We start from the raw sequence: 71,230 nt of genomic DNA, 5'->3' as shown, positions 1-71,230 counted from the left end.
GCACAAGAAAGATACGGTCTTACTTCTCCTTATTCTGCATTCGCCTCTTGGAGGTTTTCACCAGTTTTAACCTGCATTTCAATGGCAGCCAAACCCTGCACAAAGCAAGGATGTTTGTTTCTGTATCTGTAATCTTCCCCCCCGAGCCCTCTGGTGCCCCACTGCTTTTCTGCCCCTGCTTGCAAAAACCCCCTTCTTTCTGTGGATGCTTTTGCCGGGTGACCTGTGGGCGCTGACACCACCCGCACTTGGAGCGCCATCCACAGCAAGGAGCACGTCCCGGTCCCCAGTCCCCACCTTGGCTCATCCGCAGGCCCTCGCTCACTCATCCCAACTTTTCACTCTATTTTTGGGTCGACAGGGCTGGCTGAAAGGGCCCCCCCCACTGTGCCTGTGCCAGCCCTGGTTCGTGGGACAGCTGATGGGGGAAAGGATAATCAACAGTGTAAAGCTGTGTCACCCTCAATCCGGGAATTCACTCCCCCAGCTCCCAGGGTCACGTGGCTCCAAGAAAGTCAGATTCTGTATGTAAAAAGTTAAGGAAAAAAAAAAGTTCAAGACCTAAATAAGACTGTTTACAACCTACATAAGACTTATTTACGCAGGGGAAAAAACCTAACTCTTTGGAGTTCTAAAACCTAAGAAGAAACAACCTGTCTTCCAACATCAGCTATTAAAAGCATCCTGAAATATAACCTGCTTTCATCGTTTTGGGGTCTGACTTGTGAGGGCTGGAGCACGACGCTGCACTTTTGCCGTCTCAGGAGCTCCCTCCAGTGTGGCAAGAGGCAGCTCCAGCTTGTCCCGCACTCCTGGACTCACACCCGCAGCAGATTTGGTCACTGCCCTTTTTGGCCCATTGGTGTCACAGGTGCAGAAGGCAGAGGAGGGCTCGGCGAATACCCCAGGTCTCCCCAACCATATTATTTTAAGCCCCTTGTTAGCAGCGGCGAGCACCAGCCCTGGGGCAGAGCACCCTCCATCTCGCTGATTTACACCCTCTTCATCCGCTGCCGCAAGGATGATTTTTCTTTTTAATCCGTTTTCGCTCTGGCGTGCTCCAGCTTAGCGCGAGCTTTGCTGGGGGAAGGGAGGCTTGATTTGATTTGTGCCGGAGCCAGGAACAAAGGCGCAGAAAGGAATCGCTCTCCCCACTGCTCGAAGCCTGAGAGGGCAAGGGATTGCAGCACCAGCTGGCTTTCCCCCCCCTGCCCCTTTATTTTCCCAAGGCTTTGTCCAGCTCTGTCTGCACGTGGCACTAATAAGCATTGGGAGGCAGCAGCATTGCTTCAAGCTTTAAACTGCCGTTCGCAGAGAGAAATGTTCATCCCTACAGGCTCTTTGTCATGGCAACGAGAGATCCCCCCCCTCCTATAAGGGTACCGCTGCCGGTGAGGCGATGCGTGATGTGGCTTGTCCTGGGGGATTTAGCCCTGCTGAGGGCAGGTATGCCGGCAGCCTGCGGCGCAAGGCGGACGGAGGCAACAGGAGAAGCCAGTTCCCCAGAGAGCATCTCTAAGGCAGGACGTCTCTATTGTGCCACACACCCAAAGAGACGATGGGGATGGCTGAAGTTTTGCTAGCTCTGACGTCAGGACATAGCAAAGGAGGGGATGATAGCAGTTACACCTTTGGATAATCCTAGGTAACACCTGCTGACTTTAAGAGTTGCTTGGATTTATAATATTTTTCTTTGAATTAGATTTTGGTCTAGTCCATGCTGCCCAGGCACAGCGACGCTGCATCACTTACACACTGGCACAGGGTAAACCCTGTGCTAGATCTCAGCAGCTCCAGAAAATTAACACATTTTCTCTTCCAGTCAACAGTGGAGAACCAAGGCAGGGCTGATTTGGTTTTTTAGCTTGCACAGAAAGTCTCTGGAGCCCTGTAGGGGTTGCAGGCTGCAAAGGTACAATTTTATGAAGGGAAAATTTCAGAGACCTCAAACATTTCCGACTACTAAAGCTAAGAGGCTATTTGCTAGGACTTCCCCCCCCCCCCCCGCTGCGACAACAATACGCAAGCAAACATGATTATCACCACCTACAGCAAGTGCTTCTGCCCTCTGCCACATGCCGAGGCATTCATCAGAGCAACCTGCACCTCAATAGTCCTGAGGTGAGAGCGTGAAAAGCATTACAGAGAAGTTTGACCACTGTGGCTCCCACCACAAATGCCACCCGCTGCCCCCAGGCAATGCTCAAGAGAACCCTGAAGTGCATCTTTTAAGGATGCTGGTGGCATTACTTATTAGCGCTTCAGTACCTGGAGGACTCGTCTCTCCAGAGCACAGGGCGACGAGGGTACAGATTTGCTGATTTACAGTAGCATGTAGGTGTCCTTGAGAAGCCCATGCAGAGGAAAGCCATCATATAGACAATGCACAGTCAGCAATCCTTGCTCTTGGGAGCTTCCAGCTCAAAATTTGGGTCATTTTCATGAGGAAGCCAGACAAGGACCTAGAAGCAAGTTAGGAGCAAAAGCTACAGCAATGTTCTGCCTGGAAAACACTATTTATACTGGAAAACACACAAATACCCCTAGCAATACTAATCATTAAATGGAATCGGTCAAATTTAAGGTCTACCATGGCCAACTCTAACTAAGCCTCATGGAGAACATAAAGCAAGAGGCATCTACTTCCACCATCTATTCTTGGCAACGATAGTCAGTTTTTCCTTGCCACCAGCTTTCAGCTGGAGCAGAGTGGGGCAGGATCCCCCGTTGCCAGCCCTGCTCCAACCCAGCAGTCAGCAGGTAAGAGCCAAGGTGACAAATTCTGGACGAATTAGAAAAGAGCACAAGCATCATTTGCCATAGGTGATGCATTGATTTTGGGTGGCAGAAGCTCACCTGACCCGATATAGACCCAAGAAGTCCTCTTCTTTTGGAAAACCGCTCAAAATTAACACGTCCTCTTCTTTAGGGGACAGGCTGCTGTTGTCTGCTCTTCATTGTTGAGATCCTTGCAATGCCACTTCTATGCCAATAGCGGGAAAGGAAGAGCCACATGTTCTGCTCTTGGCTTGTTTTCTATCACAACATGTATCATCAAACAAGTGCTGAAATGCTGCCCATTTCGCACAGAATTATTGCCTATAGTAAGATTTCAGTAATTGCAAATGAGAGCAGGATTTGCAGTAGAGGTAATGCATGGTCCCTACAATTAAAAATTAAGTGCACGTCCATTGGTTTACCCACAGTATTACAAAATAATTAGGCTGGCACAATATATCTTAGTCTCTATGAATTTAATATCTCAGAAATGATTTAAAGTCTTTCTGGTTTTACCTGCTTTGTGAAATGCTGTGTTTCTCCCACGATTCAGTGCTAATGCAATGGCAATTTAGCAAAATCCAGTGAGGTATGCTTTGCATGCTAAAATACAATTTTTTTTTTTGTTTCCCAGGTGAATAGTTTTCAGTTTTAGACCAGTTTTTTTTCCATATGGGTCCTCAGATTTACTTTCCTAAAGAATTGTTATTCATCCTTTGAAAAGTCATTAAGATGCCGTAAGCAAGAGGGGAAGCTTTCGGGAAGACCAAAGAGAAAGTTTTCAGGAACACTTAAAACACCACAGGAAGTCAACATGAATTTCCTTGGTCTCTGCTCCAAGGCTATTAAATACAGTGCCACTGTGAATGGTTAACCTTTACTGAACGTATCTGACTTCTGCCTTTATAAAGCCAGCCTTTAAGAATACTGCCTCAAGGAGGAAAAAATAAAGGGGCATCTGATAAGCCTCTAGCACCACAGCTTGCTGCAGTACAAGGATCTTGCAGCAGATACAGTGTCTTCTTACTTTGCTGTTTTAGCTTTGAATGAACAAGTTAATCTGGAGTTGGAAAAACAGGACACTTATTTCCAGTAAATAAAATGAGAGACAAGGCAGAGAGCTGCTGGTTATAAAATCAGAAGAACATGGAGACCGTAAAACAGTTCAATTTGCTGGCTTCAGATAACATTTCCTTTGCTTGATAAACCAGCACTGAATGCAAAACATGCTCTGATAAGCCTGGTTTTTGCTTATGTATCCAGCACACTTAATATTATTTCATTCAACTAAATGCCACTTCTTTGCATGTTTAATTGCATTCTTGTTTCTACCCAAGAGCTATTTGACTCAAGTTGCCAGAGAAACAAAATACAAACAAAACACCCAACCCAAGTAAATCTTATAGTTAGAGCATCAAACAATGAAAAGTCAACGTGAATAAATATATACTCAGCTCTAATTGCTTACATGTATGTGGTATGTCCTAATATTTAGTGGAGAAGCTACTTAATTACAGATGGACACATTTCAAAGGTTAGCACATGAAAAATAGCTTTTTTATTAGACAAATGGCAAATTCAGCCAAAAAATCTTGGTTTAATTTCACCCACAACTGAATAACCCCCCCTTGAAGTCCACTTGCTTACAAATCCATTGATAAAATGGAGCCTCTTGCATCTAGGTCATTTTGCGAAGCTCACTGAGGCTGTTGGAGAGCTCTATTCAAAAATTAACAAATTGTGGAACTTGTTGAATTACATAGTGGAATGTATCCACTGGTTACGTCCTGTGCAAAGGGCTAGAAAACACAGTGTAGTGATTTTGCCTGGTTTTCAGGCATAAATATTACCAAGAAATTTTGGATCACACCTAAAAAATCTTTAGGGAACATGAGAAATGCTAAAAGACGAGCCAAGAGAGCCTGGTCGCTTCCTTGGCTGTGCTCACACTTTGTACCTGTTACTAAGACCAGCCTCAAAAAGTGTCTGCTTATTTAATGGCTCCTCTGTGAGCAATCGTAATTATCTACTTTCACTGACGCTCAGCTCAATACTAGCTGAGGTAAATAGGAAAGGCGCGAATTAATAGCTCAGTACTTATTAAAACAAGGGCTTTGAGGTACGCCTCCAGGAGAGCAACCAAGAATTTACTGGGGACAGAGTCTGAATTCAGTTTGCCTTTCCACACTACGACTAGGCCAGGAAGGAGTGAGATCCATTGGTATGTGGAGAAGCTTACCTTTCTGTCACCTCTGTAGCGTTACACAGCATAGACACAGCCTGGTCAGGGCCATACCACCTTGCTAAAGCAGAGCCTTGCTGCCAGGTGGGATAAATAAGAGGGTGGGGGAAGGACTTGGGTCTTCCTGGCTCTGTCATGCCAAAAGCTCTGGCTCTCTCAATGCCCTGATGCCCATCCCTGCCCTGACACAGCTGTTGCAGCTTGTGCTACCATAACCCTAAGCTTCCTCCACAAATAGCTGCAATTAAAGCATCCCGTTGCAGGCTATACGGGCTGCAGCACTGTGGGAGCCTCTGCACTTGAGGTTACTTGCTCCCAGCCCAGCTGAATCTCTAACATTGCCGTGGCACCAAGCCAGCTGGGTTACCTCAAACCCCCTTTGCTGGGGGTGTGAGGTGGCTGGTGCTTTCTCTAAAATCCTTGATGTAGGCAAGGCCTAGTATCTTTTGATATCAATAGGAGCCTATCCACTGGCTTCTACATACTTCAAATTAAGCGCTGTGTATACAGATTTTTCAATTAGGGCAACTAAGGGCTTGGGTATTCTGTGCTCATTAACACTGATGGGATTTGGGCATCCAGATCATTTGGGTAGCTTTGCAAATATCAGCCGTAAAGTATAACATACTCGCGTACAGCATATGTGTCCTTTTCTTTGCTGGGATGTAGCAGGAGCTATTTCTAGTTATAAAAAACCAGTTATCGGTGAAAACAGCCCGCACCCCAAAGCAATGATGAGACAGTGGAATTTATTCCATCGCATAGACCTGTTGATTAAAACCATCATTCATATCACTGAAAAATGAGCTGCCATAGAGACAAACTACCCTGGAGCTTGCTCTTTCATTCTATAGTAATCATTTCACACAACATAATTATCTTGAAAAGTTGCTGATGACAAGGCTGAAATACAAAAATATTCAAGAGTATCTCCATGAACAGTTTATTGATGTGCTTGCTAAATTTTCAGCACATACAGAGGTTGGGGGAGGTCTTTGCTTGTCTATATTAACATTTGCATTTGCTGTTCATAAGAAAATATGGGCTTGATCATGTTAATTGCAGCTCTTTCATCTTTCTGCTTCAAGCTGTATTATAACTGACCTAGCTTAAATATGCAGTGCTAAAGGGATCCAGAAACAGAGGGAGATACATGCCATAATCCTGTCTACTATCTTATGTGACGTTCCACAAGACGCCCTCCAATTTGGGCTGCAAGGCAGCTAAGACACTGATGCCCAAGCTCTCCTATTTAAAGGCAGTGCTGGGTTAGCTCTAGTAATCTGGGAAGAGAAGGGACACGGCGACATATTTTAGTATCCGTCTCCCACGAACGGCACACTTTCCCATGAAAAGCAAAGCCTGTAATAGATTCTGGGCAGGCTGAAAAATGCCCACGTACATTGTAGCACAGCCGCATGTTTGCAGCAGTTAAGGTCTGAATCACGAAGCACAGAGACAGCTACTGTGGTTTATAGTTAACGGCATAATATTTTGGCATAACATCATGCACCGTCTGAACAGGCAGGGCAGGGCAGGTTTGTTTTGAAGGAAAGTCAGGTAACGGAGAGAAGCTGAGCTACTCATTTCAGCTGAAGTGTAATGAAAGACACTCTGGGAGCTACCCAGGTCAGTCTCCCTTGGGCATAAGGTGCAAAAGTCCAAACCCCATGCACCGCAACTCAAAGTGCTGCAGAGCCTCGCAGCCTGGATGGAAAGAGCCTTCTGTCCCTGTCTCTCCTTTGAAAAGCAGAAAATGTTTCCCATTCCTACTGCTACCAAGACTTTTATTTCTTGAAAATGCTATCAACCTTCACACACTGTGCACTAGGAGAGGTTAATAAAGTGAAGCAACACGGGTGATGACCAGGCAGGATAGCTGGATGGATTTGCTTGGGGTGCTGCAGAGCTGGAGGAACGGCAGCCCCTGACGGCCCCAGCCCGGAGCCAGCTACAGCATTAGGCAGAGGTGCCGGCTGAGCAAAGCCCGTTGGCCGTACACCGCGGGGAGCAGATTCACCCCTGGGAGTGTGCTGAACGCTGCACCTTCCCAGGCAGTAATGTGAACTCTGAAAACACGTCGAGGGGAGGAATGGAGCAGATAAAAGGCTGACGAGAGCTGCATCTTTATAAAAACGTGAAGGACAGCTAAAGACGGCTTCAGCAGCACTTTGCCTGGGAGCAGAGACACGGAGGAGTGAAGGATGGCAGCGTCAGTGCGATTAAAGGCTTCTCGGCGTGTTCTGCTTTACACTTCACCCCTTCTCTCAAACGGATACCAGCAAGAGAGGAAGGCAGATAAAGAGGCCTTATTTCTGACAACGGCTCCTGAAAGCCTGGCTTTGCGGCAGCTCAAGAGATGCATGCCAGGCAGGAGTGGGATTTGTGCTCCCTGCAAAAAGGAGGCAGTGGAGCAATATTTTTTAGACAGAAAGTATAAAACCAAAATGAAAATACAGAAGCATTTGTAAGTTATCTGAGGCTACGAGCTGTATCTTGCGGATTCAGGAAGGCAGCTTGGCTGGTCCCTCTGGAGGTGCCAAACCCTGACTGGGAGCTGGGCCAGAAAACTCAGCACTCAGGAAAACACTGGTGGAAGATCACAATTCCTCCATACAGGAGCAATTAGGATTTTCCAAGTGAAATAACTAAGTCCAGGCAAGTATATATGGAAAACGCACAGTGCTCTGATGCCTTCTGGAGGAGGAGGACGTTGACAGGCTGGAGCAAGGCCAGCGGAGGGCCACCAGGATGGTTGGGGGCACTGACCTGCTGCACTGGGGCAGGAGCCCACAGAGATGGGGGAATCTCCATCCTTGGGATTCTAAGGAAGAGGATTTAAACTACAACCAAGCCCCCACACAAACACCATCTTCACCAAACTCTGACCTGGCTCTGCCAGACTGGTGGCCAAAACTGACACCTTTGGTGCTGTTCAGTAACTTGCCCAGAATGCTTCAGGAGGAGAGACAAGAAATGAAATTAATTCGGGTAAAATGTTGGATCATCACAGGTGAAAAGCACACCTAACACACACCTGGCTGTTATTATGAAAGAGGGATTTTGTACAGAAGAATCCTTTGCAACAGCTTATCCAAAGCAGAGCGCTGATTTTACCTGCTCAGTTCACTGCAGGGTGCTTCCTTTGTTTTCCTGCACAGACAAGCCTCTGTAACCGAGACCACTAAATATTTCTGATATATACTGGTACATATAACTAGAGAATATGTTGACAGGCAGAAGCAATTTAATTTCAGTCAGGTTTCATTTTTAAATCCTCAGCCCCTGACCTTTGAGAAAAGCTTGGCTATGGTGAGCACAGAAAGCACATTTGTCATCATGCTGGGGAAAAAAAAGGGAAGCCAAAAACCAGAGCGTGTCCATTTTGAAAATTAGCTGTTTGTCTTTTTTGCTCTGCATTTAACAAGCTTCTGATTAAAGGAGATTTTCAGGGTTTCCCAAATACAGTTTCTTCTCCAGCTTAAGTCAATTTGGTATCTGTATGCTCAAGAAAAGCCCATGTGTTTAAGTCAGAAAATCTGCGTTAATGTTGAACAGGAAAGAAATTTGGGAGTTGGACTATTTGGCAGTTTTAAGAAACGTATTTAAAGGTGTGCTTAACCCAAGAGATAACCCATTATTGTCATCATCCAGCAGTTTCAAATGACAAAAAGAAGTGATGCTACCGGCTTTTTCCAGTGTGGGAAGGATGCAGCAAACGTCGGGACCCAACTGATTATCTCAGGGCTCCTCCACCCTAATTGTCACTCTGACACAGAGTTCCCTGGTGGCCTCCATCAAGTCATTTCTCCTGTCTGACCTAATTTCCTCAGCTGCAGAAGTGGGATAATACTGACTCATATAGGATTTATGATGGGAAAAGGATTTATTTTATCTTATAAAACATGACTTAGAGATGCTAGTTGTAGTTAAAGGCCCAGCGTGCACGGCAGCAGAGAAACGCAGGATCTCTTGCATTAGGAGCTTGCTGTTTAATCAGCTGACCAAGTGAGGGAAAGCAGTGCTTGCATTTCTAAACGGTGAATAGTCGTTCTGATGAATTATTCTGTACTTTCATTTACACTTTATCTATATGTTTAATTTTATTTTTCCATTCATCCAACTTAAAGCTCATTGAATAATTTGTGAATCTGTTAAATGAACAATTCATATGATGAATTTTGTACTTTTTTTCCTTATAAATATACCCATTTTGTTCCACTCTGTAAACTGGCAATTGCTGACAGAGTTACATAAATCTTTGAAATTGTTTACGGCGGGGACTTACTCTACTGCTCAGATTTCCCAAACAAGACAGATATGCCAGGTACATAAGGTCACCTTAAAAATGCGAAGAACTTCTGCCCGTAGCATTCCTGCTGCTCTCGAGACCTGTGCCAAGTCTTCTGGTTTTCTAGAGAGAATCATTAACGTCTTCATGTCAAGTGAAACTTGATAAATCTCCACTGCGGGTCTCTGTTCTTCAGAGTTTTCAGTTTTTAATGCCAACTCAATGCCCTGAGACTGACTCGAGGTTCTTCAACGGGAAGGAGCCCTGATAGCCTCCGTGAAGTGCAGGAGGTCTGTAGATAAAACCTGTGCTGACTACCCAAAGGGAGGTCCTGACCGACCATCTAAGTCAGGTGGTTCACAGAGAGCACTGGAAAGCATGTTTTCCAGCACTATTTAATTTTCCCAAATAATGCCCCATTGGATTATTTCCAGTAATCGAAAAGGAGCTGTTTCACTCACATGCAGAGAATACTTGATAGCCATGAACATGATCCTTAAAGAATCACAGAATGGTTGAGGTTGGAAAGGACCTCTTGAGATTACCTAGTCCAACCTGCCTGGTCAAGCATCGTCAGCCAGAGCAGGTTGCCCAGGTCTGTGTCCGGTTGGGTTTTGAATGTCTCTACAGATGGAGGGCTTCTAAGACCCATAGCATTGCCACTGTATTAAGTTCATGGCAAACCTCCTGATAACTGGACCAGCTCTGAGCTGAGATTGGACTAGACGCCCACCAAAGGTTCCTTCCAACCCAAATGATTTTACAAGACCACGACAGCTGGGATCATAATTCTGGCAATATGTCTTCTGTTTTAGAAGAGCTTTCACAGCTATAAGGAAACACCTGAAACACTGGCTCCTTGGCCCATGGATCAACCTAGAGCTGGAGTTCAGAGAAAGGGAAAAATGCAGATCTACAAGTCATTAGGGGGCTGCAGAGGATGCTCCAGAGGAAGCTAGGGGTGGATGCCAGAACACCTGAGGCATACTGAGTCTCTGGATGGAGGGAGTCCCCTGGACTATGGATCACCCTACGGCTCTGTCCTGAGGAGTTCTCCTCTAGAGAGGGCCTTGGAGGCCAGCGTAAACCCAGGCTGGGCATTCATGTCAGGGTATGGCTCAGGGCTGAGACAATAAGAAAGGCCAGAGCTACAGCCGGGTTGTGAGAATGCCCGGAACCAACAGAGACCATTTCTGCGAGCAATAGTGTTTCAGGAATAGCTGACCTTTTAAAGGATTTGAGATCCAATTCAGAGAAGCATTTAAGGACAGGCACCGATGCCCAAGACCTACCATTAACACAAGTCCTCAGTGGCTAGGAAACCCACTGCCAAAATCTGAGAGAAGGCAAAAGTTTTCTACTGTTGGCAATCTATTAGTCAAGTTAATTAACACAAGACTTTGTTTTAACTTAAGGATCCCAAACTGGCTGATAATGTTTGTGAAGGTTTCAAAAATTTCTATGTATCATACTTTTTTTTTTTTTTAATAAACTTAAGAAATGATATGAATTTAAGACATAAAAGAATATTTTAACTGAAAAGGTCAATGCTTACAAGTTAACAAATTAACAATTTAATGTTGTCTGTGGAATATAAGTTTGACCCTGTGATACGTGCGCCCTGTAATTATGTGCTCACACACTGGTTTTCAGACATTGAGGGCTATGTGTCCCTCAACTTCTCTTAGTGCAGCTGTGTGTGTGACACAGATATACGTTATAGCTTGCTACTGTCCATACATTATAGCATACTAATGTCCGTACGTTATAGCTTGCTGCTGCACCACTCATTATTAGTTGTCTTTTTCATTTTCTCCTCTCTTCTCCCGCTCAACTCAATTAACAGGCTATGACTGAACAATATTTAACAGTGCACAAGAAGCCTCAAGTAAAAGAAAGGAAATTTGCCTTTAGAAAAAAAAACGGGCAGAGGACCAGAGCATCTAATGAAATATATAAATAAATAGGTCAGTATTTTATTGAATCGCAACGGAACATCTACGGCGTTAGTATCTGCCCAAGCTGATAGTTTTCTTCTTTAGATTCACGACCAGAATAGTAAAGTGGTGTCAAACATCACAGGACATTTGGATGCCTCCATTAATAAGCAACTGGGATCTTTTTTAGGAGTCAGGTAAGACTGCGTTGCCAGATAAGAAGTGAAGAAATTATTTTATTACCATCAACTATTGCTACTGGTACCAAACTGAAAAAGAAAATGCATTAGCTAGGCACTGTTTTCACTTCAGTTTGGGAAGTCTGAAGGATGGGGTAAAAATCACATCAGAGCACTGCAAGATACACAAATATTTGCATATAGGTCCATTACTTAATGTACAAGCTCTCCAGACTAACTAAAGTGGGATCAAAACAGCATCTCAACTTTTCTAGCAATAAAAATTTTCAAGAAAGGAACTGAAAGAAATAGCAACTTTTATTCTCCCCCCCTTCTCATTCTTTCTATCTTTTTTTCTCTTTTTAAGTCTAATTTTTCCTCTTTTCATGTTGCTACTGGAAAAGAGAGAAAGAAAAGCAAACATCAAGGGAATAAAGCAAAAATTAAACTCTATTCCTGCACTTGGGAACAAAACAATGCTTTGTGGCTTTAAACAATTTTCATTCAGTGAAATGAATGAATTCAATTTTAATCTGGTGAAAACTGAATTTCCTGGTTATCTTTCACGCAGGTATAGTGTTTTGCAGTAAGAATTTCAATCAAACGGGGTGGGGGGGGGGGGGGGGGGAGCAGCTTCAATAAGAGTTGTTTCCTGACAGCTCGCAAAGGCTGCTGGAGTGCCTGCAAAAAGCTGCTGACCACCGAAGGGACACTGATGGCTCTCACTGCGCTGCACTTGCCTTTTAGCTCTCATATCTCTGAAACTCTCCTGAGGGCAGTCCAAATCACAAAAACTAAATTTGTACCTCCACTTCCTCAGCAGAATAAACCCAGAATGTAGGGAAACCACTGTAAAGCTAACATAAAATTTAACATTATTGAAAATATTTAATTTATAAAATTAAGATGTATACTTTCTACTTGGGTATTCCCGTTTCAAAGAGCGAAAAATAGGCCAAGCCCAGCACGGAGCACGGCTCAACCAACACCGACAGCTAGCAGCAGAATAAACCTGCCCCAGTAGCAACTCTGCTGACTTATGAGGGCGATTAGCCCCTCAACTGGTGTTTTCCAGCTCCGTTTTCTCTTGCCTTGAGATGCCCATCGTTCTGTCCACAGTAATGCGGGCAGCAAAAGGAAGACCAAAAGAAGACTGCACTGGCCTGAAACCTTGGTCTCCAGCAAGTGCCTCAAAGCCCCGTGGTGCCCCTGTAAGGCTTCCAAGCCTCCTGGAGATCTGACTTCAGGATATAGTTTTTAGGAGAAACATAACTTTTTATCGCTCAGTTAGTAGCATCAGGAACACAGTGGTGGTATTGATCAGAAAATAAGCAGAGCTTTAGGATCTCCTTTAAAGAGGTTTAAGATAAGTCTCTCTAATTATACAGAGTTTAACTGTGCTCTCAAGGTTTTAAAAAATATACAGCTCCCTATAACAGGCGTTTTGAACTACATGGCCAAATCAAGCCACAGTTGACAGACACTGAAACTCCACAAAGGTGTTGTCCCCTTTTTTGGTGGCCAGCAATTTTAGCAAGCCCCAAATAAAGGTTAATCTAACCTTTCTGAAAAATCACTGTTTATATTCTTAAAGAAGCATCAAGCCCAGCGGCAAAAGCACATGCCTGTTTCTCCCATGACAACAATTTCCCATCATCCTGAAAGAAGAGCGAGCAGAAGTCGATTTTTGTCTGGAGACCTTCTGCAAAGCAAAGAGCCTACCTTGAATCAGAGCCTGTCTCTCCCTGCAGCTCTCCCGGTGCTGTGGCTGCCATGACACTGGCAGGAACCCCTTGTCCAGCACCAGTAGAAAGGCCAAACTTGCAGCACAATGGAGTGCTACAGCAGCAATGATGCCCAAAATCACTGCTCCTCTGCATGGGTTTCCCTTTCCATCTCAAGCAGCTGCCACTGAATTCACCTGACCCAAAGACAGATTGTTTGGTTGACTTACTTTCTGCCTCTTCTAATACACCAGTTTGTGGAGGAAGCTGTAATCAGATAGACTCAAGCCTGCTACGAGATCTCCAGCACACAACCTCCTCTGCCCTGGTGAAAATCCCAAATCACGCTGCTGAAAGCGACCAGATGCCTTCTCCGAGAGGAACAGCAAACCTGAGGGCATGACTCAATAGCTTAGCTCACATGTAGATATATTTGTTTAATCCTCTTACTTAACATGAGAAATAGCAAACCCTGTGTAGAAATAGAGCGTTAATCAGTAATTTCTTGAACAGGCCTGAAAACAACAATCTGCTGAGTAAAATGATGTAGTATCCCAAGGGTTAATTATATTTAGGAAAGGATGCAGTGGAAACCCTTGGAGGAGTTAGCTTAGTAATTATAGTGCAAAACCCAAGTTGGGTGACAGCCAGCAGCGGAGCTAGCAGACATGTCACTGCTGCCCCATGGGTCACCTACTGGCAAAATATCTTTATGCTTATGAATATGGTAAGATAAAACCCAGGGCAGGCCTGAGGTCTTGACTGTTCCCAGACATTACAGTGGGGGGGGGGGGGGGAAATCACTACTTTTGAAGTGTTTTCTTGACCCACACTAGAGCCTCTTATTTTAATGTTTATTCATTGACTACTGAACCACTGAACAGAGAAATCATTCCTTGGCGGGGGCAGCGGGGGGGGGGGGGGGGGGGGAAGATTTTTGCAGTGTTTCTGGGTAGCTGGTGGTTTGCCTCTTTTAAAACCAGAGAACTGAATTTCTGGGAAGGATCAGAAGGGTTAACCTAGAAGAAGGATGGAAACACTGTCATCCCCCATCTCAAGAGCTGCTGGTGTCGGTCCGGCGGTGGAAGCAGCCAGCGAGCTACCGCTCTGCTGCGGCCGCTGCTGGCTCCAGCGGGGTCACCCAGGGCTGCGGGTAACCCCCAAACGAGCGAGGGGGGCAGCCGGGAGGGGTACTCCGGCTTGGCCAGCACCTCTGCCGGCTCCCACCTCTCCGGCCCCGCCGAGCGGCGCCGCGGGCGGGCGGCCGGCCGACCGACAGGTGGCGCCGTTGCGCCGCGGGCGGCGCTGCGCGGGGGCGGGGTCTCGGCGCGGGGCACCGCTCCCTCCTCCCGCGGCGGCGGCCAGCCGGAGGGACCGGCAGCGGCTGGCTGCGCGTCCCCGCGGGTGGGCGTCGAGTTTTCCCCTTCCGTCCTTCGAGGAGCCTTCAAAACTGATATTTACTAGGGAAAAAAACACCAGTTTTTTTAAAAAAAATCCCCTTTTTTTTTTTTTTTTTTTTTAAAACAAAAGACCAAGTACTCTAACAACTGTTTTTATAGAAACAGGACCCCAGAGCAGGGGTGACACGCAGCGCATTTTGCCTAGCTCTAAAGCTAATCCTGGCGGTCTGTGACACTTCTGCTTCGAGGCCCGTCAGTCTTCCTCGCACCCAGACACAGAACTGCACTGCCCCAAATTAATCAGTCTTGAAGCGCAGCAAGGAACGCCTCAAACGGCCATCACCGACAGGTGAATGTTAAAACACCCGAGGGCCAGCGAAGGACAATTACAGCCCGTCTCCCCAGTGGCACAGGGTTCCCCTGTCCTGCCTTTTAGGCCAACCTTAAGGCTCGGAGCATATTTAGAGCAGCGTGGAGGCTTTTCATGCTCTGCCGGTAACACCTAGCAAGGAGGGGGTGCAAACTCATCTCTCGCAGAGGCACTGTTTCGGGTTTTTCTCTTTTTTGGCAGAAAAAAAGGACCATAAACTTTTTCTGGCCAAGACTGCGAGGATACAGGAGGCTCAGGCTGCCAACTCGAAGCCTGGCAGGTATCGCACCGCCAAGTCGCAGACGGGAGCTTGCCCCGCTCATGCCTCAAGCTGGTGAGACGCACGCCAGCCCGGCCAGGGCCACCCGCTCCTGCTAACCCACTGGTGGCGAGGGCCAATGCCCGCCCTCCGGCACGGCACAGCACCCAGGCCCTGGCGCCCATGCGTGCCCACAGCTACTCTCGCTTGAGCAGGTGGCCGCCCCGCTTTGCTGCACTCTCTCCCTGCCAAGCCCTGCAGCAGGGCCAGGGCTGTGCCATCCTCACCGACGGGGAGGGACCTCGTGTGCTTTCCCGGCTCAGAATACACCTCCCACCTGGTCGGCACCAAGTGCAGGCATTTGCAGTCACGGCTCCTGTGCCAGGAATAGCGATGGCACCCGCTTTCTGCTAAATAAGCCGTGCAGGTAGTCCTCTGCCACCACAGACTGTTTGCAGGCCATGTCCTGGCCCGGTCTTCTGGTGTGAAGGGCTTGAAGATTTTTTAAAAGCACTTTGCGAGTAAGATGAGCCCCCCAATACACACAGCCCTGCTGCCTCTCACTGCTGATGAACCGTTTAAAGGCAAACTGGATGCCTGCATCCCTTTGTCCGCTTCAAATAAACCTCTGTGTGTTTATGCACGTGCTGGGTGAGGTACGCAAGGTGGTTTTGGGGTGCAGCTTGCAGCAACTCCATCCCAAAAGCACCTGGAACTGGATTGCTGTGATAGAGCAGTGCTACCGATCCATGAGATGGGACCTGCACGCTCTCACGGAGAACAAACAAGAAGGACCAGTAAAACGCGTGTGGGTCGTGCTGACAGCCTGTCCCACGGTCCCAGTACCTTTCCAGTTAGAGCGGGGAATAAACACAACACTCACCTGCAACACAACACGTGCAGCAGCGCATACCTTCTCGGGGGGACCCTTTACATTGATCCACATCAAAAATAAAAAGGGGAAAAAAAAAAAAAAAAAGGAAGTTACTATTTAAAGAGCAGGTTCTGACATGGAGGTTTTAGTGGTGATAAGCAGCACCTCCACCCTGACCAAGAAGGGAAAGGTCTTGCCTCCAACCTCAGTGGCTGCTTCAGAGAAAGCAGTAAGAGAGCTGGCAGCCGGGAAGCTGCGAGCTTAGGTGGGAGCTTCCCTCCTGACCCGCTGCTGGAGATTAGCTGAGCCTTGACACTGCAGGATTTACCTTTGCTGGTCTAGTTCCTAAGCCTACCGGGCTCTTTCCAATTCTGCAGAGGCTACAGCTGTAGCACAGAGCCCTGCTCTGCCCCGCGTGCAAAGGGCATTTCTGCAGTTAGGGATAAATACATGCCTTGCCGTGGCACTGCTCTGCCTGACAGTCTGGTGGCCTAAGAAATAGCGGGACCCTCCCTAAAAATCTCTGTCCTCAATCAAAAAAGCTCCCTCTCCAGCACCCAGCTCATTTCTCTCGTCTCCAACGTGAACGAACTCCTCCCAGCCCCTACAGCCAGGCAGCACGCTGCTCCTGGCGTGGCATGTTTTACAGCAGAACAAGAGCTGGTTGCATGGGGCAGGGTTTCCTGTTCCAAGTCTGCCTGGGTCCCTTCCCAGACTTACCGAAATTGCCTGCTTTACAGCAGCAGCGAGAGTGGTAAATTTAAGAGAGTCGTAGCATGCCAAGCAGATACGGGGATTATTTCTACTCCGTGGCTTCCCAATGCCACGCACACACTACTTAAAGAAATCCCTTAAAAACGGCTGCTTCAAAATAACCTATATACATCACTGGCCCTAAAGACACATGATGAAATGCCCTTACAAAACAAATCCTTAAATTCCAGCCTAGCAGAGCATCCAAGTGCACAGCAAAGCCAAGACAAACACAGCGTTGCTCTCTCCTGAAAAACATACGTGGCTTGAAAATCTCCATTGTTGCTCTATCCCAGATAATGATTCATCCTCCCCGCGGGGTTTTGACTTGCCTCCGCACGTTTCGCAACACTGCCTGGCTTTATAACAGCGTGGTTGCACGCGGTGACTCCTAGCAGATTTCCCGGCTCGCTTGCGAGCGAGGAGGCGGTGGCTAATCCTTCTAACGATGATTTTCCTCTTGCAGCATTTCTTCTTGCTGGCCATAGACTTATTACTCGCGATGACCCTTTCCTGCCTCTTTTATGCCTTTGTATGCATTTCCATCATGTTTTTGACCTGCTTCGTTATCATCTTCTCCTTCGGCATTGTGGAGAGGAATATTGATGTGAAAGGGAGAGCAATTGTAATTCTCGTGTCCAACAGCTCCATTGGGAGGATGTTTGCAAGGAACCTGGATAAAGCAGGTTTCAGGGTGTCTGCTGCACACTGGCCTCCTCGAGAGGGGATCGCTACAGAAGAAGAGTGGTCTTCAAGCATGGAAGTAGCCCAGCTCCACATGACTGAAGAAGAGTATCAGAAGACAATGAAAACCTTCATAGAAAGCCACTTATCCCTGAAAGGTAATGTCTAGGGCAAACTTGTGGGTTGTGCCTACAGTAGAAATCGAAACGCACAAGATTGCGAGATCACTGTAGTTCACCAGCAAATGAGGGAGGCAAGAATGCTTTCGGAAACGGGTTATAACACTAACTGCATTGCATTTTGTTGTGCAAAACAAAAATTTTACTTTTTCCAGGGGAAAGAGCCTGCTACTGGTGGCTGTGAAAGGCCCCAGTAGACCCCAGTCCCTGGAGGAAGGCAAGGTAGGCCAAGGAACAAGGGGGAAAAGGTCCCACCAAGGCAGAGGGCTGGACTCACCCTGGGGAAAAAAAAAAGAATGAACAAGGGGGAGCAGAGACCCGAGATGAAGGAATGTGTCTGATTTTTAACCTCTTCTGGATTAAAAAAACCCGAGATCCCTCTTGGCTTCTTGCCTGCTGTGGGATTCATAAGAACCAACCAGGTCAGAGCCTTTGGCTGGCAGGTTGGGACTGTCTTTCTGAACCACACTGCCATCATTTCTGCGGGGGTACGGGACTGAAAGCAACATGCAGAGCTGACCTGGGACAGCACGAGGCAACTGTCCTACTGAGGGGATGGCCGTAAGCACGTCCACTGGGGAATCTCCCTGGTTCTTTCGAGGTGCAAGATGAAGGGTGCCAATGGGCAGGCTGGCTTACACCCTAGCTGAATTAGCTCTGCTATCCAGGAGTCTCTGTCCTCGCAGCCATAATTTTACACCTCTTGGGAGTGACAGAAAATTCAGCCTCAGCCATCAGGGCTGTAAACCTCACTGCCCGCAGGGCTATGGGGTTACAAGAGAAAAGGCCAACCCTCTCCGCTATGAACCTTCCTAAGACACATCTGAGCAGTGAAGCTCTCACTGCTTCCCCATGCTGTCTCCTTCCTTCTCCAGCTTCTCCATCCCTCTCCTCCTTGCTCTTCTCGCTGTGGTTTCTGAGGCTCCCTATGAGGTCTCCCCAGGGCAGCCTCTTTGCTTGCTCACACTCAGCTGAGATCTCTGAGAGCATCCACATCTCACCATGACAAATAACGAGGCCCTTTGCATTGCTGCCCAGCACTGAAAGTTTTTCTTTGTGCTCCCAGGCTCTGCAGAAGAAGGACATTTGGAAAGTCAGAGCACGCATCACAAAGCCTCCCCTACTGCAGACACCCTTCAGAGAGGTGGTAGGGAACCCTAGCCAATACCTGCTGCTAGCTGCAGCTATTTGGGACCCAACAGCACAGGTTATCTCACATTGCTTTTCTCCTCAGAAGCATCCAGCAGACCAGAAGTGCCTGCGGTCAGATCCTGTGTGACTCTGCGTGGCCTGGGATACATCCCCCCATTCACTAGCAGCCTGCAGGCTCCAGGAACGGGTGCCCTGCACACCAACAGAGGGTTTCAGACCAAATGCTCAGCCACCCGCATGAGCATTGAGGCTAATTTACGCTAGTAAAATTATTCTGGTAAAACTTGCCTGCGTGGACAAGACCTAAAAGCTCACAAAGCTGAGTATCAGCATACTCCTGCTCTGGAAACGAACAACGGAGACTTTCTTAACCAGCAATGCTCCGTGGGAGCCGGTGATTTCCGTGGGCGCCGGTGATTTCCGTGGGCCTGTGCTGTTTTAATTAAATGGGGATCTGGCCCAGTGATATCTGTCTTTTTTGCTTTTGAATACTTTGATCACTGTGCTAGTTAAGGGCTTTTGCAGGTCTTTTTTTTTTTTTTGACAGTGTACTCTATTGTAGGATCTGTGAGGTTTTACATTTAGGATCTCCTGCATAATATTCACATCACAGACGGGGATGTTAAAATGTATTTCCCAAGCGCTGACCCAGTTGCATGGCAGATCAAAGCACTGTGGTGGGGGGACGGGGCGGGGGGAGGGAAAAAAAAAAAAAAAAAAGAAGCATCACAGTTTTCTTGGATTTCTTTGTTAACGGTTTCGAGTGAGTGCTGGTATTTATTCTGCAACATTTGCTGCAATATTTTCGGCATGGGTTGGGTGAACATGAACACCTGCCACCAGCTGACTGATAATAAATAAAACAATTTAAACCAAATCAAAAGACTACATTGGTAGGTCCCCACATGCAACATGCGGTTTGGTCAGCAGTATCTGGACAAGGAGAGGAGAAGAGAGTTTGTGCTGCAGGGACAAGACACTGCAGAACCATTACACAACTTTCTCCATTTAAAAGTTTCTCTTGCACACTTTGTGTGTATGCAATTTTTGGTCTCCAAAGAAGGAAGCTTCTGTGCTAGTTTTTTATGAAATATTTTTTTTAATAACTTGTCCCCATAGGAAATTTTTACCATTCTATCTTTGCAAGTGTAAGTAAAAAGACACTTGTTTGATATAAACACAGCTTTTGAAATGCATCCTAAGTGCCTCTCAAAGTACAACAATGGAGACAGAACCCCCTAGTGACGGTTCCTTCTAGAATTAAAAGACTTATGACAACTAAAATAATCTATTTTTTTTATTCTAGTGCAGGCCCAGAGACCCAAATTTTCAGGTAGACTAACACCTTTATTTTGTGGTGGCAGTACAAATGAATAAGGTGCTATTAGGTCTAAAGAGATTGTAACACAAAGATACAGAGAAATGCAAGTCAGCGCCCTTCCAAATTCATAATATGTTTTGTGATAGCTTAACTTAGTTCATAAAAAGTCTTGGGTTCTTGTGGCTTTTAGCTTTTGGTGCCTCTAGATCAGATGTTCAAACTTTCTCTGCGACCAGGAGGTCGAAGAGATAGAGGGAAAAAGGGGAGAGAAAGAGTCTTAATTGCTCACTTCCAGTAGCTGAGCTTGTACTATCAAATATTGCAAGAACTCTTGGCATGGTGTCCAAGTGCTCTGGGATCAAGCTGCTTGAGAAATTGCTGCGCCGTGTTGCTCTTTGGGCACGTTGCCTGGAAATTCTGGCAATTGCTTCACGACTTTCAGGACTGACTGCAGGGAGGGTGGGGCAGGGCAAGGAGGAAAAAAATGTGGAGATGGGCAAGACCCAACAGACAGCAACCTGACCCGGCCTCAAGAAGAGTTCAGACAACCAGAGTGCCGGTGTGATTAATTGCTGTAGCCTCCGTTGCCGCAGTACCTTGGGGTTCACCTAATCACACACACAAGCACAACAGACACCGGGTTAAGTGAAAGCAGTATTTACTGTGCCATGCCCAAAGACTGGCCGCCTTGGGCTTTGCCAAAAGCAGCAAGCCCCAAAAAGCTGTCAAGTGACCCTGCCCTGCAAACCTGCACGGAGTTCAGGTCCCCAAATTAAACTGCCAGGACACAACAGAACAGAAACTGCTGTTTCACATCTAGTCTCAGCCCAGTCATGATTTAGAGATTATTCAAACTGTGGGGTTTTTTTAGCTGCACCCAGCACACTTCCAGTATCTTGAGAGATCCCGTCATCTTCTTTTGGTGTCTTTAACGTCCCTCAGGTCTTCCTGCGCTCCAGGCTGAGCTCTGCCAACCTTTATAACATCTGTGAGTCTGTAGATCACCACTGAAATGCATACAGCAGCCATGATGGCAGAGCAGTTGGGGGACCTACTGCCCTTCCTTCCTACCCTTACTCCAGGGACCACTGAAAGTTGGTTTCCCACTACCCTGCCAACACTTTTCTCCACTCTTTCTCTCCCACTCCTCAGGACTCCATACTGTGCTACCAACCACCACTCACCCCAGTTGTTTCCACCTACTTTCCCTTTCCTTGTTTTTCTTCCATTCCTCTGTAATGCCTCGGGTTTCTGCAGGGGAGATGATACTCAATGTGAGCAACGCTTCTGGCTGCACAGCACAGCCTCCCTCTGTTCATTCACATTTCTGCCATGCTGAAGTTGCTTGCAGTAGTCCTGCTGATTTTCATAGGGTCAGGATTTCATTTCTTGTACCTGAACCTCAGCTAAGACATGCCACTGGTAGATTCTTTGATACTTTATCAGCTTCCCTCTGTACCTATCTGTTAAATAGGAAGGACGATACTTTTTTCACAGGTAGAGAAATAACTGATGCAAATTAATAACGTGAATTCCTAAATAATCTTGGGTCCCATATCTGAAAGACTGTTTCTCACCCCGCACTTCACCATGGTGTTTCAGACCAGTGGGAAGTGCTTGTTCTCAGAGCTTTGTTCCGAGGACTCCAAAGGCCCTGGAGAAAGCTCCCCATGCAGACAGCTAGACCAGTGGGAGATAATGGACTGTCATCCTTGGCCATCTGTTCTCATCCCCATGATGCTGCTGGCAGAGTGGCTCTTATGACCTCTTCCTAAGTCAGTCCAGGCAAGATCACCTGGATCACTTGATCAATTTAAATAGGTAGGTTTAGTTAATCCAGCTGATTACTTTCTTCTATACATCATGGTACCCTCATGCAATCTCTTCTTTGAGCAGAGCTGTGAGGGCAGTAACACCAGCAGTGGCAAGTACAGCTAATCCTGGGCAAGGAAGGGTGTGCACAGCTGCAGTCGCTTGCTCAAGGCTGTGTACTCAGATGCTGGCAGAACTATAGAGCATGCTGAAGCATCAAGGCTTTTAGCAGCCCCATGGCCTCTGGGACAGTCTCCACCTCTTCTACAGGTCAAGGTGTTTTTGCAGTTCTGTTCTGCAGTGGGTAGCAGTGGTAGATGCTCTCCTGGTGCTTTCATTTGCCTTGCACCTCTCCCTCAGCATCCACCTACTTTGGTTAGTCATACAGTTTAGTCCATGGAAGCACTCTTGTGACCGAGAGATCCAAAAAGCAAGACCCTGTGGTGGGCCTGAACAGGAGACAGAGACGTTTGAACCACTGCCTTGTCTGGTGGACACACTGTAGAAATTCTTTTGCTTCCTAAGGATGCCAACATGGTTGATCAAATTATTTTATTAGAAGGTAACCCTTCCTCACTCACTTTTCTGTGCTACAGTCACCTCAAGATAAAAGGCTAGGCCATACAGTCATTCCTAAACTCACAACAGAGGGAAAGTTCAGCTTTCTTTTGCAACAGTATAGCTTAGTGCATGGCACGAACAAGGAAGAGTCACAACAACCTGCCATTCCCACTCACTTCAGAGATGGATCGGACAGACGCGATAATCATTGACTGCAATAAACTACAAGGGAATAGGAATTATCAATGAATAAAGCAAATGAAATCATATCCTCATGCAATTTTAAAGAGTACTGCATTATTTAATTTCACTCAGCTACAACAACTGCAGGCCACCTTAGATAAATCAGGCCATTTTCCAGGCTGCAAATGACTATGCTTGGAGTTACGAGTCAAATGATTAATTTTTGTAGCTATCCTTTTGTGCCTTTAATATGGGTTATCCAGAAGTTTTTTAAAAACTGGCTTGCAACTGTATTGCCTTCCTGTCTCTTGGGGATTTATCAAAACTAGAGAAGCACTTTGATACAGCAGCCATCAGGGCTACGTAACAACTTAGAGAAAACAGATCTCGTTCTGAAACTATAGGTTGGGAGGAGCTATTTATTTTAGGATGAAGGGGAGCTTCCCGTTCAAAGCTTCTTTTTTGAAAATAAGAATCTATGCATCATCTATAGTTGATGTGCTTTTTTCTTTTTCCAAAAGCAGCTATGCATCAACACCTCTGGACATTTTATGGGAGGCCAGTTTTCACTTCCCTGAAGTGCTTTTGTAATTCTCTTGTTTCAACAGACAGCTTCTCTGCCAAGAGCCAAGCACCCTGGACGTACACATAAAAACACATGATTAAAGAGTTACACAATCCAGAAAAGCTGCAGCAACGCTTTTCCACCTCCGTCCCCACTCATTGCCAGCGGGCAGAGCCTGTTTGGGTTCGAAACCTCTATCCTCCACATCACATTGCTGCCGCCGGCCGGAGGGGGAAGGCTGCATGCTGGAAGGGCCTGGCACTTCAGTTCCTGTGCAGAGTCCTCAGGACTCCGCATGATCATGGTTTTTAATCCTGGCAGGGATCAGTCCAGTCCGCTAGCCTGATCTGTATTTTATAGGCCAGAGAACTTCATCAAGATTTCAAAAGAACAAACTAGGCAGCTAGCCGTGCGGAAATATGTGGGCAGGGAAAGCAAGAGCTGAGCTGTGAACAGTGAGTTCAGTTTGTGGTAAAATCCAGCGGGTACCTGTGAGCCCCGCTGCGCACATCAGAGCTTTGTTTATCTGTTTGTTGCTGGCTGGAGGATTTCTGTTTGCAAACCAAGATCTTTAAGCAATACTTAAAAATGCATATTGGTCTGCCGTATATTAAAAGTGGGTTATTTTATTTGCATGCATTCAGAACCTGTTGCCATGCTCACCACTAATACCAGCCATGCGCATAATATTATGGAGAGAGAAGGAGGTGAAAGAGCCATATGCTGTCATGACCTTTTTTAGCTTTCTTCCAAATCTTATGTTTGCAGATGACAGGTACAAAAACTAGATCATTTCTTCAAAAACAAACAAAGCCCAGGTAGTTGGATACTTATATTATACTGGCTCCTAAATTCTGTCAGAAGCCGCCTTTAGCATCCTAAAGCAACACCCTCCTCACGCTGCCCCTGCTTAGCTCATATGAATTTTTACTGTCATGGTGTAAGTTTATCTTACAACAAACCCCAGACAAGGGTTTCATTTCCAAGCTTCATCAATCATTAAACCACAAAAGACTGAAGAGTATTTTTAGAGATCACCAGAAAGATATCTATATTTATGACATGTCGTTCTTGAAACAAATCAACACATTTTCATGCAATTGCAGTGGTAGGATTAGAGATGCAAGGTAAAATAAAAACAAAGTTATCTGGGAAACTCATTTATCACTCATGCATGATGCTAAACTAATCTTTGATTCTGTAAGTCATCTGAAAGATTCACAGATGCGACACAACCTTTATGCTAATTTTAAAATGTCCCAAACAAGAGCTTAACTGTGCACCAATTTAGAAACATTGACTTTCACTAACCAGAGTTGGACGGCTTCTGACCAGACAAATATTTTGGAAAAATACCAGGATTAGAGCTCAAAGAGTTCTGCAGATCTGTTTCTCCCTTTGAAATAACGCAGTTTGTCAGAAAGAGGATTTGGACTGTGTGTTCACCTGTATTCTTTTTTCACTCCACCCCTCACCTCAACCCTTCAGGAAAATATTCCAGAGGAGGACAGTTTTGACAGGAAAAGGGAACCAGGTGAAAGAAAAGGTTTCTGCAACTCTGGCTTCCCATGTTAAGAGTGTTTGGAGACAGAAACCTTCTGAACGTCTCTAAGACATACGCATAGAGAGTTAAATTATGTAGTAAGACTGAACACGCATAAAAATTGAATACTTCTGTATATGATAATTAAATACTTCCTGATACATATAAATAAGTTATCTATTTTATTACAGAACTTCTGAGTAGATTATTTATTTATTTTAAATCTACTTTCCTGAAATTCCCCATCCAACTGACAAACTGTTTTCCCGACACTTACTATGCTGCGAACTCCCAGGTAACACAGAATTGCTGTGGCATTTTCAGTAGGAAAAGGTGGGCAGCAACAAACTCTTCTACAGAGTTCTCCTTGCTGCAGCACAGAGGGCTTGGCCGGGCCCGTGGCCAGCTCAGCCCCGGGAGATTTGCTGTTGGCATTGAATTGTTCCTCGGGTTCCCTGGGGAGGCTCTGGGAGGAAACATCCAGCAGGCACAGCCTGTGGTACTAAAGCTCTTAAAAATCCCAGCACGGAGTTGAATTTCACCCCAGGGGAGGTTGACTTAGTAATATTGTCTTCAAAAAAATTGCACCAGTTTAGACCAGGCAACAGCCTGCCACCAGAGGTTTAAAAATCAACCTGTTTTTCAGGTCCATTGAATTATAAATGCATGTGGTGAAAACCTCTTAGACTTGATGCTTTTTTGTAGTTAGTCAAATGATTTGTTATGAAGAAATTGTCCAAAAACCAGAGCCTTCCTTCTGTTCTTGGGTGGTTTTCCCTAGTTTCTGGGACTAGGTTTATTATTATTAAGTGTTCACTGCTATGGTTTGGTCAAATAGTTCAAAACCTATGAGCTGCCTGATACGAAATTATTCTACCAAATAGCTGCACCAGGTAGCGTTCATTTCTAACCCCAGACTAGATAGAGTTAACTTTTTAAAACAACAGACTGATGAATAACAAAGTTATTTTCAATAATGAGTAATAGTTGCATTTCCTCCTGTAAAAAAAGATTTGTCACCAGAGAACCATTCCCAGTGCTTAAAACAGATATTTATGCCTGTACGTCTGACTGGCGCTACACCTAACTGCTTTCCCCATTTCCCCATAGGCTTTTCCCTATAGGTCTCAGCGTTGTTAAGTTCCATTTTGCCTTGTCCTAAAGGTGAAACCACAACATACACACCGCACAAGTCCATTTAAGCCCTAGAGCTGTGCCAAAATATAATAGCCCAGAAAGTTTTGATTTTTCTAGCTCCTCCAAATCTGTTTTGTATTTGAAGTGTCCTTTTACTGTAAAAGCCCAAGTGCCTGTGCTCCATTACAGCCTTATTTTCCTCGCTCCCATTTTAAGTGGTCATCATTAAATTAATTGAGATGTCATCAGTATAAAGCTAAAACTCCTTTCGGGTTACTTGCCTTCCACTCCTTTCCTCTGGCCACCTTTGCGGTTTCATATTTACATATATTAAAAATGCATTTTCTCTCTTTTCTTGCTACCTGAGACTCGCACAGAATGGGGAAAGCTTTTAGTCCTCATCAGAGATTCGAATTTCCATCCTGCTTTCAGTTTATGGAGATCACATTTTCCAATGAGTAAACACACTAATGGAAAATTCCCGAGCAGTTCCAATAACCATACATACAGTGTTGACTAATTTACCAGGTAGCAAACCATAAAGGAAGAGACCATTCCCTTCTTCTCTGTTCATTCAAGAACGGCAGACTTCAGTGTTATTTATATAAGGTCCAGAAAATAAAAATACAGGCAGAAATATGAGAATAAATTACAGCCTTTGGAAAAAAGTCTATAATACAACAGAAGCGAAGTCCCCAAACGGAAAGGGAGGTGGCAAGAGGAACGCTACCGTCATTCATTTGCTCTCTGCATCTCTCTTTAGACCTCTCTAGCAGATTTTTTTATTCATGCCACCAGCTCCGGGGTGCAGGTCGTGTCAATCATGTGGATTCACACTGTCTGATGCAAACCAGGGCAATGCATCGACTCTGCAACTAAAACATGGGAGCAAATAAAAGAAGACTAAGTTTTATCGCTGTTTTCTGAGAAGCAGAGAGGCAAAGCACTGAAGCAGAGAAGACCTGGGGACAAGGCAAGTCTTTTTCCCTGCTCCCAGAGGGACGTGCCAAGAACCATGGCTAGCCCAAGCATAGTTACCATACATCTGGCACAGCACTTTATTAATCAGATATGATAAATGAGATATACGATAAATATCTGACATATGAGAATGACATAATGAGTGAAACTACAGGATAGACAGTTGGGTCCAGGATAGATGTGGATCAGAGGTTCAGCCCAAGTCACTTTTCTCTGGCCAGCATTACAGGTGTGAACATACAGACAGTGGGAGCCAAGCACCACCCACAGTGCCTTTTGTTACAGCTTTCAGATACCTTTACAGCTTCCAGCAAACATGGCACAGAGAAGGACAATTCTCAGCCAGAAAAATTCACCCAGAGCTTTCCTTGGGCTCTTGCTACAACACTAGGGAGATACTTTCCTTAATATCTTATTCCACCTCTCTTTCCCTAAAGCAAGGCGGGTCTCTTCTTTCCTCGAGCAGGACATCACCGTCTCCTCAACCAGCAGCCGCCCTTTCCCCTCTCCCTCACATGCACTGTCTGGAGACAACTTGGAGCAGCCTCCAGGTTTAAAGGAAAGATGGCCCCTTAAGTAGACACTGCGTTTTTATGGGTCAGAACCCTTTGGCACCCTGTTTTGAAGCTAGGTAAACAGATAAAAGTCCCCTCTCAAAGATTATTCAGCACGCCACAGACAAACAGGCCCCAGTTCCGATTTATTTGCCCTACAGAGCAGAAAACTTTTAAACCTGAATTTGTCCCTGTATGATATTCGGATGCAATGGCTTACCATCACAAAGGGATTAAGTGCCCTAAAGAGAACAAGTCCCAGAGAGTGATGGTTTCTAATAAATGCCATTTGATTTTTCCTCAAGAGTATTTCTTGGAAAATACTTTTCTTGCTTTGCTTCTAAGAAAAGTAATTTGATAATGTTTGCCTGATCATAAAATTGATTCGACCTTCTGCAAATAATCTGACATCACGGTGTATTGCTGAGCCTTTTGAAGTGCATTAGGTTGTTCATAGAGCAGGGCTTTCTCCTATTTATTCTGTATGACCTCTTTGTGTAACTGATGGAAACGTTTCCAAAGGTTTCATAAAAATAACTTCAAGCAACTGATGGAAAAAAATAAAGATTTGAAATTCCAGTGGAATATGTAATAACAAATTTCAATGGGCGCAGGGACGAATAACTGTCTTTCAACCAGCTCTACTTATAAGTCTTGCAAACTATGGCCTCCCTCCTCCCCAGTGTGGATGGCTGCTATAGAGCTCTTATGTTCAGGTTTTTAATTAGAATTAGTTGCAAGTGGCAATATTTCATCTGTGCCTGTTATGTCTTTGGAGAATCATCATGATGTAATTCAAGAATGAGTTAACTTAGCTCATCCCCTGTTAATTTGGCAGGCATGTACGGGCTGATGAAGAAGCCGTCAATCCTGATATGGGAAGAAGGGGAACCAGACACATGCAGGTTACCCGAGAGAAAAACCTCTTATAAATGGAAGAAGCTTTTCAAGGTTCCAGGTAGGAACCACTTGTAGCAGTCAAGTACAATTTAAGATATTGCATTTCTCTGACAACATCTAGATGAGGGGGGGGAAATGTCTTTAAAAAAAATGTTTTAGCCAATAAGTTTTTTTCCTTAACATGTTTTTTAAAACTTCAAAAACAAAGTCCTTGTTCATGGCCCACTCCTCACCAAGGTCAGCCATTGACAGCTTAAAATATGTGTTCAAAGGTGTTAGCTAGTATGCTGGAAAACTCTCCCTCTCCCCAGCTGGGCTTGTAATTGAGACTACCTGGGTAGGACAGAGCCAACACGTGCAGAATCAGCTCTGCAAAAAATCCTCGCTACCCCAGGGACCACGTCAGCTCCCTCCGCCTGGGATGGCAAAAACAAAACCCCACAGCTCCCATCAACAAAATACAACTCGGTAGCTGGCAGCACTGGACCTTTATCATGCGGCAGAAATTCTCCTCCTGGTTAGCTCTTCACACAGAAGATACTGCTGCCTTAGCATTCACTCAGAGAGGTTTGTTGTCAGGGCTAGCTGTTCATAGGAAGGAAGACTTCCTGATTAGAAATAACCTGCTAATTAAAGTGTGACTTTATTTACACGCCATGTTCATTTATAGCTACTTATTTACATTATAAATTTGTCTGCCTTACAAACAATATTATTTAGTTGCATGCTAAGTCTCCTCTGCAAGACTTGTCACCATTTGAAGGTGTTCCTCAGGCTTGTAAGAGCCTCAACAAAGGAAGCAGACTCCGGCCTCAGGGAGATGATGACTCTGGCTGCAGAGTCCCAGTGCACTTTCCTTTCTTAGTAGAGGGAAGAATGACAAAAAAAAAAGCTGTAAGAGCAGGCAGCTAAGCTCTCCTTCATGAAATAGCAGAAGTAGTAGATATCTTCTCCTCCTTTCCCAGGTAATATGTATTAGATGTGGAGTATATCACAAGAGTAGATGGGTAAATAACCAAGAAATCTGCCACCTAACTCCCTGAAATCACCAGCTCTACCGTTACTCTCCACAAGCCCCTGCTCCAGATCCCAGCCAGCCAGCACTGGGGGGATCCAGTGTTTGCGGCCACCCTGCTAGCTGCCCGCTGCTGGCTACCATTACTTAGTTCTCATTTGAGGGGTGCAGTCCTCACTTGCACAGTGTGGAGGGAGCTCAGCTTGTGAGCAGCCCCTTCCCCACCCAAGCCCTCCTGCTGTCCCCACAGCTCCTGTGCAAAGGGTGCTGGGGTAGGAGCGGGAGCAGTGCCTCTGGGTTGTTTGCTCTGGGAATCCAAAGCCCATAAAGGCTGTGCTGAAGATGTTTTTTTTTTTTTGACACATTAACGTTTTATTTCTCTACCAGGTTAGTGGTTAAAACAGTGGCAATTTTCTGTTTGCAGCCCTCTGTGTTGCGGTCCTCTTTTGCCCACTGAACTGTGCCCTGACTTTCCTGAAGAAGAGAAGCCTGCAGCTCCTTGTGTCTCTGCTGCAGTCCAAAAACTGAGAGGTGAGACAGCACTCTCACAACTTAGTTACATGCATTTGGCAGAGCTAACCAGCATCTCCTGCAACAGCAGCTCTCACCTCTGCTGGGGCAAGGAAGGGTGACCCAGCCAGTAGGAAGAGGGCTGGGGAGGGCCATGAAATCAGCCCAGGAGCAGCCTCCTGCGCCCTCCAGCACACTTGACACCTGAAGGATGCTGCCTTTCTGTGCTGATCTGGCCCTGAGGAGTCCAGCCTGGGGCACAGCCACATGCAGCCAGCCACCTAAGGGGCAAAGGCAATCCAAATTTGGCTTGTACTCCCTTAACTGGTAAATGCTGACCTATACTATCCTAATGAGCTGTAAAACCACAGCTGTCAGTAGTGGTGCATGTTCACATATATACAAATCTCACATCAGATCAAGTGATGTGACCCAAATGTGCATTAAATAACTAATACAAATACTGACATAAAACCTTTTGCAGGGTCTGTCATTGGCTTCAGTGGTGGGTGTTTACCCAGAGCTCAGTTCTGCCCTGCAAGCACTGCCTCCAAAATCGCTGGAGAGCAAAGGCACAAGCTCTCCCAGCAAGGGGGCACGGGTAGTGCTTTAGAGCCTGCTGCTATGCGAGTAAATCTTCCTCTGAGCTCTGCAGCCAGAGCTGCAGCAGGCTTAGATCAGTAGCAAATACAAGACCAGCCAGCTCAGTCTCCAACACTGAGGCAGAGCGTTAGCTGCTCTCTGGCATCTCCCTAGAATTTAAGAGGCAACTACCGTTGCTTTTAAAGGGCAAACTCAAAAATATCGTGTGGCTTGTTCATTGCTGGATCATCTCTCCCCCATTCCTGTATTCTCCCTGCTGCGGGCTGTGATGGCTCTTGAATTACATTTACTCCAGCACATGGCTAGGAGAACAACTGGAATGGTGTATTCCTCAACATCCCTCCTCAAGACAAAACACCCAGAGCCTGCTATGATTCACCTTATTTATTCATCCAGGCTCTAGGACAGGGGAAGAAAAAGGAGGACTAAGACAGCAAATGAGATGGATCTCCCGGTTGGTCTGATCTTTTCTTGCTACAGGGGAGAGGGTCCCTGGCTCTCCATCTAACACTATACCTTCAGGTGTCTAGCTCTCAGTAGCATCTTTGCTTTGACCTTTCCGAGTTTTGGATCAGGGCCACAAAGCATGCTGTAGACGCCACGTTGAACATAGAGGTGGAAATAAAGTCTGTTCCCCCACTGCAATGTGCTCACCAGTGGCTGCTGTAGCAGCAATGATACAATGCAGTAAAACGGCAGGGTCTGAACGAAGGCAGTTGAAACGATTGAACAGCACTGAAGAGCTAAAATTCTCCTGATGTCTTTCAGCCAGGAAGGAAACCCACAGAGCGCTACATGTTAATACTGTCATGCCATAATGAAAAGATGCTACGGGAAGGAACATAGCTGAGATCAGGAGTGACAAACTCCTGGCAGGGGAGGATTATGAGTGGTGACTTCAATCGCAGGACAACAAAAAACTGCAGATGAAAACAGAAAGCACCTCCTGAACCATGAGACAGGTCTCCAACTCCCTTGCAAGTCTAATCTGTAAGGAAAAGGACACCAAGACACTGAAATTTTGGGTTGTACAGTACAATGCTGTACTGTACACACAGGGATATGCACAAAGAAAAAAACATCTGAGGTGAAAGGAAATAAAGGAAAAACTCTGCTGGGAAGAAAAATGCTAGGGCTTGGTTTTCATTATCTAAAGCCACAACTCAGAACTGTCCGACTGATGATAAGAGATGCCACCCACTCAGGGAGCTGGGTCCAGACAGAAAAAGGAAAGCTTTCAAAACAGCTTCTATAAGACATTAAACCAGCTTAATATCAAGCCAGACTGAAAACAAACATTTTAATTCCAGAACATCAAAGCACTGGGAGAGAACATGCTAAAGCAGAAAATTCCCGAATGAAAAGCTTGGTGTTTTAGTCTTTACGTATTTGGCAAGTAACCAGTTATATGAATAATGCCAAACCCATATATTCTGCAGAATGTCCCAGGAAAGGTTTCCTTTAGCCAGATCCCCGTTTTGAGCCAGACTTGCCAACTCCCTTGGTGCGTAATCCCATTCTGTGCACATAACCTTGTGCAATTTCAGCTCATAGACATAATTTTCTCCTCCAAACAATTGCAGAGGATGTGTGTGGGCTGCTACACGGCTATTGCTTTTCCCCCAAAGTGACCTTCACTCAGAGGATGACACCTGCTTGTATACACAGTAGTATTCGTGGTCTGAAGTTAGAGACATGATGTGAGCAAAGCTCCTGAAGACTTCAGTGGAAGTTTTGCTTGCCTGAGGACTTGGGGATGGCCTACATTTGTTTATAAAGCTTTCCGGTCCACTGGGATACAGAGGACTACTGCGCACAAGCATAAAATTATGACTGTGAGGCAATATCACCATGAGACAAATTATAACTGTGCTTAAAACTGTGTTTAACACAAATCAGCTATATCAAACTAACACTGAAGTTATAGACTGCTGAAGCTGACTAAGAGATCTGAATGCTCAGTTGCTTTTAATTTGAGTGGAAACGAGGGATTTGAATTCCTTAAATAGTCTTGAATGTTTCATCACTAATGTATAACAAAAAAAAATTTGAAGTAATTTGCTCTTAAAGCCTACAAACCCAGCCAAAAGATTTTGCCAACATCTTTTGGGACACACACACCCCCACCAACCATACTGCCATTAAGATTGGAATATTTTCAGGGATTTCTGAAAATCTCTAAGTTTTGATGAAAATTTTCAGAAAAAACAATTCCAACAAATGTTTTTCAATAGATCAGTTTGAGCCATTTAAAAAAAAAAAAAAAGTAATTTGGCTGTAAGTCTATTTAAAGAAAACAAACTTTAGCACCAAACCCTTTGCCCCACAACTCAGAACAGAAACAACTGATCACCCAAAGACCTACTCTTTCTTCCCGATCCCAACTGCAGTACTTTTTTTTTTAACCTTTGTAAGAAAGCACAGAATTGGACTTCAAATATAACAGTTTTCCTTGGGCAACACTGTAAAATTATTTCCCCATCAGAACCAAAATGTTAGTGGTGATGGAGAAACAGAGGGATGCTGCTTACATGAGCACATCCTTTTACCGTTTGAAAATATGTTAATAACAAATCTATGAGCCGATACTATTCCTTCCTGGATGTCTGTATGCCTGTCAAAAGATACTGAGACAGCATCCCCCTGGATTAAACACTCCTCAGCACTGTCATTCTCTTACTAGCAGTCTCTCTCCATTTTGGGGGGCACTTTTCTCCAGGCTTTCCTCTCCTGAGCAGAGGTTAGCCACACAGACAGCTCCACCAAAGCTAGAGCCCAGCATGCAAGTACTATTCACCTCCACAGCAAACACCTGGGAGGTGTTTCAGACAGCCAGGGCCCCCGAGATGAGAAATTTCCTTATACGTGTTTACTGTATTCTAGGAAAAACATTCGGGGAGGAGAGGGCAGGAAAGCCGTATAATAATGACTAGTGTAATGGGATTTGCTATTCTTGTTAATAGTTTAATCAACATAAGCATTTAGTGAACCCTCTTATGTGCTTGCCACAATCAAGTTGCTTTATATTTAGCTTAACACTCGTAAGGCCTGGTTAGCATCATCTGCATCTCTACTATCCACTTACTTCTGCAACAAAAAAGCAAGTGGTGAATCCTAGTGCCAGGACCGGGATTTCCCAACGCCTAAAAACCCAGCCATGCACAAGCGATCTCCTCAGCCACATGCCACAGTGCGTGTCCTGGTTGGGCTGGATACACCACACACAATATGGAGATGATGGGTCTCAGGATACATGGGACTTGCTCTGTATGAGCAAGCTAATTGCATAGGTGCCATGCTCCAAGGCACCACTTGCATCAGACTTACAAAGGGAGCTACATGTGCTTCTCACCTGTACTGGAACTGGCCCAACACTCCTGAAGATTCGCAGATCACACGCCATTGGATCCTGCACTTCCCACACAATCTTTATTTGAAGGAATGACTTATTAGCAGCCCCCGCTTTGAGAGTTCATGAATTAGATACTGAAGAATACTTAAAAGCTATAAAAGCAGCCAGATATGGAGGGACAAGGCACAGCTGGTGACAGGGTGGGACAGCACCAATGCCACAGAACTCACCATGGTCAGGTTGGTGGTGCCACAGTGGCTTTGCTGGGTTTTGCCCTAGGGCAGTTGTATCTGCTATTTCATACCATGGCATTTATGATATATTATTGGTATCATACCACAGGACATAGCATATGTTCTAAGGAGCCACAGGCCTTTCTCACAGTCCTTATTCGTTAGCTTGATTTTAGGCAGAGAGAGAAAGACTGCCTTAAGTTTTGCTTTCATCTGTCTAAATAGATAGTGCTAAAAGCATCCTATTGGTTTATCAGTATAAAGCTAATTTAAAAGGCTTAAAACTGGCTGTCAAATAAGCTGAGAGGATCTCCAAATTGACAACTGCAAGGGGGAAGGGGGGAAAAAAAAAAAGTCTACTAAAGGCAGATTTCCCTCCAGAACAGCCCTCCCCATTGTGGAGCTCGAGGGGAGGGGGTGGCACTTTCCCCCATCCAAAAGCCTGCCCCCATGACCTTGCAACAAGGGAAGATGTGCCATTTATAGATGCTAGTCTGTGAGCAGGCACGCGTTGCTGTAACAGCGAATGCCACAGGCAGCATCTGTCCAAGGAGCCCAGACACCAGGGTATTCCAGAACACAGCAACTCTGAAACACGTAGTCACAAGATTAGTTTGCTATAATGTGCCTGATTTATTTTGGCATTTCCTAGGGACCAAAAAAAAAAAAAAAAGAAAAAAAAACAGCTATGGGCAGTGCTGTTGTATCAGCTCTGAGAAGCATGAAAAAATACAATTGCAAGAAACATGTCTTGTGGGTGGGGGTTTTTTGGCTTTTTTTTTTTTTTTAAATAAGAAACAACCCACAACTTTCCATTGTGCCATTTGGATGCATTTTGCACTGCACAGTATCACAGGTCAACTCACGCCCAAGGCGAAGCCCAAAATACCATTTCCCATCACAGCTTCGAGATTGTCACCACATAAACATATTCAAACAGATGCAAATACTGATAACTCAGCAACACAGAAAAATGTTATATGCTTCTAACTAGAATTTGAATAAGAACAATCCTATCCTGCCTAGGGCCACACTGGAGCAACAAACCTCAAACACTGACCAAAACCTTAAATATCCACTGCTACGGCTGAATCTTTGTGTTAGGAGTAGAGGTCTCCAACTCCTTTGGCTCTTTTCCAACCGATGGAAGAACCTGCTCCCCTGTATAGACAGCACAGTTAAACTGATAGGAGCCTTGCAGAGTATGCCACAGGGGAAGGAGAAATCTCCAGTGTCCTGGGAGCCATTTATGTGCCAGACAAGCTTTGGGTAACTCCGCTGACTTATCATCTCACAGTATTTAACTCTAACATCTCCATCAAGGCTTACATCCAGACCTGAACCTTTTCAAGAGTCTGGCTGAGTCTGGATTTAGGAAGCTGAGGTCAAGCCCATCAGATGCAAGTTATTTCATCAATTAGTCCATTCTCCTAATGAGGAGAATTTGAGGGAACTGCTCTCTCGGGAATTTGTCCATAAAGCAAGTTCAGAAGCTGAGCAAAAACTCAACTATCCTCGTTCTTCCACATTTGTAGTACTCCTCTTTTTGAATGCAAGAATGCATTTTCTTAGTCGAAAGACTAAGAAGTGCCCTATGATAAATAAATAAAGGAATGAAGCAAGAAGTAAGCGACTTTAAATGTCCTGGTAGCTTCTAATACCTCTTTTCTTAAAAAGAAACAAGTGACTAGATGAAGAGAATTCCCAGTTCCTGCAGGTAACAGGAATGAAGCTTTCTAAGAGAGCACAGTCGCAATGATTACAGTGTCACATGTGAAGTGAAACATCACATACTGGTTTCCTACTTGCACATTTAATGGAGCTGTTATGTGCAGATAGCTGTAAGGAAGAAATTACCTTTGAGTAAGAATAAAAAGGGAGCTTGAGGATGCAGAAATTAACTACAGGCAAAAAAAAAGCGCAAAACACTAAGCAGACTCTATGAAGTGTAGATGAAAGGAAAGAGGAGCCCAAATGCTAGCAACACTAATAGCATTCAGTGAACCATTAAATGCTGAAAATATCTGTATAGTCAACTTGTTCGCAGTATGTAAGGCTGTCATCTTCTGCTGTTTGGAGAGCTGTAAGAAGCCTGCTCTGCATTACTTCTCTCTATCAGCCTCTGAAACTACCAACATTTAGGGGCTGAGGCAAAGCGGGATGAAATCAATGACATTTAGTTAACACACTGACAAGTGAGTTTCAAGTTAGATCTTGTGATTTACTAGTTGCTTCATGTGCTTTCCTACCCTGTTCCTCCCTGTGCTTACACATTTAATACTTCTCAGTCCCAAAGTGGAAAGCCTCTGGATATCTATAGCTGTATTGCTGAGAAGACAAGATTCCCTCTCCATCAATACCAGATTATTGGCACTGACTTCATTACATTTACCTGCATTTATGCTTGTAGATTAGTGTAAATTAACCCTAGGAGAACCAGAGGTCTAGAAGGGATTTCCAGAGGTCATTTATTCCCTCTACCTGTGCAAGGGAGAACTTGCACAGGTTGTTCCTGACAGACCGAGGTCTAACTTGTTTTCAAAGTGTCAGAGACTCACCTCTCCCAGGGAGCCTGTCCCAGTCCTTCACACTCCCTTAGTATCAGATTAATTACTAAAAATAAAGTGCCCTCATTTTCCCTTGAAGCAGTTTAGCCCACAGCTTCTTGTCTTAACCGCCAGGGTGAGGAAGACCAAATCATTCCCTTTTTCCTTTGCAGCAGCTGACAATGTTTTGGAAGAGATTTAGTCTCCCCCTCAGTCTCCCTCTCCTGAGGATGAAACCCCCTCAATCTTTCCTGGCAGATCATGTCTTCTAGACCTTTGATCAGTCTCACTGGTTTCCTTTCCATACTCAACCGTTATCCAGCTCAGTCTTGAAGTACGCTGGCCAAAAGCGAGCGCTGTGCTGCTTGCTAGCACAGAGCTGACGGCAAGGATTATGATGCTTGCCGTAGTGGCAACAGTCACACTCATGCATTTGATGCGCCTTTTCTGCAACAGCATGGCATTGTTTATTCACAATCAGCTTGTAAGCCACCAAAATCTTTATTGATAAATCAACTACACATGTAGCTGTTGTTCCCCAACCTGTCGTAACCATATAATAACCTATATTAAGAGTTTATTGCAATACATGAATCTATATTCAGCAGAGGGATGATGCACTGTCCCAGCTGAACGGCAAGCTAGTTTGGGTTTTTTACCACATCACTAGCTTGCAAAGATCATACTGAACTTTAATCTTGCCCAGTGTGCCCACAGCCTCTTCCAACGTGGTGTCAGCGGCAAATTTAAAATGCATACCCTCTCTTCCATCAGCCAGATCACATATGGAAATGCAAGACGTGCACACAAAACAGCCCCCTCATAACCTCCCTTAAAGACATCCTTCTATCAGTTTTGCACCCAGGTATTTTCATCCATGCCATCCTTATAAGAGTGCATGTGAAACAGCTCCAAAGTTCAAACCAATCTCAGGGTGTTGCCCTATTTTAGTGGGAAATTAGATTGGTTTGAATCTCCTGCATCTCAAAAAAGATCTACGCTGCCTGTTACTCATCCCCTCGTTTTCTTCTAGGTGCTCACAAATAGTTTGTTTGGTTATTTGTTCCAGTGTTTTTCCTGGAACTGAAGCTAAGCTGACAGGTCTATAATTCTAGACCTGCTTGTTAGCACCACTTTTGTACCAATGAGCTCAAACCTGCACATAGTACTCCTGGGCTCTGCTCCAACAGACCACTTTAGCACATATTTAATTGCAAGAGTGAGAGACATCTGTGGCTGTAGAGGGGATGAGTCACATGCTTAACATTAGGCACGTGCTTGGATGTTTTTCTAGTTCCTAAGAATGGATACATTAAAAAAAACAAAACAAAAAACCACCAAAACCAAGCAAAACAAAGGCATGTTTTCATACAATGCTTATGACTTTAAGAATGCAAATGCCAACAAATACTAAACATCGATCTCCATGGATAAATGAAAAGCAGAACTCATTCTCTGCGACCCTGTGATCATCTCCGCCATGATGACTTCTTTTGCTATTGTGCTGCTTTATTATCTAGCTTTGTTATATCTTTCTCAAATCTCCCCTATCTTAATACCTGTAACATTATGCCTCCAGCAAGTTTTTCAGCGTTATTAGTCCTTTCTTCCAGAGAGTTAATGAATTGATCAGATGTCACTTAGTCTGTCATGAACTGCTATTGACACCTCTCGTAGCAGCTTTCTGTGCATTTCAAGTCTATTTTTATGCTTCTGAAAGACAGAGCACTGACAGCTCTGGAGAGCAAGACTAATCTCACTGCTAGGTCAACTCTGCCCAGATCAGTTCAAACCAACAAAGCTATTAAAACCCACACTTCGTCACCCAACTTCAGGATTACCTGCAGCAATATCCCAGGAGGAAGCAGCACACTGAAAATGGTCAAACACGCGATGGGGTCAGCACACAATGGCGGGGCTCAACAGGAGTCCTCTGCTGCTCTCCATCCTCTCCTCCAACTTCAGGAAGCCTCTGCTGATCTCTGAGTCAGGCGTTCAGCTTAAACACAGCCCTTGATCTGACTGATGCTGCTTTATCAAATGAACCGTTTACACCTGTTGAGCTGCCTGTGGGCTTGACTCTCCACACTGGTAGTCCCTTGACTCTAGTCCATGGGACTGCCAGTCCAATGGCTAACTGCCATTTGAACAGAGTCACCTGGATAATCAGGTGCTGAGCCCCAGCACCTGACTCCCATCTCTGCTTCGCTCTGCTCAGTTTCCCCTGTTTCTGTAACTGCTTGTTGCTTGCTTCTGAGCCCAGAACAGACATGGCCAGCCAGGCTTTCTTCCATACCTCTTCTAGCTAATTCCTTCATTCTCTCCACATAAACCATTTCTCCAGACCAGCGAAGAGACCTCAAAGCACATTGCTTATCCCAGACTGAATTTATCTTATGCATACAGAATTGGGGAGGAATTCCAGCTACCAGAGCTCTCTTGCAAGTTAATTATTCTTCAAAGAACTTTTTGGCAGTCCCAGGGAGCACCTAACTATTGATTTTCTACTCTGTATAATTTCTCTGCAAAATGTAATCATTCTCCTCCTGTCTCGCACTGTCACTCGTCTCTCAGAACAACCTGGGAACAATAAAAGAATGGAATAGAGGGCACCAAGAAGGGCACCGTAAAAAAAAAAAAAAAAATCTCTGTACAAGCAGAGTCTGTAAAAGCAAACCCAAGAAATGTATGTAGACCTTGTTTAATATTCATCAGCCAGTGTACTGTATAACAAACCCAAATGCAACTGTTATAAAAATTCAGGCTAGAAGGAAATCAAATGGAGACAGCATTCTAAGGACTCCGGCATTTCAGAGTTTCTCATTTCTGGACTTGTAGCATAAATGTACTACAGAGGGAAATGTTGTTGAATATATTGGTTGCTTACAAATGGCTACATTTGTATATAAATTCACCTCTTAAAAAAAAAGAGAAAAGGAGTTGGCAATAAGAGACTCCAAGGAACTGGCCTAGTATAAATCTTATTGCTAGCCCATGATTTTATGGAACAACAAAATAAAATTGGAATTGAGACCAGCAAATCTAAAAACCCAGTTGTGCAATATTAAGCTGTTGTTTCTTTCTTCGGCTCCCTGCGCAACAAAGCGCTTGATGCATGATTAACTTCACAAACATTAGGAATGCCTTTTGACTTCAAAAAGTTAGCAGCTTTAAATCTACCTGCATTCTGAATACTGAGTATTTAAGCAGATGCTGACTTCTATGCCGGTGCTTAATTCCTCTGTGTTTGCTACAAGAACCAGCCCATTTAAGGACACCATTGAATAATTCTTCGATTCTGCCTAGAGAATCTGCCTGGTGAGGGATGGCCAGTCTCCAGAGGGGCCAGAACCACTTTGGTTACAATCGCACCACACAGCAAGGAAGATAAGGGCTTGGTAGGAGAGAACAGAGAGAGCAGGTTGGGCACAGAGCGGTACCGCTTTGCCCACGTTCGTGCTGACAAAACTGTGATGTAAGTTAAAGCCACTCCCTCAGTGGTTTTAATCAGGAGAGGGCTGCACAAAGACAGTTCAAGAAGCTGCATTTGGGTCTCTGTTGACCTCTGCCGAGTCTGTGCTCTTCCCTTGTAGTACAGGCACAACAGGGTAAAGAACTGATTTTGATTTCTTCCATGTCTAGGATTAAAACCCTGCAGGACTAGGGCCAGATGTTGGTTCTGAGGCTGTACTGTCCAAACTTGAGCCTGGTTTAATCAGGTTTTGCCAGCCCCTTTCCCTTGGATGTCAAATGACAGTTCAGGAGGTGAAATGAAATGCTTTGGAAAGTAGAACACACAATTGCAGTTCATAGTGGGGTTTTTTTCTAATTTTCTTAAGAAATTTTCAAGTCCTTCCTATTTCCTTTAGGAAAATAAATTCTTAGCAGAAGCTATTTAATGAAAGAAAAGAAAAAGCTATTATTGATCTAAAGGAAAAAAAGTAGCTGAGCAAATTTAGGTAAACTGTGTCCCGCTGCTGCTGCCAGGCAGAGAAGTTGGTGCTCAGAAGACAGCTTCTTTTGTATGTCAACACTTAGCTATGCATCCTGGCATTCATTATTTAACAGCCTCCATGTGACATACAGCTTTCAGAAACATGGTATTCTTTAGCAACCCAGATAAGAACTCGGCTTTGAAGCGTTCCCGTTGCTAACTGAGCAATGCCTTCGATTCTCACTGATCTGAAAGCACGACTGTGTGGACATCCCCGTGCACTGTCAGAGCAATGCCAGTGGGCTCTGCTAGAAAGGAAGCTGGTTTCAGGGTAGAAACATCATCACGGAACTCAGCTGTGCCGTGGCACGTTGTCTGAACTTGAGTCAAGTTCCTGTTCCCTGTTGTTCTGGCACCCTTGGAAATCTACCAAAAATAAAAAACAAATGCCAGAGGAAGGGAGTGGCCAAAATCCACATGCAAAGTTTATCATTAAGACCTTAAATTTGAACTTCCAAATCCAAGTGCTTAAAGTTATGCTCCGAGCTCCCTGTGAGGAACATTAAAAACGACCCGGTTTAGAGTGACTCTGAGCAGCTGGAATCCTGTCAGTAGGCCTTGAACGTTCACTGCGTTTCTCCAAAGCAGCTCCCTTTCATTTGGGGGCCCATTCAAAAAGTGGGCATTTGCACGATGGCAAGAACAAAGCAGAAGGATCTAAGCAAAACCCAGCCCTTCAGGATTTAAAATACATCTATTTGCACTTTCTCAGCATTAACAAGAGCTTTCTTCTACACCTTTGGGTCCCTGCATGCCAAGAGATGAGGGCAAGATGCACAGATACTGCAAGCCAAAGGAGAAGACAAGCTGGGAAGAATCCAAGCTTCACCCAGGAGCAGAATGACATTTCAGTACATTATGCTTGGGAAGGTGCCAGTCCAAATGATCTGCTACACAGTGCTTAGGCTGGAAAAATGAGCCCCTATGTTTCTGTAATAGTGCAGTTACTATTTCTTACCAGTGATGCAACTGTTAGAAGAGGCAAAGATCCTGAGTCAGGGAAACTGCTCAGCTGAAGGGCATGGGTAAACGCACAGCTTCTGAAAAATGGGTCCTATATTTCCTCATAAAAGTAGGACTGTATGAGGAGGCAGGGAGAAGGGGTTAGAAACTGCCCTGAAGAATAACATTTACATCCTATTATCTACAAAGATCTGGTCCTGCCAACCATGTACTCCTCCTCTGAGCCCAGAAACTGGCCTTACGTACTCTCACTTACTGAAGGGCCAAGAAGGTAACCCTGCACAGTTGCTCAGAGACGGCATGCTTGACAGCACTTCTGGCAGCTGGAGACTGAACTATATCAGAGAAGCCAAGCCTTTTTTTTTTGTGGGCTTTTACATTCCAGGAGGAAACCAGACCTATTGATGAATTCCTTCTGTATAATGTAAGTGAGGTTTGGGACCAGGGGCAGGTGGGTGAGTGGTACCTGCTGTCTCTTGAATCATTCTCTGCGGCGCTCAGATTGCATCAGTAGGCTTAGCAGCAAATTTCAGCATCTCTGTTTCTTCGATTAAAAGCCCTTCCACTGTCTACAATATCTCTCCTTCTCTCACACCCTTCCAACTCTACTATGACATTGACTTTTGACTTCTATTTTCAAAAATGCAAACCTTCCCATATTTCCATCCTCTAGGCTTTTCCCTTTTTTTTTAGGGGGGGAAGGTATTAAGCTTGTCCTGCACATGGGGTAACTCAGACTTGTCAGTAAGGAATCATAGAATCATAGAACCATTGAGGTTGGAAAAGACCTCTAAGATCATCGAGTCCAACCATCAACCCAACACCACCATGCCCACTAAACCATGTCCCTAAGCGCCTCATCTACACGTCTTTTAAATACCTCCAGGGATGGGGACTCCACCACTTCCCTGGGCAGCCTGTTCCAATGTTTCACCACTCTTCCAGTAAAGAAATTTTTCCTCACGTCCAATCTAAACCTCCCCTGGCGCAACTTGAGGCCATTTCCTCTCGTCCTATCGCTAGTTACTTGGGAGAAGAGACCGACCCCCACCTCGCTACAACCTCCTTTCAGGTAGTTGTAGAGAGCGATGAGGTCTCCCCTCAGCCTCCTTTTCTCCAGGCTAAACAGCCCCAGTTCCCTCAGCCGCTCCTCATAAGACTTGTTCTCCAGACCCCTCACCAGCCTCGTTGCCCTTCTCTGGACACGCTCCAGCACCTCAACATCCTTTTTGTAGTGAGGGGCCCAAAACTGAACACAGTATTCGAGGTGTGGCCTCACCGGTGCCGAGTACAGGGGGACGATCACTTCCCTTGAGAAACCAGAGAAACCAGGCTTCTCTGTCACACTCGGTCTCTGATTTGCTCTGTGCCCTTAGGCCACTGCTCCTCCACTTCCTTACCCATCCTTGTGCCCTCACTACCAGCTGGCACACTGCTAAGGAGAGGCAAATGATACTCAATACAAAATTGCAGAGTAATTTCCACAGAGCTATTTCTAGTAGAAATCGGTGTCTAGACTCCTCCGGTTCGGACCAACTCTCAAATTATGTGCCACATTCTGGGTTGTCCTTGAACGATCGAGCACGAGGGAAATGGACCCTTAAACCACCAGCCCTCTGATTTATGCCCTTAACTAGTGAGGGATGACAGTAAATTATCTGCCTCCTCACCTGTACCAGAATTAAGTCCTTAGGACACCATTTTGCAGGCTGACAGACCTGCTGGATGGGTGCTTATCCAGCAGACTGATGGCTGTGGCTGGTCGTCACCTAAAAGCACAATCTGCCCTTCGTGTGAATGTTACTTTACCCTAAAAAGATGTAGCCGTCTGGGGCTATTCAGTTGCTAGCCTCACCCAGGTCTTTGTCCAGGATGAACGAACATATGTCCTTCTGAAGCCTGTAAGTCAATGGCACCAAGGAGCAGAGAACAGAGATACTGTTTTATGCAAAGTCAGAGAAGGAGCAGCACCCTCCTGTGCTCATGTATATTTATTGCACTGCAAACTCTGAGCTCTTTTGCAGCTAATCAGCACAAAGTGTTTTTTGGCTGTCTGCCTCCTAGGTCTCTTTCATTGCATCCCCCCTCCAGACTCTGTGTTTTCAGGGATGTAACTTTCCTGCTATCCCTTTAAAACATCCCAGCTTGTCTGGTTTCTCTGTGACATTTCCATGCTTCTCAGGATGCCTCGCCTGCTTCTCACCCATCAGATCCTGTGGCGCGGGTGAGAGCTGGCACATCAGCACGGCATTATCCGAATGCTTAAACCTTGTGCAGAGTGTGGTGGCCGGGGCTGCAGAGCAGAGGCCACTTTTGCCTGCAGAAGGAAGGTGGCACATGTACAGCATAATCCTCTTTTCCTGCAGGTATAAACGGGGACCATTTTTATACTGCATAGGCTGCCATCTCGTGGGCATCGTCTGGCACATGCATTTTCCTGGAAATAACAACTCCCAAGTGCAAATAACACCGTACTGTCAATATTCTGCTCTGCTGATCTAAGCAAACCGCAAAGCTTCAGGTCCCTGGCTTTGGAAGATTATAGAGGAGCAGACGTGTTGGAGTTGTTCAGCTTGTAACTTGGTTGGTAGGATAGATTTTCCATAAAAATAACAGCTTTAATGGGCAAATCTATAGGTGCTGGTGTGGAATACTAAGGTCAGAAACAGCAAGCTCAGCATACTTCTTACACAAAAGCTAAAACCCTGCTGCCTATGTCACCGTATGAGCTCCAGGCTACCGCTGTTCCGTCATTGCATCGATACAGTGCAATCAGGCATCCTAAAGTAACGGAAATCTTTGTATTGACCTCAGAAAGTTTTGGCTCCAGTTCAGATGTGAGATAATCAGAGGTAGCTTAAAAATTGCTAATGGACCCTGGTGCTTTCATGAGCACCCTGTCCTTACAGGGGTAAGCTATGCCCTCGGAAAGGAGGGAAGGTCCTGGTATTTTCTTACCGATCTTTTAGGATATAGCAACTTCAGTCAGATTTCACGTTTCTACCTCCTGCATTGTGAGAATCTGCAGTCAAATCAATGTAAATGTGTCCTCTGCTTTTTCAGGCACTTATTATACAATATGAATCAAAATTACTGAAAGTTAATTCTCGGCAGATTTGGAGTGGGACATTTAGGGGTTGGGTAAAATTCTTTTAACGCTTCTGCTGGATCAGTTTATCACCATTGAACTGATTTTGTATCTACTCTGACACCACTGGAATTCCCCAACAGTCCGACAGTGTAAGAGCTTTGCATCATATGGAGATGCTCGGGAAGAGCTACTGTGTGCAAACACATGCTCTTTCTCGAACTGAATTAACTTTTAACCAGAGATAAATCCTAATTTCATAATGTTGTGCCTCTTTTTTCAGTAACCCTCAGGTTCGAAACAGTTTACCTGATGAATCTATGTCTGCACTGCGTGGCTGAGGTGAAAATATGTGCTGGAGGAAACCACTTTGATTTCAGCACTTTCTAGCTCTGGTCACCAGGAAGAGAAGGAAACTTGACCTCTCCTCATCCTTATCCTCCACCTCCACCTGAAGCTCTCAATTTGCTACGCTGCGGTAATCCTTCCATGATAGAAATGGCTATTAGTCTGTGTGGAAAAGCAGTCCAAGCACTTTTACTCCCTTTGGGTCATTTTGCGGTAGCATTTTCAAGTCAGAATCATCCAACATTTGTCTTGCAAGTTAGAAATGAGACAAAACAGTGTTTAATTTTTTGTTTGTTTCTGGAATGTAATAATTGGAAAGTATAGGGTGTCTTTTCACTTTCCACACTGTCCATGCACAAAGATATACCAGCTGAACCATGACATATCTGTCCCCGAGCCAAGGGTGTTCCAGTTTAAAGAGGATCAGTCACTTCAGGTTAGAGGAGAAGGCGGATTTTCCTGCTTCTAAGAGAATTTCCCCCCCCGCCTCCCTTTCTTTGCTACTACTCCAATACTGCCAGAAAGGACTTAATCCTAGGGACCTAATAAAATAACTTCTGACAAATGGAAGACTTCATTTCTGGAATAGACTGGACATTGTGCACAGTGACAGGTATATTTTACGGGTAGAGATATGCCTACCTTGCCCTTTAAAAGGAAGCGATCTCCGTTTTATGACACACTAAGCAATACACGTGGCATCCTAAATCTGTTTTGTCAACTGAGTCCAGGGTTTTTAAAAATATGCAATAAGATTTTAATACAGCTCATCACATTATGCAGAACCAGACATCCTGCTTAGTCTTCAGAGACTTAATATTCCCCATGCACAGCCCACATGCAACTGCTCCTATCTAATTACATGCCATGACAGCCTTCAGTTGGCTCCCTTCCTTTGACACCACAGCAGAGCGTTCACTGGCTGAGTCCTGAACTGGGACGCACAGCTTGCCAGCTCTAAAAACTGCAAGCATTTCTGTTCAGAATGTCTTTGGCTGTCTAACTGCACCAAAAATACACTATCTTAATTTTCTTCCTGGAAAGCTAGTTTTCCCAGTCCTGAAACGCTTGCCTGCAGAAGCAGATTCGATTTCAGCTTTTTGGATAGTTGCAGCAAGCAGTGTCATTTGCTTGTTAGCGTTAGAAGGTAGGAATGTATTTTGCTCAACTTCTATCCAGATGGGCCGGTGAAGATGAGTTTCGTGTTTCTTTCTGTTAGATAAGCATCATTTTCACTGTACCGGTATCAAAAAGTCCCAGCTAAGGTCAGCAGCATGCTATGCTATTCACGGTACAATAGCAAGAGGCAAGCTAAACGGTCTGGACTCTGAGCTGACAAGACGCAATGGATGGCAAAGAGAAGAGTCGCATTCATGGTGAAGTGCGTGTAACACAGCCAGCTCCTACGGGTCAGAAATCCTGATCCTGCACCCTGGAAATCATGAACCTGGCTTCAAAAGCATAAGATTGTTAAACAAAAGAGGGGTCTGTGTTTATCGTTTCCTCAGTTTGCTTGATTATTTGGAGCTTTTAGGAGGCACTCTGTCACATTCTCAGCATTTTTCTGAAGCTTTGACAAAGAGACACTTGGCACCAAAAGTGACTCCTGTGAAACCAAGGATGGCACTGCAGTTACCTGAAAAGGCATCAGAGTTTCACCTTTGCTTCAGAAAATAAAAATAATAATGACTTCCACACGACGCTGGAGAGTGGAGGCCGTAAGAAAGACATCAAATACATTACTCCTCCTACCCACTACTGAGAGTGGGTACCACTGAGCATGACAGATGGCAAATTTTGAGACAGCTCCAATTTATGAGAAGACTGCCAGGAGGGGTAGAGGGATGAGGGGCTGAGGGAACAGGAACAAGAGAATGGCTAAAACAAACAGAGGTGAGTAGACATGAGAAGAGGCAAAAAGGTAAGAAAGAGATTAAGGGCAGAGAAAAGCTACACTGCCTCCTCCCCTCCCTTGTATCTTGATTTCTACCAGAGTTATGCTGGACAAAGATCTGTGCATATTATTTAAATGTCCTGTAGCAAGCTCTGCTCCTCGCAGCCACTGACCCTCTGCTCAGGAACTAGCTAAAAAGCAGATCTTTCTTCCCTAAAGTCAGGCTGGAAGTCCTGAAGTGCACTGGAGGAGCACAGCCCATCCCAGCTCTTCTTTATCGTGGTCCTTTTCCAGCCATTGCCTGAGAACAAACTGACAGTCCTTTAGAAATGCACTCTGTGTTTTGAGGGTAGGGACAACATGGCAACACTTCCCTGCTCAACAAAAAAGTTATAGCACCATTTTTTCCATCTAATTTGCTTCAGACCGATAACTAATAGAGCTAGTAAGATCTGAGCAGTATTTTTCCCAAGAGGAACCTAATCTTAAATGCCTTAAATCCATAGTTTGGCACTTCTGGAAATGGCCTCATTTTCCAAGGTGTGGAAGAACTGCAGCCGCTGTGGTCCTCAGGAATGCAGCACTTTTGAATATCTGCTTATCTAATCACCCAAGAAGAGATTATGATGCCTCTGGGAAGCTTGTTCTTCAGTTTTTTTAACTGTAGCAACTTGTTATTTCACACTGTGAAACTTGCTGGGTGACCCAGAGGAAAGCTTTAAGCATAAGCTTCACAGGTTGCCATTCCCAGAAAGGCTCTCAGCAACAGTGGAAGATCCCTGGGCATGTTCTAGGTGCAGACTTGTCCAGATCCTCATCAGTACCAGCCTCTAAGCATCTTCCATTTCCTCATCTACTTCCTCAAAATCCAGATCTTTGCTTAAACTTGCTACAGGTAAACCACAACTGACTTGAATTATATAGGAGGTAGAACAGATTAAGAAAGAGATAAAAACTTAAGAGTTTTTAATTAAAATGAGTTCTAAAGATGAAAAAGGGATTTCAGAAACTAGACAAAACATAGAGTCATACATTCGATATGAATATTAACACGTATGCACGTGTATGTGCATGTGTACGCATATATGTTGAGTTAGGAACAGAATAATATAAACCAGAGGAAAGTCATTCCAACAGATAAATTCTACTGCAGATACAGTGCAGTGTAAACCTAAGTGGCCTCATTTACTGGACTAGGTAGTCATGAAGTTGTTTCTAACTGTGAAGGATACAGTTCTAATCCATAACTTTCAGCCTAAATTATTCTGTTGCTCTGACAACATACTGCTCCTGTTCTCAGATGGGAGCATGCCACATTTGTGTGCCACATTTTTAATATCTTTTGAAGTTTATTTGGAATAGAGACAGCATAAGATTCAGAGGTTAGTTGGGTCACCTTTTATTCTTCGGGAGAATGGTTTTGTCACTGCCTGTGATCTTTGTGTTATTAATGGGACACGAAAGCTGAGAGAGTAGGGACTGGGAGACGCGGAGGAGAGGTGGGTAGGAGGCATGGAGGAGGTGAATCTGGAATCCCTCCCCATCTTTTTATGCCAGAGGGAACCAGACAGGGAAACTGGCTGGAGGACAGGCTGTTATCAGCTCTCATGATTTTGAGGGTTGTGTAATATTTTTTAAATGTAAAGACAAAGCTTTGTGACTCATGTAGTTGCAGAAGACTGAGCGATCTTTTGAAGGCTAAAAAAGGGCAGCCTCTCCCAGTCTGATGGAGCATGATCAAATAAATCCTACTGAGGACAGGTATCTGGATATCTTCTTTTGGGTTTAACCATTCCACTTCCTACTTTGTCTTCCAGCAGCAAAGCATAACCTCCTTTTCCAAGCCACTTGAGGCTCTAAGTCCTATTATGCAATGCCTACAGGAGACCTGAGCAGTGCAGAAGAGAGAGCACTGACCAATTTAAAGCTAAAGTAAATCTAGGCAGATGGGCAGCCGACAAGAGTAAGGACACATGAATGCCTCAGCCCATGGACAAGAGATTTAAACAATAATTATTCCCTTTCTCCTTAGAATGTCATTCAAAACACTCTATGTCAATGCAAAGGGATCCCCACGCAAACACGAAACACAGCTGATCACAGGGACCAGTTTCATTTCTGGAGACTCATGGACAGCAGGGCGCCACCAGTTCTGAACCCCCTCTGCCACAACCAGATACAGGGGGTATTTAAGACAAACGACTAAAAGTGAACAAGGCTGACTGTGGAGCTACAGTGATGCAAATTAGGCAAATAATTAGGACCATCCCTGTGCATGTTAAGTCCTGCTGCTTCCTCTGCTGCTGTGTATGTATCAATGAATGACTCTGGCCCCTTTGTATTTTTCACAAGCCAACTTTAAATCACAATTAATAAAGGCATCTGGTTCTTTCAACCATTTCATTTTACTTAGAGGAGGCAGATATGACATACTATCCTTTCCAATAGCTGCTTGGAGAGTTTCTCAGAAGAAAGAAAGGGCAGAGAAAACGCTGCCTAATCAAATTTCTCCTGTAATCTTAGCTCTCAAGGATCTTTGTTCAGCAATGTAAAACTGTCATTTTAGCCTACAAGAAACAGGCATTTTCCTCCCTCGAGGAGTGTTTACAGGCACCCTTGATATAACATAGCAGACACAGATCTGGGCCATAAAGAACCCACATCAAAACCTACATACAACAACTATAACAGAATAATGCAGCTGTATTAGAAATCTTCACGGATCTAGAAACACTCGTGATGCTTTCATTTCATACCCTATGGCTAGCCTGTAGCGACAGGACTGTGTGAAACTCAGGTGAGCAGAGAGGTTGAACTGTCCATGGTAACTTCAGCACTGGATTTCGGCACAGCCCAGCTCCCTTTTGATCGCACGGATCCAGCTGTCAGGCCGTCGCACCATGCTTACCGCCTGCGCTATTTTTTTCCAAACGAGCCACGAGAAGCATGGGGGGAAAGAGTTCCCCCCTCCCCGGTGGGAAGAGACCCCTGCCAAGCCTGAGGCTTCACTAGGATGCCGGCCCTTCTCCCCACCGCCGCTGGGAGAGGCCGGAGCCCGGCCCCAGGCTCCCCGCAAGGCCACGGGGGGCCGCGGGGCGAGGGCGGTGCCTGCGGGCCGCCACTGCCCGGGGGAGAGGAGGGGATGGCGGGCGGGATGGCGGGCGGGCGGGCAGGGCGCTCCCCGCGGCCTCCCTCCCGCCCACACGGCGCGGCGGCGGCGCGGGCAGCATGTGGGCCGCGGCCCCTCTCCTCCTCCTCCTCCTCCTCCTCCTCCCGCTGCTGCTGGCGCGGCTGCGGCGGCGCAGGGCGGCGCCGCTGGAGCCGGCCGGCCGGGCCGTGCTCATCACCGGCTGCGACAGCGGCTTCGGGCACCTGCTGGCGCTCCGCCTCCACCGCCTCGGCTTCACCGTCTTCGCCGGCTGCCTCAGCCCCGGCGGCGAGGGGGCGCGGCGGCTGCAGCGGGAGGCCGCCGCCGGCCGCCTGCGCGTCCTGCGGCTCGATGTCACCCGCGCCCGCGACGTGCTGGCCGCCAAGGAGCTGGTGCTCAGCCACCTGCCCGAGCGAGGTGAGGCGAGCGGGGCGGCCGTTGGGACCGGCGGCGGGGGCCCCGCTCTCGGCTGCCGGCCGCTAGCGGCCCCCGGCAGCCGGAGCCCCGGGGGCGCCCACCCCCTCTCCCCGGCCCCATCCGCCGCCGCGCCTGCCGGGCGGCCTGGGCGAGGCGGCTGGCGGGCAGGATGAGGGGCGGGCGGGGGCGGCAGGACCGGCGGACGCGGAGCCCCGAAGCCGGCCCCTCGGTTTGCGCGGGGCTCGGAGGGGCTGCTGACAGGGAGCTGCCTGAGAGGGTCGGCTGGACCCACACGGCTTGTGGCTAGGGAGCACCGTCACTAATGGTGCTAATTGCAATTACCGCTATCAGTAGTAACAACAATATTTTATATTAAAAACGCGTTGGCGCTTAGCTAAGCGGTACGCAAGCTGGGGCCTATCCAAAGATGCCGACAGTGGAAAGCGGGTGCGCTCTTCAGTGCGCCACGGGTGAGTGTCACCTTTCTACCAGAGGAGGAAATCCCCGAGTGCAGGGGTCCCCGGGATCCCTCTGCAGGTATCCGACAGGAGGAGACCACAGGGCAGGCGGAGAAGAACAAGTGTGCACTGCACGCAGAGGAGGCGGTGGGAAGGTGATGTGTTTCTAGGCATGATTTCTGAAAGGGGGAATAAGTGAAGGAAACGCAGAGAGGGCAGCTGCCGTGCCATACCGAACCAGCTGCTTCTCGGTACAACTTGAGATTTGTCAAGCAAGTCCATGGACGGGTTCCTTAAAAAGAAACCTGTCAGTTACACACCCTACAGGGAGCGTACACCCAGGGGAACGGATAGACTTTAGCTTGCAGAATAATTTCAGACAACCTAAATCCTGGGTTATCCCCTCAGAACACCTGACAGGGTGCAGGTAATGGGACCACAGTTACCCCCTTTCCCACTTAGGCTGCAGGGTGAGAGTCACCCGGTGTAATACTGGGGGATACACTTGGCTCAGAGAGAGCTTACTCAGGCTCAGAAGTAAGATTCCCTCAGAATTACAGACAGACTCTTCCTGCTCACACAGGGAGTGTAAGCAGAGAATAAAGCACGCAGAACGATAATGAAATGCAAGGCCTCTGCCTGGCTGGTTCATTAGCACCTTGGGAAGGGGATGAAACAAGAAGTGAAGAAAAAGCCTAGACGCCGCTCGTTAAGTATGTGTATTTATGGTTGATCTTGACCTTATCTGATTAAGAGGCAGAGCCGTCCCCTCTCAGGCTCTTTCCCAAGCTGCAGAGACAACGCAGATGACTCACAAAAGCCCTTATAGGCTCGATGGGGACTGGGTCACCTGAAACTCTGGGTTACAGATAATTTATCCTGTAATTCTGGCAGCTTGCGCAACGGTCATGTTCATGCTGTCATGTAGACTCTTGAGTCCACAGTTCAGCACTACCTTGCTGGTCGTCCTTGCTGCTCACAGGCGTGTGGACGCGCCTTCAGATCAAGGCAAATCACGCTAGAGACATCAGGGCTTGCTGGAGGGGCCAGGAAAGGCACATGAGCACAGCGGGTGTTGAAATGCAGCGTGCGCACAGCGTGTGCACGGACAGTGGTTTCCCTGGGTTGTCAGTCAGGCCCCTACACCCGTAACACAGGGCTGGGCGTGCACAGACAGAGCACACATTTTATGAAACCTTTTTCCATTGTCAGTCAGCTCTTCTGCTGCAGCATTTTGAGGGTACACTGTGAAGGCAGAAAAGAAAATGTAGTTTTATAGATCCAGGTAGCACGCATGCCATTTGGGAAAACTCCCAATTATCAAGTAATCTTCCTCCTAAGTTTATTAAATAAAAAGGAGCAAAGGAGTTATTTTAATGCCTGATATTAAAGGAGTGAATGCCACAAGTCTTCGTCATAATTTATAAAATATAGGGGCATAAATACTTTTATCTCAAACTTAATGAAACTGTGAGGATACTCTACTTATGTTGAATCTTTAAAGCAGAAGACTTCAGTAGGAGTGTTCCTTCTTGGCACCTCTGAAAATAGAGGTGTTGTTTTCTTTGGTATTTTAACTTTACAAAAACAATTTCAATTTAACGATTCAACTGAAGGTTAGCTCTCATATTAACCAATTTATTTGTTAAAGATAGGAATTGTAAATTTTTTACATTTGGGTCAAAGATTTTTTTAAATGAAATTCTTTTTCATTAGGAAAGAGAATTCTGAACCATCTGTAATTGCACTTATGTTCTGAAAGTACCTAGAAGATGAGAAAAGTATGTGACCGCACAGAACATTTTATCTGCTACCCAAAGGTTCCCAAAGGGCGGGCAGTGGAGCGTGTGCCTCAATGTCCTGCCAGTTAAGGAATTCTCCACAGTGAAACCTATTTTCCCTAGTGGATCACAGACGGCAGCATCCACAGCCTACGCCAGGAGACTGACCAAACTGAAAATCAAGTACATGTCGGACATTTGTAGTAAGGAGAACGAAGAGCAGGTGGTGAGTCCAGCAGACTGTTTTAAATAAGCATTGGACAGATAGAAAATCTGCTTTTGGGTTTTGCACAAACAATTCAAACTGATGTCGGAATCCAGGGTTGTGCTGAAAGGTCATAGTAGATCATAGATTATCTTACTTTAAAAGCTGTAAAAACATCCACCTTGAAAATAGTTACTGGCAGGGTTCTGGATGTCCTTTTCAGCTGGTAAGTACTGTTGGACAGTTGTGTCTCTGTCTCGCCCTCCCCCCCTCCCTCAGAACAGGATAATTCTATTCAGCAAGTCCCTGTAGAAACTGAGAAGAGGCATCTACCTCTGGGAATCACTAGGTGTTTGCTTAGGATTGTTCCCTCTCTGCACTTTATGCCACTTTTGCTGTAATCAGTTTCACGCAGGTACCAAAGATTTTACGTACGTCACACCAGCGTGCTGGACTTATAAATTCAGATCACTAAACCACTCCTGTATCATTCCAAAAATGGTCAAAAAGAAACCACTTCAGCAATCTCCAGGTTTAATGGTAAGTATGCAAAGGGTATGCATTCCAAACTAAAACCCCAGAAGATGTACCAAAACAGTGAGAAAGCAGTTAAACAACAATCGCTTTTTGCTTGCTGTATTTAAATAGCTCAGAGTCAATCCTGGTAAAGATTAAATATTTATTCTTTATGATTAGAGTATCACTCTTTCCATGGACTGTGCATCTCAGACAAGTATGACTTTTTTCAGTGTCAGACATTGGCAGATATGCTGTCTTCCAAGTCATCTTAATCTGACTGATAAGCCAAAATTTTGTCCTTTATCTTAAATCTTTTCTTGTAGTTGATGAAAATACATGTTTTCTTGCATCTATTATGTCTCTATACACTATTTTCCTCCTTTCAAACTTGCAGAATGCTCTTGTTTCTGCTTGTACTTCCATAAAGCCTATTAAGCCCTGTCAGCATCACATAGTCTTTTGTTCTAGACCCAATATATGGTCAAAGTAAGAGAGTGTCTGTCCTGAAGAGTGTACAATCTACAACGGAGGGCTCTCCAGACAAGAAGCTGGCAATGAACAGGGGCTCAGAGAGCTCAAGTCCCTCCTGAATCTTGTTCCTCGGCAGATTTTAGTTGCTTCAAACCTAGACCCAAGTTGAACAGGCTGCAGGTCTACACTGTAAAGCCTGTATTTTTTTGCCTAGAGCCCCAGTGAAAAACCTAACCACCTAATTGTGGACTCCACTGGACCCAAGAGTCATGCTCTCCCACTGACTCGGTTCACTGCATGGAAAGGCATGAGAAATTCGTGGGTCTGCGCAGAATGAACCCAAGAAGCCTCACTCAGCAGTTGCTGGTGGCAAGGGAAGTCATCCAGGATGGAGGAATAGCGTGCTCTGGTATTTTCTTGTGCCCAGGATCATTTCTGCTTCAAGTAGCCTATTCAGTATAAAATGTACAACTAAATCTCAGGAATAGAGCACAGTACTCCCTAGACCTTCTAGTTATGCCGTAACCATGAGAGAACTAACCCAAGCTCCACCTTGTCTTCTCTCTCTCTGTTATGCAAGAAATCCAAACTACTGGTAACATAGCTGGACATTCTGCCACTTCATAGTTTGTTTCCTTGTAAATATTTGTTCTATTCTAGACTGTGAAATTATGTCAGTCTGAAGAGGATGGCAAAGCAATTTCCATGGTACATAGCTCATTCTCTAGAGCTAACTAACTGTCCCTCCACAAAAATCTGCTGGCTCTGATGCCTTTCTTTTTCTTTATTTGTTTTTATGGCTTGTGTGCCCATTAAGATGACTTTCTAAAATACTTAGAGTCCTTTCTTGCTTAAAAAGAAGAAACTTCTTCCACTTGCACATTAAAACCAACATGAAGTAGACTGGGACTTTGGAGCACGTTGATTTGCAACTCTCTTAAGCTCTACAGCAAAGCTCATTTTTTTCTGATTTGCTGCTTCTGTTTAAAACAGGAATTTCTCTTCCTCTCCTTGACTTTTGCGAGTGGGTGACATGTAGCTAGCTGGAAGGGAGGGATGTTAGTTTTAGTCCTACCTCCTAGTCCAAAGTTATTAAATACTCTCCTCCACTTAATTAAGATTTCCTATTCACAGAATCCACCCAGTAGGCCCGAGGTACCATATCTTAGCCCAGACTTCCTATTCAAATAGACTCATCCTCGCAATGAAGACAACCACAGCATAATATTCCGAGCAAAGGATGATACCTATCTGAAACTCAGGAGTCTCGGCTGACCTGTTGCCACGAACACCCTGCATTGCCACAGACAGATTGGCTTGTTCCCTCTCTTCATTTTTTCAGTAGGAATATGGCAAATCACACTCTCCTTCCTTTGGCTGGTTTCCTTTAGTATTGGGTTGGGATCTTTCAGGAAAGAGCCTGTCACTTTTGCATGGGCTCAGGTTTGGATGAGAAACTCCAAAGATCAGTGATACCAAGAATACCTGTTTGAGTTTAGAAAATCTGGCCAAATTCAGATATTATCTGTGTGTAGGCACCTACGTAGAAATGGCCTGATTTTCAAAAGGTTTTGCAAGCACACAGCTTGATTGACTTGAATAGGAAGAGTACTTTTAAGAGTTTCTGGAAGAACATCAGGCATCTTTTGGGCCTAGATATGGACTTTGGATATGTGCCTTTTGGTCAACATGTCTTGAAGTAGAAGTTATCTGGGAGGTTATGTGCAAGCTAGCGTTCTTCTCCTGAAAGCCTCGCTAATCTTAAGTTAGGTTTCCTAAAGTGATTCTTTAGATCCCCTGCTATATCTCTTAATCTTTGTCCTCAGGATCCATTTTCCCAACACAGATCAGTGAAAATCTCAGACATCCAGTTCTGCTTTCCAGTTTATCTATTCCCTGCCTGCTGTAGCATAGTCTAACACCCCTCTTCAGAACTTGGACTGAGTTCTGTTTTGACAGTCTGAGTAATTTTCCCCTTCCAGATCAAACATTAGCTGCTTTTTCCTAATGTGTCTGTGCATGGTCACTCTGAGGAAATGCAATGTCTTTTTCCTTCTGCTGTTCAATTCTTACTTGTGCCTTGTCCTTCTAGATTACCATCGAAGGACTGTATTTCTCAGGTTACCCGAGCTGCATTTGTCTAAGCAAATATACAATATATTTTGTATGCACGTTTATAGCATTAATTTTTACCACAAACACTTCAGGAAAGGAAGACCAAAGCAGATTCAAGTACCCTGAGTACATAGCTGGGCAGGTTGTTTCTCAGGAGATAGGAAATTTTCTGAAAAAAGTGGCATAAGGGGATAATGAACTGTTTGTTATTTGGGTTGAATTTTGCAAATTGATTCAACTGAACAAAGTGGCAGGAAAATTTGTGGAAAATATCAGAACATTTCCCATTCGGGAATGCCAAGATGTTCTAAGAAACTAAGTTTCGCTTGAGGGCAAGTAAAATGTTTTGAGCTGACCCTGAGCAAAATCTCTTTTTACGTTTTACTTAATCTTCTCTTCAGAAAAGTCTGTTTCAGTTTAACTCAAGCCAGTTTTTCTTCTCTTGACTTTTGATTTGGCCACCCCACAGAAAGAAGGCACCATCATTCTGTGAACTCTGCCTGTTTATACACACAGGCTGGCCTCACCGATAACCACCTGGAGTCTTTGAAGTGCATGAGGCAAATGGCTGGAGAGAAGACTTAAGCCTTGCAAGCTAAATTCTGTGTTTTGCAGTTTAGAGAAAGAGGAAGAAAATCAATCGTCTAAAGTTTAATGGCTGTATTTCTGAAGCCCTAATGAATTCAGGGATATGTGGAGCAAGTGTTCTTGCTGTGCTGTGCAGGATGCAGTGGCAGAAGAAAAATGACATTTTTTTTTTAATTAGAAAAGGTAAAGCTGAGAAGATCAGGGAACAGTTTTTACAGCGATGCCAGGCTTTAGTTTGTGTTGTGTTAGAGTTAGGTTATGTAAAAATAAACCTAGTACAGAGACCTCCAGCCTTAAGTAGAAACAGATGGGGTGTGCAGCTATTCAGTCCATCTGCAGATCAGATCATGTGCAAGTACAAAAATATTAATAATTAGCTTTTACAGAGGACTCTCTAATCCATTGATCTTGAAGCGTTTTACAAGGAGGTCAGTCCCATGGGGCTAGTTCCTTTTTAAGAAGGAGAAATAAAGCCACAGAATGGTGGAAAGACCTGGAACAACAGGGCAATGGCAGGAGGAAGAAGGAAGTCGAGGGTGGCCAATATTTTGGTCCATTTCCTCTCTGTCCACTAACGTTTGGGGCAGTAGGAAAAAGGTGAGTACACAGGAAACTGCTCATTACTAGGACAGCAGTCAGTCTGTATCTAAAGTTGTAAGAGAGGTCCAGTGTCAAGGATTGCTGTGTGACAGACTGCTGAATAATGACTTGTTCTCTTCGGAGGACAGAGTTATCAAAGTTCTGTGTGGCAAATTCCTGCATTGGAGTGTTTTGCTCTGCAAATGAGACGTTCACTGAAAGAACTTTGTTTCTTTCTCTGTTTAAACACCAATTTCATTACGTAATACAAGTAGTGTATATATGTTAGGAAAGCTTACAGAGGTCTGCTTTACAAATGAATTCAAAAAATTGTCTGTTTCAGCTTTAACTATTGTTGTGAATGAAATCCTGTATTAGCAGTTCTTGGCGGGGCTCTGGAAGGACCAAGATACCATGAAATCATTGGAGTAGCTTTGTCAGAGAAGATCAGAAAGAAAAGAGTTCAGCCCAAGGGTTTCTGCAGCACCTTCACCAGGGTGACCAAAGGTCCCCTGAGAACATCTTTGCCACCACGGGTACAGGAGGCTACAGCTGGGTCGGCATCACATCCGTGTCCCAGACCCTGTGTCCAGAGGAGGGAAGAGAGGCACTGTTACCCATTCTGCCTCACCAGAAACCTAGGCTTGGAGATCCTGTAGAAGGCGTGACAAAACAATCATTTGCCTCAGACATGTACAAGAAATCTTAAATGCATAAGCAAAATTGTCAAGGCTGGCAGAGACAGGCTGCAAACCTAGCTATTTCAGTGCAAGTCGGGCTACCCTACGTACTTAGTTACACTGCTGGTCACTTGAGAAATATCCTCAGTCAGGATTTGAGGACAGAAACGAGAATGTTTTCAAAAGCACCACGTCACTCACTGCTTTACCGTACATCTACAGATATCCGCTCTGAAGGCAAGAACAAGTCAGCATGGCTTAATCAGCGTTTAGTCAGCACATCAGCTCCAAACGGCGAGCACTCTACACTTCAACGAAAAAGCATTTCCAACAGTTGAGGTTATTAGCACCGTTCAGTGCTCACACGAAGTTTTCTGTGGCTTTGGGCTAAAGGGCTTGCACTTTCTGGCAGAGGGTTGTGTCAGAACAAGCTTTGCTGCCGATAAATTTCCACTTGTAAACACTGGAATCTTACAGCATTTCAGGGGGCTGGGCTCCTTATCACCAAAACCCATTGTTATGTGGGGAATAGAGTTGTCCAAGAGTACAAAATAAAAAAAAAAAAATACTGTAGCCACTGACCTTGCTTGGTTACTTCACCCAATGCTGCACCCATGTACCTGATTCTGGCTGATTTCAGAAGGAATCAAAGCTCAAATCCTGGAAAAGGAGCCAAGACTTAGGCTCCTAAATTAGTCAGGCACTTTGAAAATATTACCCCTTAGCCTTTAGACTGCTTAATATAATTTTCACAAAGCTGCTCATAGCACACAGTGGGATTAAAGTAATTAAAATATCATGGTACACTGCATTGGCAGTAAGATGTAGTCTCCCAGAACACATTATTCATAAATAACTTCAGACAACTATAAAGTAAGTCGTTATTAAATAGCACTGAGACTTACATAGTCCAGGTAATGGCCACAATTACATTCCATCATTAAACAAAACATGCCTGCACTTGTAAGTGGAAAAGACAAGAAGATAACACAACTAAAAAGTTGTTTCCAAGGGTCCAAATCACTAGTGTTTCGTCACCTAATGGTGGTTGTTTTGCAGTGAAAAATGCTTGTTGAGACATTTCTCTTCCGTAGGTTTCTGGGGGCTTGTCAACAATGCAGGAATATCAACATTTGGTGAGACAGGGTGGCTGTCTATGGAGAAATATGAAAAATTTGCAGATGCGAATCTCCTTGGGAGCATCAGGACAACCCTGGCATTTCTTCCCCTTCTGAGGAAATACAAGGGTAATGCTAATCCACTGTTATTTAGAGTGGTAGAATAATTAGCTTACTATAATCAGGGTAATGTAGCATGTATAAAAGAAGCCTTAATTGTCTCTCATTGATCTGAAATGACAGCCTCCTTCTGTGTGGCCTGAAAGAGCAACTTGATCCGGAAGGAGGGTAAAGTCATAAGGGGAAAAAATACCCTTAAAGATTCTGTCTTTATGATACATAGAAAAAAGTATTTACAAATAATGCTTTATCTCAGTGTTGACTCAAAAGAGAGAAAAAAAGTGCTTACAGTATATCATTAAGCCCAGGCAAGACTTTGTAAGCACTGACAATCAGAAAACACAAAGATCCAATAAACTCCTGCTTAACTTTATTATTTAGGCATTGCTATTTCACTGTTTGGCAATTGGGAGAGGAAGGATGTTCTTACAGAGATGCACTAGAGGCATCCAGCTTCCAGTTCCAGGCCTAGCAAGGTCCTCTCTATGACCCTGGGCAGGAGACTTCAAGTATGTGAAACAGTGCCGCACAGAGATGCCTGGGTATCGAATGGGATAAATGCATTTGCATGGACTTCCATATGCGTGGGCTTTATCCTTTCTTCTGAGAAGAAATGATTCAAATAGCCCTCTACAGCATTGCAGCATGTCTCAATTGCTTTGCAGTTTGTTCCCTACCTGTCCCCGTCTATATTTGGGAAACAAAGACACCCTTTTCCTTTCTCCCTCTTTTGCTTAGCTTGTCTATTTAAGTTGTAAGCTCTTTAAGGTGTATACAGCATCAAGCACAGTAAGGGCTAGGTTTCATCTGGAAGCCCCAGATGTCACCAAAATTTTGTGTAACAGTAAGATAAAAGCATCCCCTTTTTGGCTACTCTGCTTCTTTCTGCTTGGTTGCCTTCAGCTGATGATATTTTGATGCAAGAAGAAAGAAACTTTTAAATACTGCAAGCTGGATGTGTTTTTGTAAAAGAATGTGCTATTGCATATACTTGGTGAGAAACAATGGATGTGTTATGTGGCCATTACACGGGGAGACATCACTGTTTTTCTGTGATGTCCTGCTTACTGCTAAAACTGTGATGCTGATCCACCAGAGGCATTTGTCTGACTTCATGAATTGCAAGGGGTTACTCTGAAGCCAAAGGGACTAATTGTGTATATGATATTAAGCACATGCATAAACTTTTAGAAGATTTGGGTCTGGATGGCTGCACATACATAGTACCTTATCTCAAAAGAGCGCTCTGCATCTTACTACTGGCTGTCAATGTTGCCTTGCCCGCACTCCATTTTCAAGCCCCATCTATGTAGGAGAGGAGGCCAGGGCACTTCTAGGAAGAATCCTAGGTTTCCTGTCTCCTTCCTTGCAGGAACAGCCAGGACAGCTAAAGCTCATGTTTCTGGGGGCAGCACGTGGCCTCTCCAAATGAAAAGCTTGAATTATGGATGTTAGAGCATTCTCCTGGGAAAGCTGGTTTTCAATTAACTTAGGCAAAGAGAGAAGTTAAATGACATGTCCCACATCCTGGGTGTGTGCCCCAAATCACTTAGCTACTGGATAAAGGAGGCAGAGGTCATCCTACCATCGCTTACCCAGCAGCTGTTTTCTGAAGGAAGGGGCTTACTGCCATTTTAGGATGAACACCTGTTCCAAGAAAAACTTCAAGATTATTAATACTTGTAAAGGGAGGTATTGCCCTCCAGCCTAGAATTAAGCATCGTACTCTGAGAGGAGCAACATTTCCCCATAACTTTTCCAGATGGCCAGGCCAGCTGATGTAGCATCTTGATCAGCAAGCTGGTAGTTGTTCTCCCATTATTTTATATAAGATTTATTCCAGATGCTGTGTAGGAAGGCATGGAACCTAATTCAGAATGACAGATTTCACTGCATTCCCACGACACCCTTTTGACATCCCACAAGCCTGTATCATTTGGTCAGATCTGAGGCCCAGACGTTATCTGCATCTGTGGCAGCAACAGGAGTGCAACTATCTTCTCTGTATTGTTAGCGACGAGGCCATCTTCTCTCTCACCTCTGGTATTTCTATACCCACATTCACACATTTCTTACTCTATGGCATGACTATGTGATAGAAGTTTACAAGTAAACAATGGAAATGAACGACAGCCCAGTGCCTCAAATCAGAAATCTCTGCTATTTAAGGCATGCCTGCACTCAGCAAGAGTTATAAAGGGGAAAAAAGCAGCACAGATCAGGGAAATCACAGTAAGGCAGTGTAAGGCTGCACACATTTTGTCAAGTCACCTTTCTCTGGTGAAGCTTATCACTGTACAGTCTGATTTTGACTTTATATGCACAGTTGTAAGCCAGGTATCAGTGCAGAGACATCATTAGCACAGAAAAACTGGTATTGTAGTCATATATCCACCTCAAGGAAAATCATCTGCTCCTCTCTTCTGCAGTCCTCCTCCTATTACTAGTATAGTCTTTTATTACTATTTTTCAGTCTAAAGGTTTTAGGGGACTACTTTGTTTCCATCTCTTTCATCCTGTTTCGGACTCAGAAGGAATAAGCAGCATGTTGGGAATGTGTTACGCTTTGTCTAGTCCAGCATCTGTCACTAGACGGAAGGAAGATTTTTGTGTGAAGTTCTCTGCTTAACAGAGCTGAGTGCACTTCTGTGCTGGGACTGCACACTTACACAGCCCAGCTTTGGCATACTGTGTAGTAAAACAGCATCATGCTAAATACCACCTTATTAGCAGTTCAGAAGACTCAGGTAAATCAATTCTCTGTTAAAGACTGAGAGTGAATTTGTACTATTTTCTTTCCAGGACGTATTGTTTTCATGTCCAGCATTATTGCCTATTTTTCTCTGGGAAATGGCATTTATTCTATGACCAAGGCAGCTATTGAAAAATTCTGTGATGCTCTAAGACTGGAAATGAAGAAGTTCGGTGTCCGGGTAAGTGATGTAACAAGTAGTTGTTGCGTGAAACTCCCTGCTATTTCTAACATTGATTTTCATATGAGAAAGAGAGAAGTTTCACACCTGAAACTTCCTACAGAGCTGAAATGCATCTTTTTGTGGGGAAAGAAGCAAGCGACTTGCACACAGAATACCAAACAACAGCGTGGGGGTGGAAATTTTGGCCAACGGAACAAGAACAAGTGTATGCAAAATAATATCTAATCTTGTGCAAAGTAAGATCCATGCATCCAAATGACAAAGATGGAGATCAGAGCTGAATCCATGGGTGCAGCTTCCCCTTGGAAAGAGGTGGTTTCTCTGTGGCTAATCAGTGAGCCGAAAATCACTGAGAACAGTGGACCTGGGTGATGTTTGCAGTTCTGAGAAGCTGTGGGATAGTGCTCCTTCTCTTTATGCCAACACTGCAACTTCCACCCTTTCTCCACATCCTCTACAGTGGAGAAACTTTCTGAGTCAGGACAGCCTGAGCAGTGCCATGCTCTGTGAAAGGCTCGTAACAGTACCAGGTAACTGACACTTTCTCTGGGGTGGCTGCGGGAGCAAAGAGCCCAGGTGTGAGCGATGTGCAGCGAAAAGGAAGAACCTGAGGGGTTCTTTCTCTTCTCTCACAACATCAGTGCTTAAAAGCTCCTTCCTTTTTGTGGGAACAGCCACACTGCAAGAGGCAGTATTGTGGAGAGTAATTCTGTTTTTATTCTTTTAACCTAAGAGGCTCTAAGAGTGCTTTTAGTGCCCTATGTAAGCAACCCTGATAATCAAACCTGAAGCTTAGACTACCAAGTAGCTTCACTAGGCTTTTTCCTTGGAGTCACTCCACTGCTGAAACACTCTTCTCAAACACTAAAACTCTTCCCTGGAGGACTTGCATTGGTGTACTCTTTACGTACACAGATTTACAGCACTGTTCATAAGCTTTGTGTTGGAAGAAATTACAGCTATGCATCTATTAACTACCCCTCTCGGATAAATATAAAATGCTATAAAATGCAAGTGATTTTACACATCCTAATACCACAGAGCACGGTGAGGATTTGAACCAATTAGCTGAGGATAATCTCAAATGCATGGAAGAGCTTGGTTTAACAGGTTAGCTACTCTGGTCATTTGGGGATTTTTACTGTTCCCCCACCCTCGGAATAGGCCCAGCACGCAATACAGTGAGCCTGGCTGACAAGCATTTCCAGAATATCTATGAGAGTTATTTTTCTGTTTCTCACTGTATGCAAGACACTGGCTGGCATTTGTCTCGGAACCTACCCTGCAAAGAGCCTGCAGAATACACGGTCTCTCTTCCCTGTGCTCCCCTCCCCTGCCCTGTCGTTCCCTTTGTCCTTTCAGGAGAAAGCCACCCAGAGGTGGCAAGAAACAGATGGAGCTATGGCTCTGTCCCACTGAACTCTGGCCAGGCAAGCTGGCTGCCTACAAGAAACAAAGTATGTGTCTTCTATTAGAAAGAAGGCTACAGAAAATCAAGGAAGGGAAAAAAGCATCATCTCTCCTTCTCTCCTGGACAACTCCAAAAAGCTCCAAAACATGAAGTTCTCAAACTTCCTTTGTTTAAAATAAATGCGGGAAGTTTACTATTGGCATTAGTTTGGCTAACACTTTTGAAAATAGCACCCAAAGGGAGGGCTCCAAAAGATGCCCTGTGACAAACCTACCTGAGGCAGCATAAGATGCCCCCAGCTATGCACGCTGTCTCTCTGCTGGAGCTTACCCACACCCCTTCCTGCTCCCCACATACAGCACCTGCGGCTCAACCCCTCCGGTATGCAGCACGCCGACTGCCGAGAGGCAGGCACGTGCCGGTACTGGCACTCAGGTGGTAGCCTCTGGTAGATGGGCTGGGTGGCAGGTCGGGGACATTAAGGTTTTACATTACCACAGACTTTCCAGAGAACGCCTGTCAGATCCTCGAGTCTTTTACGCAGCTCAGCACCGTTTTTCCTCACCTTGTGTTGTAGTCTTTAGAAATCAGGTCAGTTAAATGCCATGGAGTTTTTAATGTTGCGTATCTACAAATAGTTTGAACAAGCCCGCTGCTAACTGAGGAAAAGCATGCATACTGTGAGTGCTCAGCCTGCTCTGAAATTCCCCAGAAGCCTCTGAAGTTAGCAGAACAGCAGCAGCAACATGTGCAAAGAAAACAGGCGGAGCAGGAAAGGATTTGTGTGCTTTCAGTTTAAATCTACATGCACAGAAATCTATGGAAATTTGCTAATGACTTCAGTGAGAGCTAGACCAGGACCTTTGGTCCCCTCTGTACTTGGCTGACAAGACCTGTTTTAATTACACCTACTTGGGGAAAACAGCACTTCTTTCCCCAGGACCTTCTAATTTTCTTTGACATCTCCTTTTGTCCCAAACCGGGGCAAAAAATTACCAATTGCAAGATTCGCCACTGAGTGAAAAATCTGAAGTATTCCACTTTGGAGACATCAAAGTCATACTGAAATGCTTTGTCTCAGTATTGTCAAAACATTTATACCATTATGCATTCTATAGAAATCAAAGATGCACGATTGCATTCTGTGAAGGTATGCCGAGTAGTCAAAACAAGAACATTAACATCAGAGTGAAATGAAGAAGTCAGAATAAAGCACCTCTGCAATCTTAAATGTTTCATGGGAATATATTTGATTTCAGTCAAGTTTTCAAGGTTAAAATTTCAACAAAGCAGCATTTTCTGGAAGAAACCTGTCTGCAGAAAGCTTTTGATCTGTTTTACTGGCTATAGTATTTGCTTGAATTCAGAATGACTGATTGCATCTTGACAAGTTTTGCATCTTGCTTTTAGGTCTGTATTATTCAGCCAGGAAATTATGCACGCTCTACAAAAATTCAGCCACCAGTCAGTGCGGAAGAGATTTGGAATGAACTCAGTGAAGAGGAAAAGGCAGTTTACAATAAGGAATATGTTCAAGAGCGGGCAAACTTTTTCAACAGCATTCTCAGCAAAGGAAGCACTAACGGCAATGAAGTTGTAGATGCTATGGTAGATGCTTTAATGTCTCCTGCACCCAAGGCGCGTTACATGGTAGCGAAGCTGAAGGAAAAAGCACTGGTGTTTGTGTGTGCTTTATTCCCGACCGTTGTGATGGATTCCATTTTGTCTTATGCTCTGAGTAAAGTAAAACTTGCATAGCCTACGTTGGTACTATTCAGTGACTCAGGCAGGGCCGTTTTTTAAAATGTGAAAGCCAGAGCTGAATCTATTGCCCTCAGAAATCAGTATAATGACACCAATTAACTGATACAAACTTTGGAGGGTCTCTCTAGTCAGAACTGTCACTTATTCATAGGGAAAAACATACAGGACCCCATGTAAAATTAATACATTTCTCTAGGTAACTATTTCTCCTGTGTGGAAAAAAAAAAATACGGCCACTTATGGTGCTTTAGGTATTGCCTAGAAAATTAAATGCAGCTTTTTCTAATGCAATACCACGTTACTGTGTTACAGACATGATGGAGACAAACGGGAGCATATCCTACAGGGCAACTGCACACCTGAAAACATTACAGCAGAGATGAAAATACCTTATTTGTAGGAACCCGAGTAGTAATTCATTAGGGGTTATGGGAAGAGGTTAATGGAAAAGTTAGGAATGAGCAATAGACCTTGAAATACTTTGAATGGAGTTAAGTGGCTGTAGAAAGTTAGGAAGTGGTGAATAATAAAGTTGTAATGTGGAAGAAGTGTCTTGGCTAACTACAGTTCAGTACTTTTTCAGGTGTTCTGGATAAATCTGTAACAAAGCCAATATGTCATGGACTTTGGAAAATAAGTAGCATATTCCATTTACAAATGAATATTCAATCCTAAATAAACTCTATCTTTTATCTAATGTCTGGATTAATCAATGCGTTAACCTAAAGTGTAGTCAGAGAGCTAAACACCAAGGTGACAGATATCAGTATGCAGTAGCAACCTGTAGCTTAGAAAGAACATATTCGGCCTGGAGCTCTGGTTTTGCTATTATTATAGGGAATAAGGTCTGATGAAAAAAATATCTTAACATGAACAGGAAAACTTTAGTAACGTGTATCTATGAGAGTAATTGAGCACAGTCTGCTACTAACTGTTGTGGAAAAGATTGCTGGTTTACACATACACAGTTTTAAATTCAGCTTGGTTGTGGCATGGGGATCAACTGTGGTGACACTGTTAGGTACAGGGCAGCAGCATGGAGTATTAGCCTCCCCCATGCCAGGTCTCCCATATCAAACCAAAGACTGCTGTAAGTTAACCTAGTTAACTTTTTGGTCTGAACCAGAAATTGCATCCTATACCTGGGAAGTTTTTCCTAATATATTTCATTAATTACTGAGAAAAGTTAACTCTCTCTTGTGGTGGGTAATTGGGCAGTCTGAGTCAGGAACATAGGCGAGATGAGCAAGCAGCCTGACTATTCCAGGTCCCCTCCTGATACACTCAGCAGTGGAACAGCCATCTTACTGCACCTGTTTCAGATTGTGGAACATCTTACTTCTCTTTCCCAACGCTGGACCCATCCCTGGAGCTGGCATTGGCAAGAGGACAAGCCAAGGCTTCCACCTGTTCCACAGCCTGTCAACAGCAAGATAATCAGATGATTATCACCCACTCTCCTCATTTAACCACAACTGAGCAAGGCCAAGCAAGGGAATAGGAACAAGGCTTATTCCAACTGAACCAATTGATTTCTCGTATAGAAATTCCCCCTGCTCAACCTCAGGGATTTCAGCAGCCTTACATTGCTTTGTAAGGTTGCTTTCATGCTCTTAGCTGTTCTTTGTGCAGATTACCCTTCCTTACAGTAAGTAGCACTGAACTCAACAAGCAGTTTTGAAACCCAGATGTTTCTCCATTAGGCCCAGGATACACCTGCCTCTCTCTGCCTCAAAGACAACATCGCTTTCCATTACATGGTCTCCCTTCTATTTGCATTTCTAAAAGCTACTGCAGTAAGTTGTTGCTGAGAGCCAGCACCACCAGAAGAGCTGCCTCCCAGATACTGACGACATGAAGTAACTTCCAACTGAAAATTCCTCCTTTATTTGCTGTGTGTGTGGCGAAGCATGTGATCAATATTTCAATAGCCTCATCAGATGAGCAACGCACTCCAGAACATTTATTCCTTCGTCTTGAAAACTAAGAACTTGTAGTGCGCAGTATCTCACATGGGGTACAGTGACAGGCCGGATGAGAACAGATGGGACAAATGAAGGCAGCTTGTATTCTCATTGCTGTCTAACCTGCCAGCGCGGAAGCTAACTGAAAAACAGCTACAGAATTATTATCTTTTGTCTTCCCCCTCAGCTTTTTAATATTATGATCTGCGTATAAAGAACTAATCAAGAGAGAGTCAGAGCTTCAGTTATTAACAGGCCTGATGCACTCCCACTGAAAGTCATCTGGAATCCTCCCACTGAGTTATATGTGTTCCAAGGCACAGCGTTAGACAAGTACACGTAAAAAAAAAAAAAGAGTCCCTGGGCTTAATAGGAAAGAGACCCTCATAAGAAATGGTGATGAAAGGGGTGCAGGACTCCCTCCTCCACAGATCTCGTAGGGTACAGAAGTTGCGGGATTAGTAACAGAAGCTTTTAGTGAACAAACATTGCTAACCAAGTCAGCAACAAACTCCAAGGACTCCCAGAGCTGTCAGTTCTTCAGCCAAACTCCTGCCCACCTGTCACTGGAAAGCTCACCCGGCTCTAGGGATCCCAGCCCTCATCCTGGCCCACACGGTACCTGGGGAGCACATGCTGGGAAGTGCACAATTGCTGGACTGCCCCACCATCCCTTTTGTTACTCTGCCACATCGTTGGGTGAGGAGTGCCCCCCTCTTACCCAGTAACCCCGAAATCACCTTTACCTCAAGTCAAGTTAAAGTGCAGACGCATACAAAAAGCCTGTATTTCCAACATCCAAAATAAGCAACAGTTACAGTGTTTTAGGAAAAACATAGGTAACAAAAGTAAAAGAGAAAAAAACCCCACTCTACTGGCACTACTCTTAAATCTGAAATGCTCCTCTCCCAATACCCAGCTAACCTGCTGCGGATGCTTTCCTGGGATTGTTTTTTTATATAGCGTTAATCTCAGATTGCATTCAACAGAGAACCTCTTGGCAGAAGGTGTTAGCTTTTATCACTACTCGTCTTTCATAAGCCCTGCTGACAGTTTGGGAAAAATTTAATTTTCCCTTGAAAACAACCGCCACAAAAGAGACGCAGCTTTCCTCCCAAGTCTCTTCTCCAGGGACACCGTATCAGGGACCTAACAAAGTACGTAAGCAGACATGATACCACCATGGGTTATGGAGCACTCTACTAGCTGTATGAACATGCACACGGATTTTACAGAGGTTTGGTCAGGAGGTAAATTCCAGCCATTGTGAGGCTTTCTTACTACGCACTTACATCAGTTATTTCATGGATTTTCTCTTCTATGCAAGGGCTTATTCCTAAAAGCGCATATTAATTGGCAGAAAGAATGAGCATTGTTTTTGACAGTAAGCAATTACAGAAAGAGTATAAAGAAGAGCAAAAAAAGTTAAGCTAAATCAGTTCAGTAAGTTGTGCATTGATCTGAGTGATATTAACAGCTTCATACAGTGTCATCAAAAAAGAAACAGAGCGGAGCCCAGGAAATACGCATAAAACACAAGGAGTAGCCGGGTATTAACCTACCAGCACAGTTTTGAGGTGGTTGTGCTGCTGCATGAAACAAAGATCGTCTCCAGAAGTTCATTGTTATTTCCAGAAGGAGACTATTCCCCTAACTTGAGAGGGCGCAGTTTGAGAAATGCCCGCATGACAACTCCCCAGCCTGGGCCGCAGGCCGTTCCAGCGGGTGCAAGAGCTGTACCTCTGCACTCACGGTCAGTGTTGCTGTGGGCATCACCACCAGTTACACACACACGCCCTGGGCAGCTGCAGCAGCACCACTTTGCTCCCACCGCAGTGTTATGGATGTAGAGAGTTTCATTGACACTTAGCAGTATTAACACCCTGATTTGATCTCATGCTCCCTCAGTGTAATTCACAGCTAACTGAAACAGTCCAGACGACCTTCAGAATTAGCCAAATGTGTAAGTTTCTGTCATTCTCCCAAGCTGGCAAATCTGAACAAGGAGATTTTGGGTGTAATGCACCATGCAGCAGATTTTTTGCAGTAGCATCAGAATCCAGAGAGATGAATAACAGTAATAATTACCTGCGCAGTAAAAGGCTTAAGTAAAAACCATGCAATCCCCAAGCACACCTTCCAGCTGAAGTCAGGCTATCATCTAGCCCAGCTCCCACTGATGTCAGCAGGACTCTAGTGCCAGCTAGCACAAGATTCCTTATGGTGCACAGCCTCCTTCCAGAGGTTGGCTGTGGGACGTTTGTAGCATCCTTGTGCTTTTTTGTCAACAGATAAAAACCAGCACAGTACAAAGACGGCAAGTGATACTGAGGATGACAGCTATATTATTCCACTTGTTCCATGCAGGGACTGTGTAGTGCTGTCAGTCTGGCACCTTCTGCTAGCACCAAACAAAACTTCACAGCCTTTTTATTTCAAATACTTTGAAGCAGCTGTTCAGCAGTGAAATCTTTTCATGTGTAATTAGACCATTTTGGAGCTGTAAAGTGAGCATATGGGTAATGGGGGTTTTACCTATCATGATGAAGCATGTATGTTGTAGGAGCAATTGAGGTTAATGTTTAAGAGTGTGTAAAACAAGGGGAAAACATATCTGCTCCTCAGTAATAAATGTTCTTTGGCATAGTTCTGGTTAGGAAATGATTTATTACTGATTATCTCATTATCAGATGCTGACACAGTGGGCAAAACCTATCTGCTATGGGCTCCACAGATTGCATTCATCCAGGTAACCATGAAGCCAGTGGAGCACCTCTAGAATTGTCCCAGGAGCAGACATTGCTCCTTCCCGACTGTAAGCTGCTAGAGATGTCCCTGTGTGGGAGGGGAGGGTGCATGCTTAGAGCATCCAGGACAGAGCAGCCTCAAAGCCACCCTGACTTGTATCACGTCAAACCTCCGGACAGCACTGCCCTCAGATGAAGGCTCAGGTGGTGTGCAGACACCTTGGTCTGTAACAAACTGTTGGAGAACTATGTCTCGATTTATGCTGTGACGTGTTTCCTAGGTTCGGCTCTGGGAGCTGTAATTTCCAGCGACAAGGCTCTAGGGTATGTTCAAAGCTCTGGGCAGTTTACACCTTTCTTTCCTTAGTGCAGTCAGTTACATTTTTACCACCACCATCCCACTTGTATTCCTGCATTAGCTTGGCACTCCTCCAAAACTGAGCTGTCGGCCAAAAAGAGCCCAACAGCTTGAGGCTTCAGACCTTGAAATAATTTTCTCTGGTGAGCTTTATTTATCTCTAAAGGCAGGGAATACTGTGAGTTTCTCTAATGGGATTTTGATCCTATTTATTTTGGAGATGTTGCAGTACCCTAATACCAGAGCAGCGGCCAGCAAGGCAGAGATGCTCTGCTCTTGAAGCCACATTGCTTTGAAACATCCAGTATGATGTTCAGCTGTTGAAAAAGGATGTTTTGCTTCTTGAATCATGAGTCCTCATTATCACTCTCAAAAAGCTCACGGAAAGATGATCACTGTGAGAAAATAAATCAAGCATAAAAATCTAAATATACCCCCCCAACTACACGTGCACACTTGGGGTGAAATACCAAGTACCCACACTTGTTATGGTCTGGTTCCAGAGTTTCCACAATTACCAGAGTCAAGTCATGCAGGTGTTTCAGACAGGATCTTCAGTTATTTTCGTATTGGACTAAATTTCAAAATACATGTGCTAGCTTTTCTAACGTGCATTTAATGTGTACTACTCTACAAAGTGAAAAAAGGAGAATTCACCTGGGCCTTAGGCCAAGACACTTGTGTCTCCTTGTTTGTGGCAACAGCAAAAGCAAAAAAAATTACACAGAACAGGCAGGGAAACATCTGCTGCTGTGCCATGTCTGCAGCATCTATTTAGTGTGACTGAGGAGAAAGAGAAGGGCCTGGACGATGTATTTTCCAAAGAGGAAAGCAATCCACCAAGGCAGAACAGTGCAAGACTAATAATCCAGCCAATTCGCACTACAGACTGCTAGCACGAAATAGCTACTGTACAAATGGCACTC

General features: G+C 44.8%; 2 protein-coding genes across 4 annotated transcripts; both read left to right on the top strand.

The window, feature by feature from the left end:
• Positions 1-17,225: 17,225 nt before the first annotated feature.
• On the top strand, positions 17,226-49,320 carry LOC143158747 (uncharacterized). Of its 3 annotated transcripts, none has more exons than XR_012995055.1 (4): positions 17,226-17,649; positions 28,318-28,437; positions 44,967-46,924; positions 48,958-49,320. XR_012995055.1 is itself a non-coding variant. In XM_076335108.1 (4 exons), exons 1-3 carry the CDS (start codon positions 17,256-17,258, stop codon positions 29,920-29,922), a joined length of 618 nt encoding a protein of 205 aa, XP_076191223.1. In that variant the 5' UTR covers positions 17,226-17,255; the 3' UTR covers positions 29,923-29,925; positions 44,967-49,320. The 3 variants fall into 3 exon arrangements, 2 of the variants coding, with proteins under 2 accessions (XP_076191223.1, XP_076191222.1); XM_076335108.1 differs by adding an exon at positions 29,819-29,925 and having other exon boundaries at positions 44,967-49,320; XM_076335107.1 differs by having other exon boundaries at positions 44,967-49,320.
• An 833-nt stretch (positions 49,321-50,153) lies between these two features.
• On the top strand, positions 50,154-65,927 carry LOC143158746 (D-beta-hydroxybutyrate dehydrogenase, mitochondrial-like). The gene is made up of 4 exons (XM_076335105.1): positions 50,154-50,490; positions 58,981-59,133; positions 61,927-62,057; positions 64,882-65,927. The coding sequence occupies exons 1-4, from the start codon at positions 50,154-50,156 to the stop codon at positions 65,227-65,229; spliced, it is 969 nt and encodes a 322-aa protein (XP_076191220.1). The 3' UTR covers positions 65,230-65,927.
• The last annotated feature ends 5,303 nt before the right edge of the window (positions 65,928-71,230 follow it).

The sequence above is a fragment of the Aptenodytes patagonicus genome, chromosome 3 (assembly GCF_965638725.1).
Source record: "Aptenodytes patagonicus chromosome 3, bAptPat1.pri.cur, whole genome shotgun sequence".
Classification (NCBI taxonomy): Eukaryota; Metazoa; Chordata; class Aves; order Sphenisciformes; family Spheniscidae; genus Aptenodytes; species Aptenodytes patagonicus.
Note: the sequence above shows the minus strand (reverse complement) of the source record. Positions and strands in the feature narration are given on the sequence as shown.

Bases quoted from the DNA above. Each gene is read 5' to 3' on its own strand.
- LOC143158747 (XM_076335107.1), top strand. From the start codon at position 17,256: ATGATTTTCCTCTTGCAGCATTTCTTCTTGCTGGCCATAGACTTATTA. The intron at 17,650-28,317 runs GTAATGTCTAGG...TTAATTTGGCAG, and splicing joins AAGCCACTTATCCCTGAAAG to GCATGTACGGGCTGATGAAG. The intron at 28,438-44,966 runs GTAGGAACCACT...CTCTTTTTTCAG, and splicing joins GAAGCTTTTCAAGGTTCCAG to TAACCCTCAGGTTCGAAACA.
- LOC143158746 (XM_076335105.1), top strand. From the start codon at position 50,154: ATGTGGGCCGCGGCCCCTCTCCTCCTCCTCCTCCTCCTCCTCCTCCCG. The intron at 50,491-58,980 runs GTGAGGCGAGCG...TCTCTTCCGTAG, and splicing joins CAGCCACCTGCCCGAGCGAG to GTTTCTGGGGGCTTGTCAAC. The intron at 62,058-64,881 runs GTAAGTGATGTA...TCTTGCTTTTAG, and splicing joins TGAAGAAGTTCGGTGTCCGG to GTCTGTATTATTCAGCCAGG.